Genomic DNA, 60,948 nt, shown 5'->3' with positions numbered 1-60,948 from the left:
TAAATGCTTTGGTTTGTAAAAGTGAAAAATTTTGCTACAAAAGACATTTAGAGATTAATTTCCATTGTCATGAGGAGAGTCACTAAAAGGTCATCCCAAAAAGTAAAAAATAAAGTTTTTAGCGACAAAATTTTGAAAATATCACTAATAAATAGACTTTTATGAATAAAATAATTTGGTCTCAAAATGATTTATTTTTTGAGACAAATTTTGGTCCAAAAAAGATAATAATTCATCACTAATGTCTAATTTTTTTTTACTAAAAATATAATAATGACACTTTTCGCAACAAAATTATTTGGTCCCTAAAAAATAATTTTGTCCCTAAATTTTGGTCTCTAAAATTTTAATTTTTTATAGTGCCAATTATTTTTATGAATAATCTACAAATTGAGATTTATAAAATGAGCTGATCAAATTATCAAAATAAAACTTCTAATCGACCCGACCTGGCTGACTAGATTGTTTCCATCGAAGCCTCGTCTTTTTGTCATTTTAGTCTGGACAAAACACTATCAAAATGAATGTAATGTTGTCACATTAGATTTTCATCATTTTTCTGTGTTTGTAACATTATTGGTGAGCAAAAATTATGGTATTAAATTCCTAATTTTTTTATTTTTTTTATTTTTTGATTGACAAAAAAGTAATATATTGTTAATGGTAATAATTTAAAATAAAAAATAAATAAAAATCAAAAAGGAAGAAGAAAGAAAAAAGAATGATCAGTTGGTAAGAAACCAACTGCCAAAAACCAGAACTCCCAACCACCCTTGCAAACTACATATAAGTTGAAACCAACTTTTTTTGATTAATGCACAGCCCATTTTATTTTTTTCCCTGCTAAGTTCCTAAAATATTTTTGTTTATTTCTAAAGTAATATGTTTATAATGAGGGCCTATCTTGCAAAATTATTAACAAAACTGATATAATGTACTAATCACATGTTGACTGCTAATTTGCACCTGGAAAGGCATATTGTAGTTTAATTACCATTCTTCTTTATCTATTTTTTTCTATTTCGTTCATTTGTTTTCCAAAGAATTAGCTGGAATGTTTCAATCACATGAACAAAGGGCACACACTGATTCTGATTCTGATTCTCCTAAAAAAGAACACTGATTTTGATTTTGATTCTTCTAAAAAGAACAGTTAAACGTATACACATGGGGTAGCTAAGGGCAGGAGCAATCCCTTTTGATGAACATGAACATGCATTCCAATTGCCTATATATCTGGCCCATGAAAGGCCAAGCTGAGTGTATACTTTTTTAAAATTCATTTTTTTTTGGCAAATTACATTAGTGGTTTCTATGCTTTGATTCTTGAGTCGTCTTAATTTCTATAATTTCAATTGGTTCGATTTTAACTTTGACTTGGACTTTTTTTGTTTTTTGGTTTTGTTTCAACCTTTTTGATAAAAAATGTGCTCATGAGTAACATGCGTCATATTTTTAGAGGTAAATTTGTAAACTCGCTCAACTAAGTGAGTCAATCTCAACAAATTCGGTGAATATTTTCCGTCAAAAATTCTAATCAGTATTATCAATTGGATCAAATTGATATAAAATTCAAAATTCAAAATTAATAGTCAAATCCGAGTTAATTAAAAGTGTGAGAATCAAAATGATACAAGGGACAAAATGTTATCCTATATTTGTTTTTACAAAATCAATCACCAAAATGATATGACAGTAGCCATTTTTTGTATATAAAAATGTCTCGATGAGTTTTTAATTTTAAATGATAAGCTCATAATTCAACACTTTCATTTTGTACTTTTTTAAATAAATAAATAAATATATATATATATTATGTTATATCATTACCCTAATAAATTTTTTGGTCTTGAGAACAACTAATCATAATCCCCCAAATAAAAAACGATAATTAAGTTTGAAAAAATTACTGGAAAAAGTTATCAATTAACTTACATCATCACACAATGTTTAAATTTTTACCACATATTTTATTTTATTTTTATCACTTTTGGAACTACTTTTTCAGACTCCTCACATGATTATTTTACAATCGTCAAATGTTATAACTGAGAGAAATTGGATCAACTTCTATAATAATAATAATCATTTTCCATAACAAAAGTACATAAAATATATATTATGTATTGCCTATGGTGTATACTCTAACAATATTATTTATTCTTGAAATTGATTTGTCTAATTCTTAAGGCTGTCTAAATGTAATTAGCCAAAAGATGATAAGACAAAATGCTTATACTATTTGAGCTCTATTTTGTTATAAATTTTAGGTAAATTGTCTAAAATATTCTAAATGCCTCTCTTACTTTCTAATTAATTAATTAATTAATTAATTATTGTTATTATTTTTATTGAGGTCTCACATTTCTAATTCTTTTTTGAAAAGATGATCACAATAAAATAGAAGCTCAAATTTCACTTTTTTTATATAATCGACTACGATTGATTAGGGGACTATAATGGACTCCTATCAACATATAATCGGGTATTTGGGTGATTGGGTTTCAAAAATAAAGAGAGATTGTAAATCAATAAGAATAAATAAAAAATAATTACAAAAATATGAAGTTGTAAAAACGTTTGTGCTTCCCTGCAATAAAAAAATGTAACTTTATTTATACTGACGCACTTATTCATTTACACTTCTATATTTTCATAGTCAAATCTTCTACCAATCTCTCATGAAAGGTGGTAGGACTTTACACTTTGTCTGATTCTATAATCTGACTACTATGTGACAATTGAAAATTTTCTTTTAAAATTTTAATTTTAGTTTTTCTGTCCCACCCATATACAATCAAGCATGCCACATATTCAGAAAATTTAGTCAAATATTATCAAAAAATCATCAAGTGGTTCTAATTTGTTATAACTGTGGAATCTACACTACATCAAGGCTTCGTTTAAGAACATATTTTTTTAGTAATTTTTTAATATTTTGACTAAAATATAATATAAAAAAACTAGTATGTTTAGAATGATTTTTTAATTTTTATACGAAAAGATGTGTAAAAAATAGAGAGAAAAAATAATTTTTGACTTTTTGGTATAAGCTGTTAGTTTTTTAATTTTTTTAGTGACTTTTTAACTTTTAAACTAAAAAATAAAGTTGTCAAACGAGACCTAAGTTAATGTTAGCCATGCAATCACTTTCTAATAAAAAATTTGGACAATTTTTTTTTTTTTTTTTTTTTTTTGAGTTTATAGATTACTTGCTATGCTACGTACCTAAAACACTTGTCCAAAATATTATCCAAAATCAACAATAAATAATCCAAATTTATTATAATCGTGGATCTCGTACTATACAATAAATCCTAGCCTACTTTCGGCTAAAAATTTGAGCAATTTGTTTCTGAGCCCATAGATTTACTGACATATTTCTGTTTGGAAACTTGGATTTGTGACATTTTGATTAAAATAGTTAATAAAAATATAATAGGTTAAAATAGTTATTAAAATAAAATGTCATATTCAAATCATAATAAATTTTTTTTTCTTATAACCATCAAATCAATTACAAAAAAAAAAATATTATTCTAAACACAATTTTTTTTGCCAAACTAAAATAACTAAATAGTCAAAAATATAACTTTTTTAGCCAGATTAAAACAATCAAATAACTAAAAAACTAATTAAAATAGTGAGTATGTGCACGTGAAGGGGTCCAAAACTACATTAGGTGATGCAAAAAGATGCGTCTCCCAACTGAACTTTGTTCTTTAGCCCACGCGTTATCCATGCCCCCCTATATTTTTTTATGTCATCTATTTTCCTCCACATTTCTGATTGTATATGTTGTTTTGTATCTATAATATAATTTACATATGCTTCTTTTTAAAAAAATTTATTAGATACTCTCTGTCGGATTATTCTGTGATATAAATGTTATTTACATAATATTTTCACTCAATAAAAAAAAAATCATCAAATAAATTATTTTTTAGCTCTTATGTTTTTAATATAATTAAATCAACATATTTAACCCATAAAATTTTCACTGGTAAATTATGTCGATAATTTCCCTATTTTGCCTCTTGTTTTATTTTAGTTTTCGTAATTTTAATCGTCTCGATTTTAATTCTTAATTTTAAATTTTATATCAATTTAATTCAATTAATAATGTCAATTAAGATTTTTTAAAGAAAATGGATATTGGGTTGGTTGAGATTAACTTACTCAATTGAAAAAGTTTACAATTTTGCAAATAAGAGCATAACACGTCATTCATGTGAAGATTTTTCGTTAAAAAAAAATACTAACAATCGTAACAAATCAGATCGAATTGAGATAAAATAATAAATTCAAGATAATACTAGAACCAATTAAATAAAATTAAAATATAGAAACTATTGGTACCATATTCCCAATTTTCACTATCTGATTGATTGAATCAAGCATATAACTAACGTCACACACATTACTTTATCAAGTGAAAACTTATAAGAGTAGCACTACAATGTAAAATTACAAAGACACAAACATGTATTGTTTTGACAAATATATATAAAACACAACAATTGCTTTCTTCTCTTTCTCTCATTGGTCTCTCCTCTTCCTCTTCTCCTTTTTTATCGTTATCCCATCATTGATCATCATCTATGGAGTCTGAAGCTTCCAGGTGGTTTCAGTCTCTTCATGCCTCCTTTTCCTTCACCACCATCTCTCTCATCATAATCATCACCATCTTCTCTCTCTTCTCCCTCTCCCTCTCCCTCTATTTATTCAAAGCAAGGCTTTGGTGCAACTGTGAAATTTGTCACACATTTATCACCTCAAGTTGGTCACTCCAATTCACTAACCTCTGTGATTGGTACACTCATCTCCTCAAAAATTCTCCTACCAAAACCATTCACATACATGTGCTTGGCAACACAATCACAGCTAACCCTGAAAACGTTGAGTACATGCTCAAAACAAGATTTGAGAATTACCCAAAAGGCAAACCCTTCTCTGCAATCTTGGGTGATCTTCTTGGAAGGGGTATCTTCAATGTTGACGGTGATTTATGGAGGTTTCAGAGGAAAATGGCAAGTCTAGAGCTTGGAAGAATCTCAATAAGATCATATGCTTTTGAGATTGTCAGTTTTGAAATCGAAAACCGCCTTATCCCACTCTTATCCTCGGTTTCAGACAAAGAAGATATCATGTTGGATCTTCAAGACGTGTTTCGGAGATTTTCTTTTGATAGTATTTGCAAATTCTCATTTGGGTTGGATCCAGAGTGCTTAGAATTAACCCTACCCATGTCGGAATTCGCTATCTCCTTCGACAGAGCTTCTAAATTATCTGCTGAGAGAGCAATGACAGCTTCGCCGTGGATTTGGAAGATGAAAAGAGTGTTGAATTTGGGTTCTGAGAAGCAACTTAGCGAAGCTATCAACATGATCAACACTTTGGCTCAAGAGGTCATAAGGCAGCGGCGAAAAATGGGGTTTTCGAACCATAAAGATCTTCTTTCTCGGTTCATGGGTACTGTAAATGATGAAACATACTTGAGAGACATAGTCATAAGCTTCCTCTTAGCTGGTCGCGACACTGTTGCTTCGACCTTGACTAGCCTTTTCTGGCTTCTGGCTAACCACCCTGAGGTAGAGCTAGCTATTCTAGCCGAGGCGGATCGAGTCATCGGAGCTAGTTTAGAGCTCACAAGCTTGGAACAAATGAGAGAACTCCATTATTTGCAAGCAACAATCTATGAGAGCATGAGGCTATACCCGCCAATTCAAATTGATTCAAAGTTCTGTTTGGAAGATGATGTTTTGCCTGATGGAACTTCTGTGAAGAGAGGAACTAGGGTTACTTATCATCCCTATGCTATGGGGCGAATGGAACAGATTTGGGGACCAGACTGCTTGCAATTCAAGCCAGAAAGGTGGTTGAAAGATGGTGTGTTCTTTCAAGAGAACCCTTTTAAGTACCCGGTTTTTCAGGCTGGTCTTAGGGTCTGTTTGGGCAAAGAAATGGCACTGGTGGAGCTGAAGAGCGTGGCGCTTTCGTTGCTGCGGCGGTTCCACATCAAAGTAGCTGCACCGCACCACAGCCACCTCCGGTTCTCTCCCGGCCTCACCGCCTCTCTCCGTGGTGGTCTACCGGTCTTGATTCGAGGCAGGAGAACTCCATCATAGTACACACTACCAGAGTTTTAAATATTATTTAATACATATTTAATATTAGTCAAATATTAAAATTTTAAACTTCTAATATTGATATTCACCGATATATCAGTTAATATTGTCAAATATTAACCGATTTAATATCACTGATATTGATGCGTATCTATCACCCTAGTACAAGTATGCCACAAAACCCTAAATTTGGCTGATGAAGAAAAAAAAAAACCCTTGATTTCCCAAATTAGCATTGATCTAAGAAATATGCTATTGTGCACCAAACCGATTGGTGGGTTGTGAATCATGAGTAAAGTGGCATATGATCTAGTGGCCTACATGAGCATGTCTTGTTGGTTTTCGAGTAAGATTTTTTTCTAAATGTTGCATATTGTTGGGTGGCTGGTGCTTTTTTTTTTTTTAGGTAGTGTGCAGATATGTGTGTATATGTGTTTGATGAAGACATTAACTGTTCAGTTCACATCAGTGTCTCCAATTGTTGCCTTGTGAAGTTTGGAAGAACAGGATTCTACTGTATATGTAAAAATGAACTTCTGTTCTTTATGGATCATGATTTGTTGTCCACCTAAAGGTTCAATCTTGGCAGGTTATTGGTTGGGAAATTTTTTTTTATGTAATTCTTTTACTTACAAAAAAAAAAAAAAGTCGATTATAAAATGAAACACAATCCTTTCCCATGAGATGGATTGTCACCGATTTTATGATTAGTTTCTGTATTCTTAGAATGTTTATTTCCTATATAACTGCTGTATAAAATGTATATATTCTACTGTTGAATTTTGCTGCTTTCATTAATGTGCAAACTTGTCACTAATTCTATGATCAGTTTCTATATTTTAGTTTGTTTAATTCTTATGCAATGTTGTATAAAGTTCTGCTGCTTTGACTAGTGTGCAGTCAAGTGCTATCACTTAATTTTATGTCATATTTAATTTTATTTTCAAAAACCAAAGCTTACAATTGTACAGAATTTTCCTAGATGCATTATTTTTAAAGAATCGAATTTAATTTGAAGAACTTTATGCATTTGATTCCTAAGTATTTTGATCATTGAATATTGTTGTTGATATCGGATTTTGGCACCATAGTTGTAGATGTAAGGTGGTAAACTTTCATTAATATGCCTGGCCACTTTGCAAAATAATTATTTTTTTAGGTGATAAAGAAAATGTTATTGATTTTTTTTTTTTAAAACTCATTTTCTAAATTAACAATGTGCAAGCGATATAATTGGTTAGATGATTACGGAAGATATGAAAGAGAGAGTATTGCATTAGATATCTTAATTAATTATCACATCATTAAACTTAAAAAGTAAATTTAATTTTTGAACTTAAATAATAATAATAGATAAGGAAAATATGAGCAAAACATTGCATGTGATACTGATGGGCCCACAAGTGGGTCCGGCCCACTGCTCAGGACTCAGCCCACAGATTAAATATTAAGCCTAGTAACCTTGAGAAATCAATGATGGACCAAGACCAATAGTATTTAGACACCTGTCGGGCAGGGAATCAACCATGTAAGCAGACAAAGATCCTGCAAAGTTATTATACCCACACATCAGCCATTAATGAGGCTCTCGTAGCATTAAATGCGATAACCCCTTCACGTCGAAGAATATAAACTCACCATGAACGATGCAAGCTAGAATATAGACTTTCGGCCAACAAGACAGTCGGGAATGGATAAGGAAATGATGAGTAAAGGATATAAGGAAGCTTCCGAGATACGTTAAAGGTTAAGTTCTTCATCCCCCCTGTTAAGTTTTTATTCTTGACAATCCCATTTGACAAAACTCCTTTCATTTGTACTTTTATTCGCTTTTTTATGAGGTTATGAATTTTTTAGATACGAATTCAACCCGAATTGTGCCTTACAGAGAAGTTTGTGATGTTTATTCTTTCATGTTTGCCACTTCGCTGACTATGACAGGGATTAAGTTGCCCGGTCAGCTCGCGAGGGTCTAAGGGCCAGCGGCCCTTGGTGGGTCCGGGGCAGCGCCACGGCGAGGTTGAGGGGCAGCGCCTTTGAAGTAAAATGCAAAAGTGCATTTAAAGTTGCCTGTCCACTCGAGCGGCCGTTTGGACGCTCGAGCGGAGAATGTTGGGTTCCAGCAGTTTGACTTGTCTGCAAATATACTGTGAGGCGTGTTTTTACGCTCGAGTGTCCATTTCCCCGTTCGAGCATCCATTCCCACGCTCGAGTGGTCCTCACGATCTCAGCTTCTATAAAACCTCAAGTTACTCCAAATCTAGGGTTACACTTCCAGATCTTCTTCTTGGATATTAGGGTTTATATCTGGAGCTATTTTGCTAGTTTTCTTTGATGTTTGATTGAGTATTCAACTTATGATTTAAGAAGTATACATCAAAGGATTATTTGTTTATTCAATACAAAAGAAAGAGTTGTTCTTCCGTGGATTCTAGAGTGGCTCATCGTTGTGATTCGATATCGGCATTGTGGATTCAATGTTGAGCAAGACAATTCCAAGGTGAAGATGAGGCTAGAAGAGGCACATAGGGGTTGGTTCGATTCGGTGTGGATTCGTTAGGTAATTGAGAGTACACTTGTGTAATTCATTTATGTCTTCTTAGTGAATTATTTTGTAACTTTTGCCCATGGTTTTTTTTATCACAATTGGAGGCGCTCTAATTATGGTTTTTCCATATAAAATCGTTGTGTTAATTTGTCTTAATTGTTTGATTGAGATTGTTATTTACTACTTAAAATTGATACATAATCACAAATCAATATCTAGGGGGCTTCGAGATTTTTCACCCCTCTTCTCTCTCGACACAATCAAACTACTCTATCCTAACTCGATCGTTAGAGTGTCCGCTGGGGGATTACCTTCCCTCTTGGACTTTTATGCGGAATGCTCCGTGGACTTCAAGGCCAACAGACCTGTTAGAATCGTGGATTAGCCCGACCCATCCTTCGTAGGTATAACTGCAACATCAGTTGGCGCCGTTTGTGGGAAAACCTAACTCCGGTCAACAATTGTGTTCATTTTCACCGGAGGGAACTCATCTTCACCTCTCTCCTATGTTAGGGTGAATGGTAACGACCAGGCAATGTTTTGAAAACTGGACTGGTGAGCGAACCAAAAAAGGGACCGAGTGGACGGGTCACCGGTTCAACCGTCGGGCCAAAGCGGTTGAACCATGACGTCATAATTAATATTATATATCTAAAAAATATAATTAGAAATTATAAATAAATAAAAAAATATATAAATACTCAAATAAAAATAAAATTTGTTGCATAGTATTTGTTAATAATATTTAATAAAATCTTAACTGATAAAAAAAAGTCACTTATTTTAAAGAAATTAAATTTTTTTGACATTCCCTCTAAACAAATTGATTGAATGCTAGATTTAATTTTGGAGGGAAATAAAATTTTCAACTCTCCCTCCAATCTATATGATTCAAATAATTTGATTGAATCCCACATTGAATTTTGTAGGTTCTCTTTGAAATTTTTTTTCCTATAAATAACAATAGACTTTCATAATATCCTCAAGCTTCCAATGAGACTCCTCCTTATGAGAGGAGACTTTTAAAGTAAGAATTTTTAGTCAAAATTTTAATATATATATATATATATATATATATAAGAAAGAAAGAAAACAAAAGAAGAAAAAAAATAGTTAAAGACAGAATTTAAAAAAAAAAAAAAAAACGGGCCGACCCTAAAAACTCGATCCGGGTCGCCAGTTCTACCTGTTTGACTGTCGGGTCTACCGATTTTTCAATTTTACCTCGTCTTTGGCCTTAGTCTTGGTTTAGAGAGTTTTCCAGACTGGAACAAGACCCGGTCCGGCTAGTCCGATCCGGATTTCAAAACAATGCGACCAGGTCCATGGCTTCCTAACACAATGCTGGTGATCCTGAAGTTGAGTCCTCTAACCCAAATAACCCACCTCCGTATTTCGCAAAACTTACCAACAGCATCAACTGTCTGACCGAACAAAACCAAGCCTTGATCAATGCTTTACTCCAGCGTGATCTACCTATTCCTCCCCCATCACTACAAATAGTTCCCCCGTACCCCGAACAAGCCCACAATCACTGCCAACTCCCACCACAAATGCCCCACAAAACATTTCCACCATTCGCCCCACACACTCAACCGTCAAATCTCGATGGTCCGCACCGTCCTCCTTCCGGCTTATAACTTCGGCAAGAGACGCCACCGCCTTTCCATAATCACCTCTCACCGCACTAGGTCGTCGCTCACGATGGCAAGGCTAGTAGTGTTTAACCTCTGATTCCTGCTTACGGGGATAATGCCCCTGTTTAGGACGAGGAGCTGCGGGCCATGAAGCTGCAGGCCATGAAGCTGCAGTTACAAGGGGTCATGCAGGACATGCAGCACAAAACTTCCTCTACTGTCAACTCTCCTTTTACCACCTCCATCAGAGAAAAAGCTCTCCCTTCCAAGTTCAAAATGCCATCGATTGACACTTTCGATGGTACCACCGATCTGGTTGACCATGTGGAAGCATATCAGACACTCATGATTCTCCATGCCTTCCCTAACGAAATCATGTGTCGCGCCTTCCCTATCACATTGAAGGGGTCGGCTCGCCTATGGTTCAGCCAGCTTCCTCCAGACACTGTCACCTTCTTTCGCTAGCTCAACGAGTTCTTCTTGAGCCATTTCATCGGTGCTTAGCAGCAGCGACATCCAGCAACCTAACTGCTAAACATCCGGTAGACGGAAGGGGAGTCACTATGCAGCTTTGTCACTCGTTTCAATACCAAGGCCTTATAAGTGGAGGAAAATAATGACAAGGTCATTTTCACCGCCTTCATGGCCAGTTTGCGCCCATCAGATTTCATTTTCTCCCTTTCCAAAAACGCTCCGTCCGTCATGGCAGCCCTTCTTGCAAAAGCCTAAAAATATATGAATGTCGAGGACTCCTTGGCAGCCCGCCAAGACTTCGCATCTAAAAATCCACCCCTCAAGGACAAAAGAAAAAAATCCAAACACAGGTCCTCACAATATACATATCGACCTCTCCAGCACACAGACTGACCGGCTCGAGCAGACCAACCGACACTTACCCACCCGCCTGGTCGGTTCGAATGGTACACCTCTTTTAATTCACCCATAGAACAAGTCTTGCACCAAATTCAACGAGATTACAACCTGAAATGGCCTCAACCATCCAGATCTCCCTCCAATCGACGGGATCAATCTAAGTATTGTCGCTTCTATCAGGGCCACGGCCATAACATTCAAGAATGTGTCAACCTTAAAGATCAGGTCGAGGATTTGATTTGCTAGGGGCGTCTCAGCTGATTCAGAAAGGCCAATGACTGACCCCTCGAGACACAACCGCCAATGCACTCTTCCCCGATAACCTACACAACCCAGGCAGAATGATGATCAGGTCCCACCACAACACTGAGCAGAAGGCGACCCTGCCCCCCGGTCGGCAAGATCAGAGTCATCGCTGGAGGGCTCGCGTGCGGCAGACCATCTTGGTGAGCCGAGCTCAGAAAAATCAGACAAGACTCTGATAAGGAAGTAATGACACTGGACTATCCCTACAAATAACCTAAGCAATGGTCTGAACCAATCACCTTTACGGAGGCAGACTGCACAGGTATTCGCTACCCCTATGACGACCCCTTGGTTATTTCCATTCTCTTATAAAATTACAAAGTCAAACGACTACTTGTTGACAATAGCAGCTCTTCTAACATCATCTTCCTCAATGCCTACCGACAGCTTAAGGTTGGAAAAGAAAAGTTGTCGCCTCTCCAAACCCCACTAGTCGCCTTCGCCGGAGATCGGGTGACCTCCATAGGTTCCATCGATCTCCCCATCACCATAGGAGAATATGCACGACCATCTACCAAACAACTCACTTTCCTCATCGTCGACTGCCCATTTACTTACAACATCATACTCGGTCGCACTACTCTCAATGCCCTCCAAGCTGTCACCTCCACCTACTATCTGGCCATGAAATTTTTGACTGATCTGGGGTTAGCATAGTGAAAGGCGAATAGACGGTGGCCAGAAAGTGCTACGTCGCCTTGCTAAAGGAAGTCAAGATGAAAGAGGCTATGATCATCGAAGGCCTTAATGTTCGAGATGAGGAAGAGCTAGTTAGAAGTGAACCAGTGGAGGAACTGGTCGAAATACCTATTGATCCCATCGATTCAACAAAAACGGCTAAGATTGGCAACCAGCTATCCTCTCGGGCCAAGGCCGACCTCACGGCCCTCTTAGCTGAGCATAAAGATGTCTTTGCTTGGACTCATTCGGACATGCCAAGTATCGACCCTTCTTCTATTACCCATCGCCTCAGTATTGAGCCCCAATTCTGACCATTCCGCCAAAAACAGCACATTTTTCATCCAGAATGCAATAACCTCATTGCCACTGAGGTGGACAAGCTGTTGAAGGCCCAGTTCATTAGAAATGTAGGCTACCCCAAATGGCTATCCAACGTAGTCTTGGTCTGCAAAAGCAATGGCAAGTGAAGACTCTACATTAACTACTCCGACCTCAACTGAGCCTGTCCTAAGAATAACTGCCCACTTCCTCGAACAGATCTATTGGTCGACGCAACTGCGGGACATCAGATGCTTAGCTTCATGGATGTTTTCTCAGGCTATAATCAAATCTTAATGCACGCAGCCGACCAGGAGCGCACCTTTTTCATCACTGACAGAGGGACTTATCACTACCGTGTCATGCCATTCGATTTGAAGAATGCTGGAGCCATTTACCAACGCTTGGTTAATGCCGTTTTCCAACACCAAATAGGTCGGAACATGAAAGTTTATGTCAATGACATGTTTGTCAAGAGTAAACTCTCCTCTGATCACTTGGCAGACCTACGCGAGAATTTTCAAACTTGCGCAAGTTTCAGATGAAGCTGATTCCGGAATAGTGTGCCTTCGGCGTTGGGTCTGGTAAGTTTTTGGGGTTCATGGTCAGCCAATGAGGCATTGAGGCTAACCCAAAAAAGATCAAGGCCTTGATAGAAATGCAGTCTCCCAGAACAGTCAAAAAGGTTCAGCGGCTCACAAATAGAGTTATCGCCCTCAACCGTTTCATTTCCTAAGCGACTAAAAAATGCCTTCCATTTTTCAAACTCCTCCGGCAAGCCTTTGAATGGAACAGTGAGTCTGAGGAGGCCTTCCAGCAACTAAAACAGTGTATGGCCAACCCCCCTCTCCTCTCTTAAGCATTGCCAGATGAGACCCTCTTCCTTTACTTAGCTGTGTCCAACACCACGATCAATGCTGCCCTCATCAGGAAAAGCGGCTTAGTACAGCGCCCAGTTTACTACATCAGTTGCGTACTCAGGGGAGCCAAACAGAACTACCCTCTATTAGAAAAAATGGCTCTCGCCCTAGTCATCACCTCCAGACGCCTCCGACCCTATTTCTAAGCTCACTCCATAGTGATTCTCACTGACCAGCCTTTGAAAAAGATCATGCAACAACCAGAATCATTAGCTAGGTTCATTGTCACGACCCAAACCCGTCCCTATAGGTTTAGCATCGTAACCGGCCAGTAATCCTGGGATTACCGAAGGCCTTTGAGATAGATTAACATAATATTAGGGGCTAGCGGAAGTAAATAGCAAATATACAACGTCCATTGAGCTGTGCAGACTTATATGAGATAGAAAAATTTTAAACTTTACATTCATACATTAACACATCATCATATATATATAGGCTAGACAAAAAGGGATTTAGCCCTATTTACAAAATAAACAAAAACTTGTTTAACCAATCAAGAAAAAAAAACTTAAACTTTAATCACATAGCCATAACCATTTGACATATCCGAAACCTCCACATGAAGCACATAGGTTGGCTGACAAAAACAAATTCCAGATAGACGCCTCTAAGCCTGGTCACGCGCCTAATCACCTACATACATAAATAATACAGTGAGCTGGAGTCCAGTGAATAATAACAAAGTAAAGGGTTTTAATAAATTATGTACATCACAGAGTCAAAATTATAGTTTATATCAAAAACATATTCTTATCAGAAACATAGTCTTATGCATATTCAGATTTCAATCAAAAATAGATTCATATTCATATTCTTATTCAAATCATATACAGAAAGCAGAGTTCATACTTAATCATATATGGTACATCCATTAGCGTTATCATGCTTGTCAGTTCTATTAAGGAACCTTCAGTACCAGGAAACTTGTAACATACTTGAACCACGGTATTATTACCCCCAGGAAAGGGCCTTGAAACCATGGTATTATTACCCCTGGGCAAGGGCCATGAGACCACAGTATTGTTACCCCTGGGCAAGGCCCTTGTACTTATAGACCACGATATTATTACCCCCGGGCAAGAGTCTTGTGCTAAGGATGCTATGAATACATTTCAAAAATTTGGACAATCATTTATTTATACAAAACATCACATTTCAAAAAACTGATCATTTCATAGCATTAGAAAATAATTAAAGTTAAACATAATTTTACAGAGTTATTACTCACAGATAGCTGCAAAAGTAGATCAGACAGATTGGACAGATCAAATAAATCAGGCAAACAATAGCTTGTGACTTACATAAACACATAACATATACACATTGAAACTCAATATCAATTCCTTGGTCAAACTTGACTTTTCTTGTCTTTTTCTGTCTAAGTAATCCGAAGTTCTATTATGCTTATTCTTTCTTATTCAAATGAATCGGGTTCTTATTTCACGTATTCTTTCATTATTAAATCATTCTTTTCTAAATAAACCAATTTCTTACTCGGCTTCTTAATCAATTACTACTAAGTTAATGATTTATTATTTAATCTAATATTTTTTGTTGATTGTTAGCTTATTAATCTTCAATGAGCCATAAATCATGTCTAGAATGCTTGGAAGTGAAAGAGAACGAAAATCGAAATATGAAACAGCTTTGAAATTTTTTCTAAAACAGGACTCTTCGCTCGAGCGCAACATTGGTCGCTCGAGTGGACCCCTTGGTCTGCAAAAATACTGATTGCTTGCATTCTACGCTCGAGTGACAACTTCTTTGCTCGAACGATGGTGATGAATTCTAGATTTTCCAGAATGTTGTTTAAACTTCAAAACACATTACTAAGGCTCCAAATTTATGCATGACTTACTCAAATATGCAAAAACATTCCTAATTACATATATTTAAAGTTAATTTCACTTATACTTCAAAATGCCATGATTTTAATTCAAATTTAGACCTTGGATTTCATGTTTAAAAATAATCTTTCAATTCTTTCTTTATTTTTATGAAACTTAAAATTGAATCTACAAGGCCCTTTGAAAAATATTTGCATGTATAAAATTAGATCAAAATCAAACTAATTTTTGATTCTCAAATATAAATTACAATTTATTTCTATATTTGTCCAAATTTAAATTTAATTCACTTTCTTCGTATCAAGCCCAATTTCAAACCCAATATAGCGATCCCGGTTGTCCCCTTTCGGTTCTGTTGTATTCCGGACTCGGTTCCGTGGAGTTGGTAGTTGTATCTATCTGGTTGTCGTCCTTTAATTCCATTTGTGTGAGTTTTAGGATGTTTTGGACAAGGTTGTTACAGGTTGGTTAGGCCTTGGTTTCAATTCCTTGTTGCCCAGTTTTTAGGCGTTCCGCTCGAGCGGGTCTTCTTGCGCTCGAGCGGGGTTTACACACTTCCAGTATTTCGTGGCCCTACAAAAATTCTACAGGTGTTTTTTCTACGCTCGAGCGGGTTTATTGAGCTCGAGCGGGTCGCGCTCGAGCGGTATTGTTGGCACTCGAGTGGGTAGTCCTTTTCCTGTAAAGTTCTGGGGGATGAAAATCTGTGCTCGAGCGGACTGGTAGTCACGCTCGAGCGGATGTGTTTTGCTTTTGTTTCTTGGCGCTCGAGTGGTTATCTATGCGTTCGAGCGGGACCAGATGTTTGCGCTTTAAGCTCGAACGCTCTATTCTACGCTCGAGCGGGTCATGCATATATGAGTTATCCGCTGGGTGATTTTAAATCACTTTTTGCTTTTCTTTCTCTCTCCTACTTTTTCTAAAACCCATTTTTGAGAGCCCCTCTCTCTAGAAACTCCCTTCTCTCTAGGGTTTGATCTAGTTAGAGTGTCCTCCTTCTCTTCGGCCTTTGTAAAAGTTGTGTTGATCGTCGAGGGCGTCGTTTTGATCCGAAAATCTTGGTCTTTGGAGCACTTTGGTTTTGGTCTCTTCTCCATCCGAGCTCTAACTTCGAGGTAGGGATATCCTACTCCTCTTTATGAGCTTTGTCTTTAAATTTTAGTATTTTGAGATGTTGGGGTTGGTTTGGTAATTTTGTGAAAGTTTGGGGCTTTTGTGTAAATTTACAAAAGTTGGGGTTTTTATTTATATAAAACCTAAATGCATGTTTGGCATGGAAAAGTGAAATTAATGTTGAAACATTAATGAAAATGGAACCTAAGGGTTGTAATGTTAATTATGGAAAATGTCCTAATTACATTGGTTAATTAATTCGTATAATTAATTATGAGAATTGAGGAATTGATTTGGAAAGGTATGGGATTAAAGGGTGTGGTTGGATTATTTATCGCTCACCTAGTTGAAATGTTGATTATATATCCATTGTTGCATTTATTTTCTGTATAGAAATAACTGCTTTGGGCTATCGGTGGAGGATAGTCTTGATTGTTGTAGACAATGCATGATGATTAGGCAAACGAAAACTAATCACTGGAATGTGTCATTGAGTATGACAGTTGAATGAATACATTAAATTTATGTATTGTGTGATGATGTGTATAATTATTGTTTATATGCATCGTGTCGTGTTGGAGGAGATAGGGGATGTACTCCACGGTTTAGGGGAAGATAGAGGATGGACCTCTAAACCGGATGTTGTTGGGAGAAGATAGGGGATGGACTCCATAGATAGAGCTCATATGCTTATCTAGTAATGTGTTGACACTGCTCATACGCTTGTTCTTGGAAGTGTGATAGTGCTCTTATGCATATCTATGGAAGTGATCATATAGCTTGTATGCTTATCTGTTGGTGTGTGATATAGCTAGTATGCTTATCTATTATGAAATGGGAAAGTGTTTAATATGAGTTACTGTCTCATGTAAGTTGTTTGGCCAGGTTCTGAGCCATGGTTATAAATTGAGAATTGAAAAGAATCGGAAAATGGACTGTAACATAGACTTGTATGTCATGAAACTGTATAGTGTTATGAGTGAAAGTATCAGTGTTGGCCATCTATCAACTGCTAATCTTTTAGTCACCGTTCATATTTGGTTTAGTGTAATTCTACTGGGTTGTGGCTCACCCTATATGGGAACATCATTTTCAGGTACAGGTAGCATGCCACCTCCAAGGACATAGTTTGGGAGGCTAGAGGCGGACAGACTTTTGTTGTCTTATTTCCTTTTGATGTATTGCATGTAAATCCAAGCCAAGGGCTTAATGTGTAATTGAGTTAGTACTCTTTGTTTTTTTTTTGTAACCAAGTGTTAACTTGGAAAGCTGTAAGCCCGTAGGGCATTTGCTTTTATTGTTAACATGTAATACTTTTGTAAAGGAATACTCTGATGAATTGAAGAATGTGGATTTTATATATATAAATGCATGTCTAATGAGATGGGTTTTATCAATTATTTTGAGGGCGTTACAACTTGGTATCAGAGCATACCGGGTTCGAATACTTTGGGTACGTGGAAAGTAATTAGGATCACAATGGGTTTGTCTTGCTTGATAGAGACTTAGATGTAGTGTCATATGATATGTGCTTAATTGATAACATGCTTATATGACTATGTGGGTATGGGATTTGGTTTCTAGGATGTTGATTGGATCCTTGGGTTTCTGTGAGTCTTGTTGGAAAGGCACTTGATCAATGCTGTTTCTAACCGGAACTCTAGTAACGCCTCGGGACTATCATTATCCAGAAATGAAATTCGTAAGTGCTTATGTGTTTATGTTCTTACGTGGAATGAGTTACAGTTGTCCATGCATTAGGACGCGAGTGTTTAGTTTCAGCACATTTATGAATGTGCTAATGTTCTGAGTTACCTTTATTAGGATGTCAGGACGAGGACGCGGTAGGCGTGACAGGCGTGGTAGGCAGGAGATGCCTTTACCGGAGGAGGTTCCGGCAGTGCAGGAGGGAGTTGGTCAGGCCAATGTGGCCGAGCTAGCGGGTCAGCAGGCTATGAGTGCCTTGGCACGAGAGATAGTAGGAGCTTTGGGTATTCTCAGAGCTGGGAATCAGGCAGCTGAGGCAGGGCCTTCATTCTTGAAGAGGGAGTTCTTCCAGTCTAACCCGGATGAGTTTATTGGGGACCCAAAGGAGCCACTGAAGGCTGACAAGTGGTTGGAACAAATGAATAAGACGTTCGAGATGCTTGGCATCGAGGACGGGGCACTGAAAGTGACCTTGGCATCCTTCCAGCTGAAGGGAGATGCGGGCCAATGGTGGAAGTACGAGAAGGCTCGTGTTGGTGGTACATGGGAGGCGTTTGTAAATGCTTTCCAGGAGAGGTTCTTATCTGCAGTGGCTAGGGAGAAGCTGAGGGATCAGTTTAGCCGGCTTAATCAGGAGAGTATGTCTGTGGCAGAGTTTGAAGCCACTTTTACTAGTTTGTCCAGGTTTGCACCTGAGTTGGTGGCGTCCGAAGAACGCCGTTGCTATGAGTTTGAGCGGAAGTTGAGGCGGGGCCTCAAGTTGAGGGTTGGTGGGTCTTACATCCGAGAGTATAGACATTTAGTGGATGCTGCAGCTCATATGGAGCTTATGATGCAGGAGGAGGACGAAGAGAAACATAGAGACTCCAAGAGGGGTCAGGAGGGTCAGGGTGATGGCAGGAGACAGAGGGGTTATAACCCTCAGCAGTCTCAGGGTGGAGTTACTAGATCGACCTTTCCGGTGCCGAGTGCAGGCTCGGGGAGAGGTAATCAGGGAGGTTTGACTTGCTTCACCTGTGGCCAGCTGGGTCACAAGTCTTCGGTTTGCCCGCAGAAGGGCGGAGGTCAGAGAGCTGCTTCTTCTTCAGCTAGACCGCAGAGTCAGGGTTTGGGCAGAGGGCAGCCCTTATCTTGCTATCAGTGTGGACAGCCTGGGCACCTGAAGAGGTTCTGCCCACAGTTGAGTGCCACTTCAGGAGCGTCTGGTTCTAGACAGACGCAGGGGTTTCAGCTAGCTCAGTCTGTGCAGGCCTCGAGAGCCAATCCGGGAGCTTCGTCTCCCAGTCAGTGCAGCAGTCGTATGCTCTGAGGGGTGAGCAGGTGGATCAGGGGCCTACAGGGCGCGTGTATGCTGTTACTGCGCAGGATCTAGTACTGGCTCCATCAGTAGTGAGAGGTACTTTTCTGTTTTGCAACTCGGTTGCTAGTATGTTGATTGATACGGGTGCATCTCATTCTTTTGTATCTGCTGCATTTGCATCTGTTTTAGAATTGGAGTTAGCACAGTTAGCATCTCCTATATGTGTGGTATCGCCTATTGGTGGTGAGTTGATCTTGAAACAAGGTGTTAGGGGTTGTGATATAGAGGTCGCCGACCATAGGCTTCCTTTTCCGTTTGTTGTCATGCCTATGAAGGGCTTTGATGTTATTTTGGGTATAGACTGGCTATCGTCATACCGAGCTGTTATTGATTGCTACCGCCAGAGGGTCACGGTTTGTACCTTGAGCGGGGAGTGTTTCCATTTCTTGGGGGATCGGGTTGGTAGTGTGTTGCCACCGATGTATGATTCGCGAGAGCGGAATAAGCTTAGTGGTCTACTTGCTAGCTTTATGAGTGGCGAGTGTGATGAGACCCAGATTATCTTACCGAGGGTGGTTTGTGAGTATTCAGATGTTTTTCCCGAGGACCTTGTTAGTTTGCCACCTCACCGAGAGATGAGTTCTCTATTGATCTAGTGCCCGGCACGACGCCGATTTCTATGGCACCTTACCGTTTTGCTCCAGCAGAGTTGGTTGAGTTGAAAGTTCAGCTCCAGGAATTGCTAGATAAGGGTTTTGTTCGCCCTAGTGTTTCGCCGTGGGGAGCACCGGTCCTCTTTTCTAAAAAAAAATGATGCCTTGAGATTGTGTATAGACTACCAGAAGTTGAATCGGGCTACGGTCAAGAATAAGTACCCTATGCCCCGTATAGATGATCTGTTTGACCAGTTGAAGGGTTCCCGTTGTTTCTCTAAGATAGACTTGAGATCGGGTTACCACCAGTTGAGGGTCAGGGAGGAGGATATTCCTAAGACGGCATTCTGAACACGGTATAGCCATTATGAGTTTCTGGTGATGCCATTCGGGCTTACCAATGCACCGGTAGTATTTATGGACTTGATGAACCGAATTTTTCAGGAATTCCTAGATCGCTTTGTGGTCGTCTTTGTGGATAACATTCTTATCTATTCGCCTTCAAAGGAGGAGCACGAGGAACACTTGAGAGTGGTGCTTGAGTTGCTTAGAGCCCATAGGCTATATGCCAAGTTTGGGAAATGTGAGTTCTGGCTAGGGGAAGTTAAGTTCTTAGGCCACGTGGTTTCCAGGGAAGGGGTGTCTGTTGATACATCCAAGGTAGAGGCAGTGCAAGATTGGGCACAGCCTAAGAGTGTGTTTGAGATCCGCAGTTTTCTGGGATTAGCTGGGTATTACCGTCGGTTTGTGAAAGATTTCTCCAGGCTAGCTTCGCCGTTGACTAGATTGACGCGGAAAGGCGTCAAGTTTGTATGGAGTGAGACTTGTGAAAAGTTGTTCCAAGAGTTGAAGGTTAGGTTGACCACCGCTCCGGTTTTGATTATTTCGGAGAGAGGGTCGGGTTACGCGGTGTATTGTGATGCCTCATGAGAGGGTTTGGGTTGTGTGTTGATGCAAGAGGGGAAAGTGGTAGCTTACGGCTCACGTCAGTTGAAAATACACGAGAAGAACTACCCTACACACGACCTAGAGTTAGCAGCAGTAATCTTTGCCTTGAAAATTTGGAGGCACTACCTTTATGGTGAGAGGTTCAAGGTGTTCTTGGACCACAAGAGTTTGAAGTATCTGTTTACACAGAGAGACTTGAATTTGAGGCAGAGGAGATGGATGGAGTTCATTGAAGATTACGATTTTGAGTTGCACTATCACCCGGGAAAGGCCAATGTTGTGGCCGACGCCCTTAGTAGGAAATCCATTAGTGATGTAGCTTGTATAGCCATCCGGGAATGAGAGATGTTGGGCGTACTTGGCGAGTTTGATTTGTATCCGGCGAATCCATTGAGGCTGCGGCCTTGTTTTCTGTTGTTGCACAACCTACACTTGTGACTCGAGTGTTAGAGGCACAGAGGGGTGACCTTGAGGTAGAATCCCTCCGAGTGAAGATCTCAAATGGAAAGGCTGAGAAGGGTTTGACGGTGTATCCCAACCTGAGTGTGAGATACCGAGACCATCTGTGTGTGCCGGAGTCTTGTCGAGAGGAAGTACTCAGAGAGTTCCATCATTCGCGCCTTGCGGTACATCCGGGAGGTACTAAGATGTACCGGGATTTGGGTCGCTAGTTTTGGTGGCGGGGTATGAAGAAGGATGTGGCGGTTTTTGTGTCTAAGTGCCTTACTTGTCAGCAAGTGAAGGCCGAGCATCAAAGGCCAGCGGGATTGTTACAACCCTTACCTATTGCCAAGTGAAAGTGGGAGCATGTCACTATGGACTTCGTTGTAGGTCTTCCGAGGACTCAGCGGGGTAGTGATGCTATTTGGGTGGTTGTAGATCGGTTGACCAAGTCGGCGCACTTCATTCCTATGCACGTGAGAGATTCGGTGGATCATCTTGCCGACTTGTATATTCGGGATATAGTGAGATTGCACGGGGTCCCAGTGGCGATCGTCTCAGATAGAGATCCTCGTTTTACTGCTAGGCTGTGGCAGAGTTTGCAAAGTGCCTTGGGCACTAGGTTGACCTTTAGTACGGCTTATCACCCTCAGACTGACGGAAAATCCGAGCGTACTATCCAGATCCTTGAGGATATGCTTCGAGGTTGTGTCCTTGACTTTGGTGGGACGTGGGAGAGGCACTTGCCCTTAGTGGAGTTTGCCTACAACAACAGTTTTCAGTCTAGCATCGGTATGGCACCGTTTGAGGCCTTGTATGGCCGACCGTATAGGTCTCCAGTGTGTTGGGCCGAGGTGGGTGATGCACCTTTGTTGGGTCCGGAGTTGGTTAGGGAGACGACGGAGAAAGTTGAGCTTATCCGTAGGAGGCTTGTTACAGCCCAGAGTCGCCAAAAGAGTTATGCCGACCGTAGGAGGAGGCCTTTGGCGTTCGAGGTAGGTGATCATGTCTTCTTGAAAATATCACCTAGGCGAGGTTTGATGAGGTTTGGGAAGAGTGGGAAGTTATCCCCTAGATTTATTGGTCCCTTTGAGATCCTTGAGAGGATTGACAAGGTTGCTTATCGTTTAGCCTTACTGCCGTAGTTGTCCGGAGTGCATGACGTGTTTCATGTGAGTATGCTTCGGAAGTATGAGCCGGATCCATCCCATGTGTTAGATTGGACCGACTTGGAGGTAGATGAGGATGCCTCGTATGAGGAGAGACCGGTACTAGTCTTGGATAGGCGGGATCAAGTCCTGCGTGGCAAGACCATTCCTTTGGTGAAGGTTTTGTGGAAACATCACGGAGTGGAGGAAGCCACTTGAGAACGTGAGTTGGAAGTCCGTGAGAAATATCCAGACTTGTTTGTTGATATGTAACCATGTATTGGTAATTTTGTAATATCGTTGAACTTTAAGAACATTATATGTGTCTTAAGTTGTAAAACATTGTGAATGTTTTGATTAATGGAAGTTTGTTTTAACATTGCGTATGTTAAGTATATTGCGGAAATGCAGGCATGATATTAATGTTGCATGTATTATGGAATTGTGAAAAAATGAGTTGAAATTGGTAAATTTCAAAGAAATGCATGTTGTTAATGCAGGTTATAATGTGTAATGTGATATGCCTCTTGAAAAGAGATGGGATCGACCGGTAATGGGTCGGGTTGTTTAATATTATGTTGTAATATGGTTGAGAATGGGGAAGACCTGTTTTTGAAAAACTTATGTTTAATTTCGGGGACGAAATTCTTTAAGGGGGGGAGGTTATAGCGATCCCGGTTGTCCCTTTTCTGTTCTGTTGTATTCCGGACTCGGTTCCGTGGAGTTAGTAGTTGTATCTATCTGGTTGTCGTCCTTTAATTCCATTTGTGTGAGTTTTAGGATGTTTTGGACAAGGTTGTTACTGGTTGGTTTGGCCTTGGTTTCAATTCCTTGTTGCCCAGTTTTTAGGCGTTCTACTCGAGCGGGTCTTCTTGCGCTCGAGCGGGGTTTACACACTTCCAGTATTTCATGGCCCTGCAAAACTTCTGCAGGTGTGTTTTCTACGCTCGAGCGGGTTTATTGAGCTCGAGCGGGTCGCGCTCGAGCGGTATTGTTGGCGCTCGAGCGGGTAGTCCTTTTCCTGTAAAGTTCTGGGGGATGAAAATCTGCGCTCGAGCGGACTGGTTTTCACGCTCGAGCGGATATGTTTTGCTTTTGTTTCTTGGCGCTCGAGCGGTTATCTATGCGCTCAAGCGGGACCTGATGTTTGCGCTTTACGCTCGAGCGCTCTATTCTACGCTCGAGCGAGTCATGCGTATATGAGTTATCCGCTGAGTGATTTTAAATCACTTTTTGCTTTTCTTTCTCTCTCCTACTTTTTCTAAAACCCATTTTTGAGAGCCCCTCTCTCTAGAAACTCCCTTCTCTCTAGGGTTTGATCTAGTTAGAGTGTCCTCCTTCTCTTCGGCTTTTGTAAAAGTTGTGTTGATCGTCGAGGGCGTCGTTTTGATCCGAAAATCTTGGTCTTTAGAGCACTTTGGTTTTGGTCTCTTCTCCATCCGAGCTCTAACTTCAAGGTAGGGATATCCTACTCCTCTTTATGAGCTTTGTCTATAAATTTTAGTATTTTGAGATGTTGGGGTTGGTTTGGTAATTTTGTAAAAGTTTGGGGCTTTTGTGTAAATTTACAAAAGTTGGGGTTTTTATTTATATAAAACCTAAATGCATGTTTGGCATGGAAAAGTGAAATTAATGTTGAAACATTAACGAAAATGGAATCTAAGGGTTGTAATGTTAATTATGGAAAATGCCCTAATTACATTGGTTAATTAATTCGTATAATTAATTATGAGAATTGAGGAATTGATTTGGAAAGGTATGGGATTAAAGGGTGTGGTTGGATTATTTATCGCTCACCTAGTTGAAATGTTGATTATATATCCATTGTTGCATTTATTTTCTGTATAGAAATAACTGCTTTGGGCTATCGGTGGAGGATAGTCTTGATTGTTGTAGACAATACATGATGATTAGGCAAACGGAAACTAATCACTGGAATGTGTCATTGAGTATGACGGTTGAATGAATACATTAAATTTATGTATTGTGTGATGATGTGTATAATTATTGTTTATATGCATCGTGTCGTGTTGGAGGAGATAGGGGATGTACTCCACGGTTTAGGGGAAGATAGGGGATGGACCTCTAAACCGGATGTTGTTGGGAGAATATAGGGGATGGACTCCATAGATAGAGCTCATATGCTTATCTAGTAATGTGTTGACACAGCTCATATGCTTGTTCTTGGAAGTGTGATAGTGCTCTTATGCATATCTATGGAAGTGATCATATAGCTTGTATGCTTATCTGTTGGTATGTGATATAGCTAGTATGCTTATCTATTATGTAATGGGAAAGTGTTTAATATGAGTTACTGTCTCATGTAAGTTGTTTGGTCAGGTTCTGAGCTATAGTTATAAATTGAGAATTGAAAAGAATTGGAAAATGGACTGTAACATGGACTTGTATGTCATGAAACTGTATAGTGTTATGAGTGAAAGTATCAGTGTTGGCCATCTATCAACTGCTAATCTTTTAGTCACCGTTCATATTTGGTTTAGTGTAATTCTACTGGGTTGTGGCTCACCCTATATGGGAACATCATTTTCAGGTACAGGTAGCATGCCACCTCCAAGGACATAGCTTGGGAGGCTAGAGGCGGACAGACTTTTGTTGTCTTATTTCCTTTTGATGTATTACATGTAAATCCAAGCCAAGGGCTTAATGTGTAATTGAGTTAGTACTCTTTGTTTTTTTTGTAACCAAGTGTTAACTTGGAAAGCTGTAAGCCCGTAGGGCATTTGCTTTTATTGTTAACATGTAATACTTTTGTAAAGGAATACTCTGATGAATTGAAGAATGTGGATTTTATATATATAAATGCATGTCTAATGAGATGTGTTTTATCAATTATTTTGAGGGCGTTACACCCAAAGTGATGAATTTCTAAATTAATCTCCACAAATTGAATATAGCTCCAATTTCTCATCTTCTTTTTAATCACATAAAATTGACTTCAAGCTCTTTCTATTTTCCTTCAAAACATGAAATTAAAGTCGTAAACTCCTTAGAAAATCATTCACATGTATGGAATTGACATCAAAATTACTAATTTTATATTTTTATAATTTTTCTTCATATCAAACCCCAAATTCAAACTCATAAGTCTTTTAAACATGAATTAAAGTCTCAAACTAATTATTTTCCAACTTATTTTCATAATCTTAAACTTAACTTAATTTGTAACCTCAACTTAATTCATAATTATACATGTTCCAAAATATGTTTAATTTAAATAAAATCTTAAATTACATTACATGCATGGATTAAAAATTTAATTATAAAATCAAAACTTTATCTAACTTTAGGATTAATTCCAAATTTTCATAATCTTGATTTTCATAAAACATTTCTTTTTCTCTTCAAAATATGAATTTGAATAGCTCAATTTCTTCAAAATCTAAGATGCATGCAAATATGGACTCAAATACTCATAAAATTCCCTCATGCATGTAGTAATGAAACTTGATTTCATGCAAGATTATAAAAATCAAACTCAAAATAATTAGCTTCCATAAACATGAACTTACCTTAATTTTCTTTATCTTTTTGCTAATTCCTTTTAATCACATGATTTTGATACCAATTTCATCTTTAATTGTAAGTGTAATGTAAGGATTCTACACAAATTAAACATAAATTCCATACCTTAAGTTTTAATTTCAGAAAAATTAATTGAATATCTTCCAACTCTTCTTGTTCTTCTTTCAAAACCTTGAGCTCCCCTTTTAATTTCTCTTCTTCTCTTTGGTTTTGTCTCTCTTGAATCCACTCTCTTTCTTTTGAAATGCTCTCAGTAGAGCACTAAATGAGTCTTATACAAACCCTTTTACTTATATACACACATGCACACCTCTTCTTGTTGACAACACATAGCACACGTGCACACACACATACTTCTCAGCACACACACCCACATATATTTTCAAATTCTAAATCATTCTATAATTTAATTTATGGTTAAGATTAATTTAATTAAATAACACTTAGTCTTAATAAATCTTGATTAACACATAATTAAATTAATCATACCTAATCACAAATCTCACATAATTTAATTTGTCTAATTTGCCTTCTATTAGAGCCTAATTAATTATATTTAAATTCATCATTCTGAATCAAGTTTTTAATCAAACTCTCAAAAGGCTCCAAATATTAAATTAGATTTATTTCCATCCTCAATTTTGGTTTCTCACATTATTAAGGTCTTCAATTTCAGATTAACTCAAGATTTTCGTCAATAATTTACATATTCAAGCTAAATACCTTTCAGATAAATTTAATTTAGAATAATCATAATTTCCAATCCTCATGACTTTATTAACTCCAATTTGGACCCAATTAATCAAGTCTCAATTTCACAAATCTGAATCGTATAATTAATTAAACTCTCATATGGTTCGATACTCGAAATTAAAATAATTTAATTCACCATTGTACTCTCTTGAGCCATTTAGGCTTCCAATTTCAAAATTTCAACATAAATTCTTAACAAAATCATATACGAATTAGTCACCATAACTTTCGTAAATCCCAAATTAAATTAGCATAATGAGTAATTAAAATTCAAATCTCCTTAATTAATTAAGTGCTAATCATTATACGTGGTGGAGTCGTCACACTCATGCAGTGGTCTATTGAACTAAGCCAGTGTGACATCTCTTACTGATCCCGAACAGCCATCAAAGGCCAGGTTGTCACAGACTATATCCTCAAGTTCACCAATCTTACCTTGCACACACCCCCTCCACCAGCATACGACACTATTGAGAAGGAAGACCCCCATTCTTGGACTTTTAGTATCGACGGTTCATCCCGCAAAAAGGGTAGCAGAGCTGGTTTAATCCTCACCATCCCAGAAGGAGAATACTTCAAATGCGCCCTCCGATTCCTATTTATAGCAAGTAACAACCAGGCTGAATATTAAGCCCTCATAGCAAGTCTCTGGCTGTCTAAAGACATCAGAGTCGATCATCTCCAAGTGTTTAGCGATTCTCGGTTAATAGTCGGCTAGATAACGAGCGAGTTTGATGCCAAGGAGGAAGCAATGTGATCATACAAGGACATTGCTTTTCCTCTGACCCGCCTCTTTAATAGCTTTCATATCAGCCATGTCCCCAGGTTAGAGAATTCCTTGGCAGACGAAATGGCACAATTAGCCTCAGCAGACCAATCAGACCTCTGCCGTCCGGGTTGAGTGACTGACCTATCTAGTAGTTTCACCAGATCAACGAGCGATTCACCTGCTCCAGGACGAGCCTATCCCATGGGCCCAGGACATTATCACATTCCTCGAGCAGGGAACACTACCAGCAGACAAACTCGAGGCCACCAAAGTCAGGACTCGATCGTCGAATTACGTCATTATCAGTGGCACATTGTATAAAAGGGGATTCTCATGACCATATCTCAGATGCCTCAATAATGATCAAGCAACCTATGTGATGGCAGAAATACATGAGGGAGTTTGTGGAAATCACTCTAGGGGGCAATCTCTGGCTTATAAAATTCTCCGAACAGGTTACTTTTGGCCCACACTTAGTTAGGATGCCGCTGATTTTATGATGAAATGCGACAAATGCCAATGCTTTGCTAACATTCCCCACACTCCTCCAACGGAGCTGATCATGCTCAGCAATCCTTGTCCCTTCGCTAAATGGGGAATCGATCTCGTGGGCCCCTTGCCGGCCGGCAGGAGCGAAGTAAAGTTTGTCGTAGTCGCTATCGATTACTTCACCAAGTGGGTCAAAGCGGAACCTCTTGCCAAGATTACTAAGCGGAATACCACTAAGTTCATCTGGCAGTCCATTTTGTGTCGTTTCGGGGTTCCCCAAGCCATTATCTCTGACAACGGCAAACAGTTCGACAATGCCAAATTTAGAAAATTTTGCACAGAACTTAACATCAAAACCTATTTTTCCTCTCCAAGCCATCCTTAAGCCAACGGTCAAGTGGAGGTTACCAACCGCTCCCTGCTGAAAATCATCAAGACCAAGCTGGAGGCCGCCAAGGGCCTCTGGGTGAAGGAATTACCAAACATCCTCTGGGCCTATTGGATGACCGCCCGAACTCCAACTAGAAAGACCCCATTTCGCCTAACATATGGCGCCAAAGCAGTCATCCCTGTGGAAGTTGGCCTACCGATGCCTAGAGTCATCCACCCAAATCCACACTTGAACGAAGACCTTCGGTGGGCCGACCTAGACCTCATCGAGGAACTGCAAGAAATGACAACCGTTTGATTGGCCTCATACCAACAGAAAGTAAGACAACACTATAATCGCAAAGTCCGACCAAGGGCATTCACAGCGGGAGACCTCGTCTTACGCAAAGCCACTCTCGCCATCAAAAAGCCAACCAAGGGCAAGCTAGCAGCTAAGTGGGAAGGCCCTTACATCGTCAAAGCACGACCCCGCCCAGGCACATACCGTCTACAAGACATAGAGGGCAGAGACCTTCCTCATCCATGGAATAGCGAACACTTGAAACGCCATTTCCAGTAAAGTGGCATTTCCTGCTTTTTGTTTGATTCAAATTGTTGTATGTTTCATTTTGCTATTCTGAACACATGTCCATTTTGGTCCTTGCCATGTAATGCATATATTTATGATCGCAGGACTATGACAACAATTCAAAATTCCCATTATCTGTGTTGTGCCTTAATCCAAAATTAAACAAAGCCTCAGCCAGACTGAGCATGAAGAGCTCAGCCAGACTGAGTTAAACATAGCCCCAACCAGACTGAGCTCTCCAAAGCCTCAGCTAGACTGAGCATGAAGGGCTCAGCCAGACTGAGTTAAACATAGCCTCAACCAGACTGAGCCCTCCAAAGCCTCAGCCAGACTGAGCATGAAGAGCCTAGCCAGACTACGTTAAACATAACCTCAGCCAGACTAAGCCCTCCAAAACATCAGCTAGATTAAGCATGAAGAGCTCAGCTAGACTGAGTTAACCATAAAAGCCTCAGCTAGACTGAGCTCTCCAAGCCTCAGCCAGACTGAGCTCTCCAAGCCTTAACCAGACTGAGCATGAAAAGCTCAGCCAGACTAAGTTAAACCGTACAGTACTTGGTTCCATTCAAGTATGCCACTCCAGTTGTCAACGGTACACCTAAAACTTGGTAAGTTCAGCCAAAATTACCAACACCTAGTTAAATTTAAGTTCATTTTTATCCAAGGCAATTATTATCTAAATTTTCTTTCAAGGTCATTTTTACCCAAGTTAAATTTCTGTCCATTTTTACCCAAGGCAATTTCCTTATTTTCCAACAGTTTAATGCGTTAGACATCCTCACACAATACAAACACAACAACCACAGAGATATTCCAGTTTTTATTAATTAACATCTTGCAAAACTGTACACGTCCTTACAAAAATTACATCTCTACTACCCCCCCAAAAAAAACACAACACCAAAACAACCGCCCAAAAAACAACTCTATCCAGTCACTACGCTTCCCCTCCCTCTTCTTCACTGGACACCAAGTCCTCCTCCTCCACACCCTCATCTAGTGGAGTCTGGGCGATGTCTTTTTCTCCCGACATCACGCGGTTAAAATCTATGTTTGGGAATAGCTCTTCTGCCCTATATTTGAAGCTCGTCCAGCCGTTATCCCAGTACACGCTTATCTCATGCTTATAATAGTCGGACTATTGAAACCGTTGAATTATCTCTTCTTTGGTTTGCCCCTCCACAAACTCAGTAGCGGCCATATTTGATGAGCCAACACCACCGTCCACCTCTTTGGCCAAACTCCTTGCCACCGCTGCGTCTACGACCATTTGGAACTCTGAGGATAACTTAAACTATTCCACTGTCGCAGTACACACATCTGGATAGGTAGCCTTCTCAGATGCCGTCAATCTGGCCAACTCTACTGTCTTGGCCTTCTCTTCTTCCAAGGCCCTCTCCAAATCAGCGATGCGTGCATCCGCCTCCTCCTTATCTTTCACAGCCAAGTCGCACAACTCTTCATTGTTCACAAGGGCGTCCTCCAATCTCTCATTGGCAATGTCACAAGCTTATTGAGCCTCGCCAGTCCTCTTTTGTTCCATCGCCAGCTCAAAATCTAGTGATATGACCCTGTGGCGCACCACTTCCAGCTCAAACTTGGCTGCTGACAGCTCGGACGTAACCTCACCCTGGCTTATCCCGGCTCATCCTAGAGCGTTCAATCAAGTAACTCTATACCATCGCCAACACCTCCATCTTTTTTTCCCTTTGAGCGTAGGCCAGACCCTTTGCATAGGCGCTCCACGTCGTTTTTCTCTAGCCAGCTATCTCCCCCCTTAAGTTTTGCACTTGTGCCCGTACCTCTTCTAACTGGGCCTTCAGCGGCTCTGCTTCCACCTTCACCCCTACTACCTTGTTTAGAAGGGCAGTAGCCAAGGTCGTTGCTTCCATTTGCACATAGCAGAATCCTCTAAAGAAGTCGACCTCTGTAAATTGCGCCACATTCCGCACGGCTGCATCCTCCACAGTCCCCAACAGACGGTCTGTGGCCACCCTCACTTCACCCCATTACCTCCGAGGCAGCCGACCACTGTGCAATATGGTGCGTAGATGTACTCAATGCGGCACCCCTCTTTACTCCGCTCCCCCGCCCTACCTCTACCTCCTGACTTGAGGGCACTTCTTTGCAGGGCACATCCTTAAGGGGCCTTTTTGCTCATCCACTATGCTCCTTACTTGGCCAATCAGGCGCCCGACCAAACTTCCCTCATTTCTACCAACCCTGGTCTCTTCTTCCCCTACTTTTAGGGGCCTCTCTGCCGCTCCCTCCTTCATTTTCTTCACCAAGGGCCTTTCTTCTCCACAATTTCCGGTCACTTTCCTCATCTTCTTCTTTAATACTAGCTCCACCTCCATGTCACTTCTCTCTTTCAGCGAGTCCACCGGCGCTTGCAACAGCACGAAATCAGTGAAGTCCTTATCGCCCAAGGGTTTTGGTCGTGGTTAGACTAGCCTCTTCGTGGCCAATTTAGGCGTTGGGCTTAATTACTGTCCCTTGTATTTTTTGACCCTCACGAAAGCACGTTTGTATTCCGTCTCCTGTGCCTTCGTTCTTATCTCCACCTCTTCTAGAGCTGGGTCTCCTTTGATTGGCTCAAGCCCCAATTTCAAGGCAAATAGGGCCGAAGGTTGGACAAGGTCGTCCCACTTCAGTCCCTTATTTTCCCTCCACTCCTTCACCTGCTTCACCCTCCTTTCCGCCACCACCCCCAACTTCGACTCCAGCAACTTGGTGGGCACCTTCCAACTCATGCGCACCCCTTTCCCGCCATTCCCTAACACGTAAAACCATCTTGGCCTCCAACCCTTCACCGACGAGGGCAACCTCGCTACCAGTCCTCTCCTGCCACCGCCTGCAGCGTCACCCAAGTCTCTTGCTTCCCTGAGGCTTTGTAGCAAGAAAAAAAATTCATCCACTGTCATCATTTCCCCCTAAGTCGCCCATGGCCATGCGATCGCGCAGGCAAATATTATCTTCTACGCATTCAGCATTAATTGCCCTAAGGTCAACTTTAGGCAATTTAGCACGTTTATCATTAACTGCAGGAGGGGCAACCTCAGGCCCCCATGCAATGCCTCCTCGTACAAAGTAAACTCCATCGACTGTACGTCCGACGCCCTCTCCCTCGCCGTTGGCATTCTCAACTCCATCTCCGCCGAAATTTGATATCTACTACGAATCTCCTCTAGATCTTCTGCCATTAACACAAATTTGTTCGCCTCCGTATGCCAGTGGTCGGGCGCCACTTGGCTAATAGGCTGGACCGTTACAATTAGCGTTGCTAGTATGGGTTCCACCGGCAGCTCCACACCCCTTCCCAACCTTTATTGCTCTGCCAACTCTACTGCGTTACCCTCTTCTAACGACTCTAATCCCATAGATGCTACTTTGTCTTCGGCCATCCCCATCATGTTTTTTCTATCACTTCAGTCGTTGGCATTAGGAAATCTGCGATTTGAAAGAAGGGAGAGTCCACTGCGACGTAGGAACTCAAGTCTAGAATACGATGATTTTTTGAAATCAGGTAAGCAAAGTGTATCACTCCAAAGGACCAGGGTTTGCCTATTTTCCAAGGATCGCGATTAAAATTTTCCAGTTTGAAAATTTCACCATGTTAAAACCCCTGCCTTTCCCACATCGTATACTAACCCTTCGCTTCCTACTAACGCATTACCTTCCTCACTACTGGCCCCGATTACCTTATGTATACGGTCACGATTTGTCCATCACCCCATCCCTCCTCTTTCCTCTCCCCCATCTATTCCACATCATATCATCACATGCTTACTCGCTCCTCGAGCCCCGTGTGCCGTCATTACCTCTTCGGTTCTCCTTACGGTCAACTATCCCGTTCGGCCACCTTCGCGATCGGTCATCCTTACGGTCAGCCATCCTGCATGGCTACCTTTGTGGTCGGCCCTCCTTATGGTCGGCCATTCTTACGGCCGGTCATCTCGCTCGGCCACCTTCGCAATTAGCCATCCTTACGGTCGGTCATCCCGCTGGACCACCTTCGCGATCGGCCCTCCTTACAATCGGTCATCCCACTCGGCCGCTGTAGACACCCCACTTTTGACTGCCCGCAAGACTTAGACGCTTGATTCAGTGCACTAGATGATGAAAGTTAAATTGTGAATTCACAACGATTTGGAATTAATCAGGCATCCGAAATAGCTTCACATCTTCAATATTTACCTTGTTTGAACCTTTGGGTCTCATTTTCGAACCATTTCTCAACCTAAGCTGAGTTTGAACCAAAAAATAAGGGAGGCCATCAAGGCCCGGTCGTGCATTGGTGATAGCCGGCCGTGGCTATGAATGGCTGGTCAGCCTTCGATGGCGATAAATACTATTCTAGGCGAGAGGCCGCCAGCTGCCATTTTTGAAGATATTTGTCACCTTTTCAGTTCGAATTCTATAAAACTGAAGCTCTGGGATTGTTTTGAGGGTTGAACAAAATATCTAGAAGAGAGATATACACCTTGAGAGCCTTGACTCCTCATTCTTCCATTGCAAGACATCCTTTGAGCTAACCTAGTTTGCTTACACCACCACTACACACCCTATACAACCTTGTTTGATCATCCTAAAGCCTTGGTTGATCTTGAGGAAGTGTAATTCAAGCTTAAGAGTCCATTGAAATTGAGTTGGAAACTCTAAGAGCAAGCTTGCTTTTTGAAAGGTATAAGCTTGCTTTTTCTTTCCTTGCTTTCATTTTTGTTCTTTACTCCATCAATCTTGCTGTTTTGGTTGTTTTTGAGCTTATTTGAAGTGTTGGAGTTGAGTTGGAAAGGTTACCAAAAGGGTAGAAAGAACTTGCTCTTTCTACACCTTTATTTCATAACCTAAACTCTTCTTCTTTTCACTCTCTTTCTTTAGTATTCAAACTAATTTTTAGAGGTTTTAAGAGGGCTGAAAATCATGCTTTGAAGCTCCAAAAATGGAGGGATTAGCCACCCCTCCTTTTTTTTTATCATTTAGCCTTTAATTCTTATATTTGTTGCCTAGCTTTTGTCCTCTTTTCATGCATGTTTTATCTCTAATTTGCATGTGTTTGGGACTGTTTTGAGGTTGCATAAGCCTTTCCATTTGGTTCACACCTTGTTAGGCACCCTTGAGGTTACATAGTTAACACACCTCTTACTTAACATGCTTTCTTGGATCATTTTACATGCTTTGAGGTTGATTTTTCACTAATCAATTAATGAATCCACATCTTTCATTTATGAGAATGGTTTCAACCAATTGAGGTTACTCAAGGCATGTAAAAAAGACCTACACTTAATGGCTTAATCTCTTCAGAGATTCATCGTCAACGGTGTAGTCTTTTTCTTATGTTTTAGAGAGACCTCTTGTTTGACATCACTTCTTGAACTAGAGGACTTTGAACATCATGTTCGCACAAATGGACTAATGAATGGCTAGGCCTAAAACAATTGGTTTAAAATTTGGATCAACTTACTTAAACAAAATGGCTTGAATAGCTTGAACTTGGTCGTACGTTATACCAAGTTCCTTTGTGTCAAGGGTCATCAAACATTAATTCACAGTGTTTTTGATGTCCTTAAAGCGTCTCAACTCCCTTTTTTTTTTAGTTCATTCCATGACAAAAAGGAGATGGGTGGTCTATTTGCATTGCATTCATTGATTTTTGGTCCAAGATGATATCCGAGATCATTAAGCAATCGCATCGCTCATTGATGGTTTTGGAGTCAATCCCAACCTTCTCTTGAGACTTTCCTATGACAGAGAAGGAAAGAAGGACAAACAGAGCTTGAAAATGCTCTATTTGCATTGATATCACCTCAGAGCACAAAAACAGAGTTTGCACCAAATCAATGCACGGCCAACCCTCAATGGGCCTGGCTAGCCATCAGTAATGCACGGCCGACCCTTAGTGTGTGGCCAGCAGTGCAGTTTTGCAGAAACAGAGACAGTGGCTGAAGGTGAAACAAAGACAGTCTAGGACAGACAGAGCAGCTTCCAGGCGATGCGCATGCAACCTCCATCCATCTTCCTTGGAGCTCACATCGAAGGCGTTTGATTGCTTTAATTGATTCATTAATATAATGAATTATGTTGTAATTTGCTTAGTTAATTAGCGGTAACTAATTCATGCAAACGTTGTAATTATTTAAGTAGAATAGTTAGTTAATTACTTTATGTTGTAATTAATTAGCTTAATTGCTTTATAATTAAATTAGTTAAGTTTTTATCTAATTAGACTGATTTGTAATATTTAATTAGCTTAGAATAATTGGTTAAGCTGTGTTGTAATAGTTAGCTTAATTAGCGTAGCTAGTTAGTTAGCTTACTCATTCAGACCCTCCTTCGCGAGGGCGTAATATTGTAATAAGTGTGCGTGCGTTCGTGTATGTCTTCCAACCCCACATCTTTCTCCCTTTTATTTAATCGCTTTTGATGGTTAGATTAGGGACATTTTCAATTAACATACCTTATGCTTGGATGATTGCATCCATTCATTCGCATTGCATGCACCGAGGCTCGGCGCATCATTCAAACTGCATTGCTATTTTAACATCTTATTTGAATACGTGTTTAATCGCATGTTGTTCAAATCAATTCATATGCCATATTAGTAGTTGAGCCTATTAATTGCATTATCGCATGTGTTGCATCAGGCATCTTGTATAGTTAGGATCATGCTCTTTCTAACTAGTTTTTGTTTTGGCTTGGAGTACTCAGTGAGTTTTATGTTTCAGCATACCTTGCATAAGTGTGATTGCCATAGTGCCATGCTTCGCATGCTTGCCATGAGGCTATGTGTTTACTTGCTAAACTGCATAAATGCCTGTAGATGAAGGCTTGTTGTTTGAATTGAAACGATTCAACGAATGTTTGTTTTAAGACCACTTTGTTGTGGCAAAATCCTATTTTAAGCCCACTATGTTTGGTGGCAAAACCGCAATCTTTAAGCCCACTTGAGGATGGCAACTTCAAACCATTTTCGAAAACAAACATGAGTTGAATTTGTTCCAGATTGAGCAAACTAGTCTGTACTTGCTTGTGTGCGTCACATAGTAAAGATAGTTGAATAACCGGAACAAGAACACATAATGTTTATAAAACATCATATCATGATTAGTAGAGGCCGATCTTTGATCGGGCGAGCGTGGGTGCTCATTTCAAGACCTTCCCCTCTCGTACCCAAGTTCCCTAGCCGAGGCAACTTTGGTGATGACGGACACGTGGCCTTTGGCACGAGTCAAGGTTTCTTAAATTTTTCAAAAATAAAATATTTAGGTGGCGACTCTATATCTAGCAAAGCAATCTAATTTTGGAATTATTTGATTTAAAATTGATTTTTCAAAAAGGTTTGCCGGATTGGACTCTTTAGTGATTATTAATTTCACATTGCACTTGTGAGACTAGATTCAGAATCGCGGGGGTCCAAACTGTGAGGCCTTTTCTTTTCAAACCTTTCCGAAAGGCGGGGCGCAAGAAAAAGGCGAGTCCATAGCCTCCTTCGCGGTCAGCCCTCCTTACGGCCGATTACCCTTTCCTATTCCCTTCGTTGGACTAAAGCTGCACTTGGGAATGGAGGACTACTGATATCGATGGGCCCATAAGTGGGTCCGACCCACGACTCAAGACCCAACCCACGGACTAAATATTAAAGCCCAATAACCTTGAGAAACTAACGATGGACCAAGACCAATAGCATTTAGACACCTGTCGGGCAAGGAATCAGCCATGCAGGCAAACAAAGATCCTGCAAAGTTATTACACCCACACATCAGCCATTAATGAGGCTCTCGTAGCATTAAATGCGACAACCCCTTCATGCTGGAGGATACAGACTCACCATGAACGATGCAAGCTAGAATATAGACTTTCAGACAAGGAAATGATGAGAAATGGATATAAGGAAGCTTCCGAGATACGTTAAAGGTTAAGTTCTTCATCCTCCTCTTCTCTCTCAACACAATCAAACTACTCTATCCTAACTCGATTGTCGGACTGTCCGCCGGGGGAATACCTCCCCTCTTGGACCTTTTTGCAGGAACACTCTGTGGACTTCAAGGCCAGTAGACCTGTTAGAAGCGTGGATTAGCCCAACCCATCCTTCGTTGGAATAACTGTAACATCAACATGTAAGGTGCATAGTAGGTAAGTTAAAAAGAATATACGAGGCAAAAGTGATTTGATCATTGAATATTGTTGTTCATATCAATTTTGGCACTGTAGTCATAGATATGGGATGGTACATTTTCATTAATACACGTGCCCACTTGGCAAAATAATTACTTAAAAGGGTAAATTATACTTTGATCCTTTTATGTTTGGTCACTTTTTTACTTTGGTTTTTAATTTTGTTTTTCACTTTAATTCTTCATATTTTAAATTTTTTAAATTTTACTCATAAAGTTAATTTCTGTTAAAAATTAGGCAGAAAATATCATAATAATTGTCACATAATATAATTTTTTTATTATTATATTAGAGTTTAAGTTTATATTAGAGGTGTGAGTATTAATATATAATAAAATATTTTTATACTATATGACTGTTAATGTGTCATTTTTTATTTAATTTTTAACATAAATTAGCTTTAAGAGTAAAGTGGGAAAAACTTGAAATGTGAAGGGCTAAAGTGAAAAAAAAAAAAAAAAAAAAAAAAAAATTAATAGTCTAATCCTTTTCTCCCTCTTTTTTTTTTTAGTAGCTCTGTACTCAAAATCAAAATTATTTTTTTTCTTTTTCCTTCCCCCTCTCTTTTTCTTTTTCTTCCTTTCCCCTCTCTTTTTTCTTTCTGTTCTTCCTCTGTTCAAAATCAAAATCAAAATTAAAATCAAAACCCAAAATCAAAACAAAAAAAAAAAATCAAAACAAAATCACAACAGCCATAGCCGAAGATATCAAAATAAAAATAGCCACAGCCGAAGATCAAGCTTCGACCTCTCCGTCCATAGCAGTTGGTTGGGTTGTGGTTCAGCCGAAGATCATGGTGGTGGGTTGGGTTGTGGTTTAGCTGAAGATTAAGCTTCGACGTCTCCGTCTATGGCAGTGGGTTGGGTTGTGGTTCAACCAAAGATCAAGACGGCTTCTCCTCTCTTCCTTCTCTCTTTCTCTCAAACCATTTTGAGAAAAAATGAAAAAGAAAAAGAAAAAGAAAAAAGTTATCAAAACGACGTCATTTTGGCACTCGGAGCATTCGAGCCGCTCCAATTTCGAGCTACCACGCATTTCTCTTAAGAGTCAAAATAAAAAGTGACCTAACATAAAAGGGACAAAGTATAATTTACTCTTACTTAAAAGGTAATTTATAAGGTAATTATGTGCAAAAGATTACATAAGGTGCATGTATGCAAGTTAAAAGAGTCTACGGCTCAAAAGTTGTAATTGACCTAAAGGTATTATTATTGTTTAAAGTAATCCGCAATCGACTATTATTATTATTTCAAATATAATTACAAGATGTCTATTGAGTTATGATTCGCTGTCTATTCCTAAATTAATTTGGTTTTGATATTTTTGTGTTCTTTTGGGATTGAATTTGTAGAAAGATTTATTCAGTCAAGTTGAACTTGGTTTTAGACTTCCTGAAGCTTTATTTTGTGTGTTTTTTTATTGGTTTTGGATTGGATTTCAAAGAAATCAATTTTGACTTGGATTAGATTTATGATGAATTATTTAGCTATAATTATGTAAAAACTCTCACTTCCATGTTAAACTTCTCAGCTCCTTGGCGGATCTGTTAAAGATCCTTCGTAGACTTAAGTCCTTGAGTGTCCCCCTTGAGGGGGTTTCTTTGTGTGACCTTTTATCACTTAGTAGTCCTCTTTGGTGGATCCTTATGCCTTATTTGGCAACTTTCAGTTTTAGTCAAAAAATCAAAAAATTACTATAAGTTGTCACATCATTCTCTCTATTTTTCTAAACATTTTTTCATAAAAAATCAAAAAATTACTATAATAGTTTGTTCCCAAATGAGACTTTAATCTTCAAAAATCTTTGTTTGTTGGTCTAGATTAGATCTAGTTTGTGAATTTTTTCTTGGTTGTGTGCTATATGTGGAGTTTCAACAACTTTGCTAACCTCTTGTAGGTTTTGTTTTGGCATTTTACCAAAGATCTTTAGCAATTTCTTTGAAGTCTTATTTTGGTGAGATTTTATCTCTTGTTAGTATCTTTTGGTTGAAATTTAGAGTTTCGTGAGACTTGTATGCTTAGTTATTTGTGAGAGTTTTCTCTGTTACTATTTTAGCCTATTGGAGTAATCACTCTCTTTGTTAGTGAATTTTTTCTCCTTATTGTGATCACTAGTAGGTATAGGTTAATATTAAACCATGTAGATATTGGTATTTTTTTTTTTTTGACTGGCATAAATATTTGTTTGAATATTTCTCTTTCATACGTTTGCATATATTTGTATAGATCTATCAACTATCTCAATATGATTGATTTTTTTTTTTTTTTTTTTTTGAGACTCTCTACACATCCACTATGAAATTGAACAATTACAACAAAAATAGTCTTAGAAACAACTTGTAAATCCTTACCCAATGGAGTTAAGCCTTTTTACTTGCCTCCATGTTTGTTAAAGCAATTAATTCAAAATCAATTGACAATGAGTAAAATAACCCTCACATTATATTAACTAAGCTTGGGGTGAGGTGATTGAGAGGTTCGATTAAGAGACTAGATGAGAGAAACAGACTCATACCACAGATAGGGATTAAGAAGCCACCCAAGACCCAGTTTTAATACCATGTTAAAACATACAACTTTTTTTTTTTTATCAACCAAAAAAACTTTATTGATGGAAAAAACCTTACAACTATGGGTGCAATTCGGGCCGGTTCGGTCGAGTTGGGAGGTTGTCCAAACCCAGTCCAAGTTGTGCTGAGATTTGCCCAAGCTCGCCCAAGCCCGAATTGTAACCCGAGGTTGCCTGCCCAAGCCCGACCCAAATTAAACCCGAATTGCCCGAGTAGCCCGAATTGTATTTTTTTTTTTTTTTTTGCAACTACATTATTAAATTATTAAAATTTGACTTTATTTACATTTTTTTTATATATAGAAAATCATTAATACCATCAAAACAAATAATTTATATAATGTAAGAGAGATGTCGTTATAGTAGTCTTTACAATTTATGAGTGAAAATAAAAATAAAAATAAAAGAGTAAGATTTTATATTATTTGTATATATAATATATATTCAATATGATTTAATAATCTAAATTACTTTAATATCATATAATGGCTAATAATTTATATATATATATATATATATATTTAATATTTTTATATATCTATATATGTATAATTCGGGTTTCGGGTTGCTCGGGTTGTTTGATATCTTTGCCCAAGCCCGTACCAAATTTGAAAATATCTTATTCAAACCTTAAAAAAATTCGGTCTGGGTTCAGGTTATTCGGGTTGAGCCCGCCCAAGTTACACTCCTACTTACAACGAAGGAATGAACACAACAATAAATGAGGAAAATAAGGAGGGTGGGGGAATGATGCAAAAACCATCATAGTGAAACAGTTCAATCTTAACTAGGTTGGCACTAAGCCACTCACACAATCATATGACAGCACCAAACCAAGAATCTGTTGGTAAGGAACCAACAGATACACATCAACACTACAACAGATCAAGCAAAAACAACAACTAACAAGATAGCAGTGCTAGCAGATACACAAAGCAAAAAAGAATAATTATCTAAACAACAGTGCTAGCAGATACACCAGAGCAGAACAAATCGCACCAGAGTAGATGCACTAGAGCAATCACCAAGTTAACAGCACAGACACCAGATTAGCAGAATGCAGCAGACACAAGCAGCTCCAGCACATATATACCAGATTAACAGGATCACCAGAATAAACACTAATGTAGTAATAGATGTTGAAAATTTTGGTTTATAAGGCTTATTTTGGGCCAATTTTGAACCCAAAATTGAGTAGGCCCCAAACGTCTTTTGAGATGGGTCCGAAAAAGTGATGTGTTCCTTACCGCATGGTAAGTCACATAGTGAAGATGGTTTGTCAAAACCATTTATGAGTGAATGGGAAATTGACATCGTTTTCGGGTTCGTGGAATGGACAATTAAAGAAGTAAATGTGGGTTTCCTTAAAATGGGTTGTCCCATATTAAAACTTTAAGAGAGCTTTTGTGGGTATATAAGCTCTTGGTGTACTAACTTGGGTTGGGCCCCAAGGGGCATCCCAAGTTTGTAGAAGGGAGGAGTTATGGACAAATTGAACCTCAGCCCAAACCACCACACACGCGTACGCGCTGCCGTCCGGCCGGCCGAGCCGTGCCGGGTGTCAGTTATGGATCAGGTCGGTTCTAATATTAATTTTTTGGACAATTTATTTGAATTTTTTCTAGAAATTCTTAATGAAATTAAATTCCAATTTTTTACCACCTTCAGTCCGAAAATTCCTAAACAGATTCAAACTGCTTTGCAGTTTCTAAACTACCAAAAACTGCTGCAGTTGCACAGATTAAATCTGTACAGTTCAAACAAATCAAACTGTCTAACAGATCTGTTTGAATTCAAAACGTATCTGTTCATTTTTTGAACTACACCTGTTCATTTGAATTTACATATGTTCGGTTTGAATTTGATTGATTCTGTTTCAATTTATTTTTTACACAGAAGATTATTCCAACAATCTTAAGACAAAATCGAATTATTCTGTTTATACATAATTTTTCGTTTATTTCCTTTCTTCTTTCTTCTTCTTACAGAAATTATTTTTTGTGATTTTACAAAATAATATTCTGGTTGGAAAACATATAATAGTAATATACTGTTTCACAGATAGTAGTCATATACTGTCTATTTTCTTTAACAACTAGTAGTAATATACTGGTGTCATTAACAATTTAGAATATTTATTTGTGAAATTTTGTCCGAAATTAATTTTGATTTTCGGAAATTAGTTTCTAAATATTTATTAATTAAAATTCTGTTTTAGTATTTAAATTATTGAAGTGTTACAGAAATTTAATTTTCTATGTGGAATTAATTTGGTTAAATAAAACTTATTTTATTTTCAAATTTTTCTTTTATTTTTACAGAATTTAATTCTGTGAATTTGGATTAATTTTATGTGTAATATAAAATTCTAATTCTAATTATAATCTTATTTTATAATTTAGAATTCATGACTACTGAAATAAATGCTCAAACAAGTACTGGTATGGTGGCTGCAATTGCGCCAATCCCCTCTCCAGTTGTGACAATACCGGTAAATCACGGTGAGAAGCTAGAGAAGTTCTCTGGAACTAATTTTAAAAGATAGCAGCAGAAAATGCTGTTCTATTTTACAATTCTGAACCTGGCTCGTTTTCTTCATGAGAATGCTCCTACTCTGAATGAGGATGAAACTGACTGGCAAGTGGTTGCTGCGGTCGATACCTGGAAACATGTTGATTTCCTTTGCCGAAACTACATCTTGAACGGACTTGACAACACATGATACAACGTCTACAGTCCTATCAAAACAACAAAGGAACTTTGGGAGTCTTTGGAGAAAAAGTACAAAACGAAAGATGTCGACTCAAAGAAATTTGTGGTTGGCAAATTCCTAGACTTTGTGATCGTTGATTCTAAGACTATGATCAGCCAAATTCAAGATCTCCAACTCATTCTGCATTACATTCACGCAGAAGGCATGTCTCTTAGTGAATCCTTCCAAATTGTAGCCTTTATTGAAAAATTACCACAAGGTTGGAAGGAATTCAAGAATTACCTCAAACACAAGCGCAAAATAATGTCTTTATAAGAATTGATTGTGCGTTTGAGGATTGAAGAGGACAACGCAATTCTGAAAAGCGGACTGGTAAGCATCCAATGGAGTCTAAGGCAAATGTGGTGGAACATGCTCCAAAAGTAAAGAAACGGAAGTTTTCTGGAGAAAGTTCCGCACAAGGCTCTAAAGGGGGGAAAATAAAAAGTACAAGTTTAATGGCAAGTGTTACATCTGTGACAAAAAGAAGATTGTTGTAGCGAAGACAAAAACAAAAGCAAAAGAAGAACAAGCAAGAAGCCTACTCAAGCCCATATGATCGAAGTGGACAATATTTTCAATGGTGTAGATGACATAAATCTTTCTGCAGTTGTTTCCAAGGCAAACCTTGTCAGAAATCCTAAAGAAAGGTGGGTGGACACTGGTGCTACTCGCCACATTTGTGCCGAAAAAAAGATGTTCACATCTTATTCTACAATGGACAACAGTGAACAACTTTTTATGGGCAACTCTTCGACTTCTAAAGTTGAAGGACAAAGAAAGATTATTCTGAAGATGACATCAGGAAAGGAACTCATTCTCAACAATGTGCTGCATGTACCAGACATTTGCAAAAATCTAGTTTCTGAATCTTTGTTGAGTAAGAATAGGTTTAAGCTAGTGTTTGAGAGTGATAAATTTATACTTACTAAGAATGGGATGTATGTAGGAAAAAGTTACATGTCTGATGGCCTTTTCAAGATGAATGTAATGACCGTTGTACCCTCAGTTATTAATAAAAATACATCTTCTTCTTACTTGCTTGAGTCTTCAAATTTATGACATAGTAGACTAGGACATGTTAATTATGGATCTTTACATAGATTAATTAATATGGAATGTTTACCTAAATTTGACACTGATTCAAATCATAAATGTGAAATTTGCATTAAGGCAAAATTATCCAAAACTCTTTTTCATTCAATTGAAAGAAGTACGAAACCACTTGAATTAATTCATAGTGACATTTGCGATTTTAAATCAATTCAAACTAGAGGTGGGAAAAAATATTTTATCACTTTTATATATGACTATACTAGATATAGTTTATTTAATTCGAACCAAGGATGAAACTTTGGAAACTTTCATTCAATATAAGAATGAAGTTGAAAATCAACTAGGTAAGAAAATTAAGAAACTTAGAAGTGATAGAGGTGGTGAATATGAATCACCTTTTGGTGAATTTTGTAAAGAACGTGGAATAATTCATCGAACCACCGCTCCTTACTCACCTCAGCAAAATGGAATTGCTGAAAGGAAAAATAGGACTTTAAAAGAAATGATGAATGCCATGTTAATAAGTTCTGGTTTACCTCAGAACTTGTGGGGGGAAGCAATACTTTCTGCTAATTATATACTTAATAAAGTACCCCGAAAGAAAGTGAATTAAATACCTTATGAAATATGGCGTGAAAGAGTACCATCCTACAAATACTTAAAAGTGTGGGGGTATTTGGCTAAAGTAGCTATTCCTAGTCCTAAAAAGACTAAGATTGGTCCTAAAACCATTGATTGCATTTTCATTGGTTATGCTAAGAATAGTAGTGCATATCGGTTTTTGATTCATAAATCAGAACATTCTGAAATGCATGTAAATACTATTATTGAATCTCGGAATGTATCATTCTTTGAACATGTATTTCCGAATAAAATTGGACAAGAGACTAGTATTAACAAAAGATCTCATGATGCTATTACTAGTCAGGATCAAGAACAAGATCAAGAGCAAGAGCAAGAGATAGATCAAAATGAGGAAGAAGAACTTAGGCGTAGTAAACGTGCTAGAACCTCAAAATCTTTTGGTCCAGATTTTCTAACATACTTGTTAAAAAATGAGCCTTTAACTTTTAAAGAGGTTATGTTCAGTCCTAAAGCTCCTTTATGGAAAAAAATCTGTCAATAGTGAAGTTGAATCCATCTTGCAAAATCACACTTGGGAATTAGTGGACTTACTACCAGGTTGTAAACCTCTACGGTACAAGTGGATTTTCAAAAGAAAAATGAAAGTGGATGGATCAATTGACAAATACAAGGCAAGACTTGTGGTCAAAGGTTTTAGACAAAAAGAATGTCTTGATTACTTTGACATATACTCACCGGTTACTAGAATAACATCCATTAGAATGCTAATTGTCATTTCATCTCTATACAATCTAGAAATTCATCAAATGGATGTGAAAACGACTTTCTTAAATGGTGAGTTAGATGAAGAAACTTACATGGAACAACCAGAAGGATTTTATGTTCCAGGAAAAGAAAAGAACGTAAATTAGTTAAATCATTATATAGTTTAAAACAAATACCAAAACAATGGCGTGAGAAATCTGACAAGGTAATGATGTCAAATGGATTTAAAATTAATGAGTGTGACAAATGTGTTTATATTAAAAACACAGACAAACTTTATGTCATTGTATGTCTTTATGTGGATGATATGTTCATCATAGGTAGTAATAATGACATGATTAAAACTATTAAGAAAATATTGAATAAACATTTTGATATGAAGGACATGGGAATTGTTGATATAATACTTGGTATGAAAATTACCAAAACATTAGAAAGATATGTTTTATCACAATCTTATTATATTGAGAAAATACTTGACAAATTTAGCAAAGATGATGATCATCTTGCTAGAACACCTGTGGATGTTAATTTGTTTCTTTATAAGAATGTACAGGAAAATATTTCTTAATTAGAGTATGCCCAAATCATAGGAAGCTTAATGTACTTGATGAACTGCACTCTCCCAGATATAGCTTATGCAGTAAGTAAATTAAGTAGATATACGAGTAATCCAGGAGTAGAACACTGGAAAGCAATTATAAAGGTTCTAAGATATCTCCAATTTACTCGTAACATTGGGCTAAATTATACTAGATATCCAACAGTACTTGAAGGTTACTGTGATGCAAACTGGATATCGAATTCTAGAGACTCAAAATCCACCAGTGGGTATGTTTTTACTCTTGGTGGGGCAACTATACCTTGGAAATTTTCCAAACAGACTTGCATAGCTGGGTCTACTATGGAATCAGAATTCATAACTTTAGATAAAGTTGGGAAAGAAGCAGAATGGCTTCGCCACTTTCTTGAAGATATTCCAATGTGGCCAAAACTAGTGCCTGCTATATGCATACATTGTGATAGTCAATCAGTAATAGGTAGAGCACAGAGTCATAGGTGTAACGTTAAGTCACGACACATTCGTCGTCGACATGACACCGTGAGACAACTACTCTCTAATGGAATTATTTCCATTGAATATATAAAATCTAAAGACAACATAGCAAATCCACTAACCAAAAGGTTAGCAAGAGAGCTAGTTAAGAATTCATCGAAGGGAATGGGACTTAAGCCGATTAAATAAAAGTTACCACAATGGCAACCCAACCTAGTTGACTGGAGATCCCAAGATCTAGGTTCAAAGGGACAACTGAGTTGTGTATGACTCAGAAGGATCATTGGGGAGTCAAACTCCTATCCATTTCTAGGATGAAATAGTGATGTCTGTAGCATTTTAGGTTAAATAAAATTTTAATGATTCTTATATCTAGGTAAACCTAGTGAAGTATGGCAGGATACTCTTCATAAGAGTTACCTATGTGAGTGTGAACTGGGCCGGTTCTATGAGATTTGTGAAAGACTACAATTCTTTAGAGCACTCATGAAAGACCAAGTTGTTCAGAGCCAAAATGAACACAATAGTGAGAACTAAACTGTGTCTGGGGATATACTGTGTGAGTTCTATTGTTTTGGTTTACATAAACGGCTAAATAGTTCGAGACATCATGTTTACTAGTTAGCTAGTAAATTCGATAGTGTCTCACAAGGAAAGGTTCAAAGCTGAAAGCTACCTATCATTTGCAGAATATTTTCAATTTCTGTACTCTCTGTAATTAAATCATGTTGTTGCATTTTCTCTCCGTCAAATTCCATTCATGTGGGGGATTGTTGGAAAATTTGGCTTTATAAGGCTTATTTTGGACCAACTTTGAGCCCAAAATTGAGTGGGCCTCAAATGTCTTTTGGGGTGGGTCCAAAAAGGTGATGTGTTTCTTGCCGTATGGTAAGTCACACGCTAAAGATGATTCGTCAAAACCATTTATGAGTGAATGGAAAGTTGAAGTCGTTTTCGAGTTCGTGGAATGGACAATTAAAGAAGTAAATGTGGGTTTCCTTGAAATGAGTTGTCTCACATTGAAATTTTAAGAGAGCTTTTGTGGGTATATAAGCTCTTGGTGTACTAACTTGGGTTGGGCCTCAAGGGGCACCCCAAGTTTGTAGAAGGGATGAGTTATGGACAAATTGAACCTTAGCCCAAACCACTACACACACGTGCGCGCGCCGCCTCCACCGTCCGACCGGCCGGCCGAGCCAAGCCGTGCCGGGCGCGGGTGTGAGTCGAGTCGGGTCCGTTCTAATATTAATTTTTTGGACAAAATTTACTTGAATTTTTTTAGAAATTCTTAATGAAATTAAATTTCAATTTTATGCCAAAATTGAAATTAATTTTTTGTCCAAATCTTACCACCTTCAGTTCGAAAATTCCTAAACAGATTCAAACTGTTTTATAGTTTCTAAACTGCCAGAAACTGCTGCAGTTACATAGATTAAATCTATACAGTTCAAACAGATCAAACTATCCAGCAGATCTGTTTGAATTCAAACCGTATCTGTTCATTTCAAAAGTGCACTTGTTCAGTTTGAATCATACCTGTTCAGACAGCCACAGGTTGCCTATAAATACCAGCCATTTCTAGCAATCTTGGACATCCGAAAATAGTCTGAAAATCTATTTTCTTGCTGTCCAATCTTTGCTTTGTTGCATATATTTTTCATATATTTTTTAGGAAAAATTTAGAGAGTATAGAACACAGGTTCTAGTTCGCCGGATAAATTTGTTTGGAGTGCTACTACAAATTTGTGAAGATCATTGTATCCTGGGAGATAGATGCCATTAGTTCGTAAGTACCGTAACGAGGCGAATCTGTCTTAAGGACAAAGGGTCACACACTCGACTTGATCTTATAAATATTCATTCAGTTCAAATAAATTCGGTACGTTATTTATTTTATTTGTTTGATTTTGTTTCAATTTATTTTTTATACAAAAGATTGTTCCAACAGTAGATACACAATGTAACAGCAGAACAGGGCACACGTACACCAGAGCAGCACACAAGCATCACGCAGATACAAGCATCACACCAGCAGACCAAGCAGAACAAACAGCACACAGATCGGCAATGAGTGAAGTGACTTAAAACATACAACTTAAAATCAATCGGCAATGAGTGAAGTGACTCTTACATTAAATCAACGAGCTTAGGTTGTCTAGATTAGCCATATGGCATTAAGTCTGATAATGTTCATCACTCTCCTTGGAACTGATCCAAACACCATCGAACCCATGATCCTAGAGTCCACGGAAGCCTTGCCTTTGGAATCCAACAAAGGACTTTGCTCTTGAAGTGAATTTGAAAAATATTGACTATGAAGATCTTCAATCCAAGGTTGATGATCAAGAGATCACTCAATCTTGTTCAAGGGTTGATCAATTCTCTCACTAGTACAGTTCTAAGGAATTTTCTTACTTGAAGAGAGAGAAACTAAAGTCTTAGATCTAAATGTGATCAAAATAGTGCTTTTGTAACTAACTAAACTAACTCAAACAGAAATTAGTACAATTACGTTTGAAGGAAGGATTACAAATGAGCAAGTGTTTGACAAACATGCCTATATACACAGAAAATCAAGTTCTAGGGATAATTGTTAGCTGATACTCATGTGACTCAAGGGCATCAAATTGAAAGTATTACTACTGACTTAGTTGTTTACATTTCGGAGTTGTGACTATTGAGTTTCTTGTATGATTGTGGTTTTGTGTGGTTGGATGAGGTGCTTAATATGGCCTTTTTTTTTTTTTTTCTCCATACCATTGTATAAGAGTTTATTTCGTTAGTTATAAGGGTCAGTGTGTTTGGTTTGAGTTTTTTGAATTAAACTTTTTAAAAATTAAGTTTTTTAGTTTTCGTATGTTTTTGTTTTTAGTGAATATTTTTTAAATTTTAAATATTTTTTTTTACTTTTTAGATGCACCTTACTTAGATGTATCTAAAAAGTAAAAAATTTGTGAAAAAATATTTTAAAAAATTAATAAATACATAAAAATACAAAAAATGTACTGAAATCTCGTATTTTTTTGAATTTTGGGTATTTAGTGAATTTTTAAAAAAATTTCTTCACAATTTTTTTACTTTTTTAAATACATCTAAGTTAAGTATGTCTAAAAATTTTAAAAATTGTTTAAAATATTAAAAAAAATTAGTAAAAATAAAAAATACGGAAAATAAGAAAGTAAAATTTTCTGAAAAGTGTTTTTTGAAAGTGAAACCAAGCATAGTTATGTGTGCATTTAGAAGCTCTCACAATTTGATGTAGTTTTGTTTTCATGTTATTTGTAAATTATTTCCAATCAATAGAAAAAAATTCTTAATGAAAGCCATATGTTTATATATATATATATATATTAATTGGTAGGAAAATATTTACAAATATAAAGAAAATTATATTTAAATAATCATAGTCCAACAATTATAGAAGCTCAATAAACAATTTAACGAAAAGACTCGTAGTGGTGAAAAAATAAATGATATATAACAAAACTCAACAAGCAACTCAATATATATTAAGATAAAAAAAAAAAACATATCATGAAAAGAATACATATATTAAGTTAGGACTGCAACGACTTGAGCCGAGTTAAGCTTTGGGATACTCAAACTCGGCTCGTTGAAAATTAGTCAAATTCACACTCGAATTGAACTTAAAAAAATCGGCCTCACGCTCTGCTTGTCAAGTATTTAAAAAACTTGAGTTTAGTTGAAATCAACCTGTTTTATAAATGAGCGAGCTCAAACTTATTCTTGAACTTTAATTATAATATTTTTTTTTTTTTAAATGTAAGAAAGAAGAAGCCAAATTAATATTTTTGCATAAAGGAAAAAAAAATTATGAGCAAAATACAAAAAAATGCTCATATTTTTAATAGAATTTTATCAATTAAATATATAATTTTGCATTATCACCCAACACAAAATAGAAAACTAAATAAATTAATAAAAATATATTTAACAAATCATTAAAAATAAGTATTAATTTATATATAACTGTATTCACAAACGTAACGAATAGAGTTAAAATCAATTTTAAACAAAACAAACTCAAACTATATATAACATTTAAGGCTAACCAAAGAAATCAACAAAAATTACAAATAAGTACAATTCAAATCAAATCGTATTGTTTGATTTGATTTTCTCAATAAGTGAAACGTACTTCTTGGTTCAATCCATAATTTTTTAAGTTACGGAACCAATTTAAATCCGAATAAGACTATTTAGATATAGACATACATATATTTATTTGTTTGTAATTTGTTACCTAAACAAACACTTAATATCTTATTAATATAAAATATATACATAAGTTGTAACATTTTACTCTTAAAACCTTGTTGTAAAGTGATAGAACTAGTCCTAACAATCATTTAAACAATTCTTAGATTGTAAATAATATTTTATGATTATATTATGAATGATAACAAAAATTTTAAAAATCGTAATTCTAAACCAAACTTAATCGTATTTTACTGATTCGGATTAGTTTGGTTTTAAATTTTTTTATTTGATTTCAAATTTTATGAAATCATAAATAATGATTTAATTTTTTATTTACTTCTAAACCAAACTATGTCCACCTTACTATTGTTGTTGAGAGCACCAAATAAGTTTTGGTTGCCATTTCTCCTTGGAAACTAAATATTTTAATCAAAAAATCATTATAAATTGACATATCACTCTCTCAATTTTTTGTATACATCTTTATAAAAAGTTAAAAAATTATTGAAATAACTTTTTTCCAAACGAGACCTTGAATAAATAAATTATCAAGTATTTGACACAATACTCACATAAATATAGATTCTAATTTTGCATGCAAATATTATGTAAAATATTTAATAATTCTTTTTCGATACTTTTTTTTTTAACGTAAAAAAAAACGTTTCATGAAAATATCATAACATTCGTAAAATAACCGGCCAGTGTTTACTGATCAAATTTAACCTAATCTATAAAAAAAGACTTACCAGCAAGACACCTAATAAATTTCATTATGCACTATCAAAAAAAAATCAAATTTCAATCGAAATATAACACAAAATATCTATATAAAGAGCGTGTTCCCAAAATTTGAAACTGACTCACTTCTATAAAAAGGCAATACGTTATTCACGAGGCCACCACTAATAATGCTTGAGACCACTAAAAGTGGTGTTCTAAAAACACCACTAGTGATGTGACAGTGAACGGGACTCACTGCTTGTATCTTGTATTTTTATTTTTATTTTTATTTTTAGTAAAAATGCTTACCAACTCATTAGTGGTGCTTTAAAGCACCACTTTTAGTGGGATGTATTATTAGCCAGACCACCACCCCGTGGTTCTTTACGGATACGTTGGAAAATACTACTTTAGTTAGACATGGTGTGCACGTGTGTCGTGTGATGTCTCCACGTGGGTTATGACTTCAACCAAGAGAGCGAATCAAGATCCTAAGGATAATGGATTTATTTTTAGGCTCAATTTCAATAATTCGAGTAGTTCATATTTTAAGATTTATTGAATATATCATATTTATAAAAAATTAAATTAATTGAATATCAAAAAAAATATGTTTGGAAAACTATTTATTAAATTTTTAAAAAATATAATTTTTGATTTGATGATCCAAACATATAAATTTTTGATATCCGATCAACTTAACTTTTTACAGATATAATATACCCAATAAACTTTAACATGTAATGGTTCATATCATCAAAATTAAATTTAAAAGTGGGTCCAATAGCCCTGCAAGTAAGAAGTGAGGAACTCAACGATGGATCTTGATTCACGAGAGCTAATCTTGTCTTTCTATCGTGGACCAATCATTGATAAGTTTTGTGGCCACCAATTTCAATTTAGATTTTATTTGGCACGTGTCGTTTTAGTAAAAAAAGAAATTTAAAAATTATTAAAAAAATCAAAAAATTTATAACTTATACTAAAATATTGAAGATTTTTTTTTTTTTACTTTTTACATATCTTTTCATAAAAAATAAAAAAAATATTTTAAATATACTAATTTTTTTACATAATATTTTAACTAAAAAATCAAAAATTTACAAAAATAGTTTGCCCCAAACGTAGCCTCAGTTAAATTCTAAAACATAGGATAAATTTTATAAAGGTAAATTACATTGGCATTTTCTCAGCTTTCTATTAAACTAGATCATTTTTGATATTTAAAAAAATTTACTTATTTCTTTGTAAGAATGATCTAAATAAGTATATTTTTCAACTTTTTATAAAAAGATATACAAAAAAATAAAAAGTAATGTGATCTAAAAAAGATAAAAAGATAGGAAGTGCGCTTATATAGCACACCCCTTACAAGCTTTAAAATGACATATTTATTTCTCAACCTTTATACATATAAAGTAATAAAATAATGTAAATATTTTGTTCATGTCATTTCAAGGGAAATAACAATGATCTTCTTTGGTTAAACTCACGCAAAAAAATTGATTTTTTTTACTGTGTTTTTTTTTTCCCTAAATTTTTTACTATTTTAAATAATTTTTTTATTTTTTAAATACATTTAATCTAGATATACTTAAGAAGTAAAATATTTTGTATTTTTTTTTTAAATTCAGCAAATACAAAAAAAAATACAAAAATATAAAAACTTAATACATTTTCTTATTTTGTTGTATTCAATGGATTTTTTTTTACAAATTTTTTGTACAAATTTTATGCTTTGAAAATATATCTAGATTAAATTGGTCTAATCTAGATATAATGATGGAAATAAAAACAAAAAATTATATTCATACATAAAAATTTATACAAAAAAATATCTTTAAAATGTTGTGATAATGATATTGTTGTAAATATAAATTATGTTTATGTGTGTTTTGTTTAAAGTGAAAGATCACCATTAAACTATATCATTGTGTTTAAAAATTTTATATAAAATTTATATTTGTATATTATCACCCAATAAGAATATGTTTAGGTAGAATTTAATGATATGAAAAAGAAATGGTAGTCATGATGATATGAAAAAAAAATGGTAGAGAAAAGGGCAAAATGGTCATTTGAAATTTTTTTGGACATGACATCAGCAATTCAAGTGGTTATTTGTAATGAGATTAGAAATCTCAATGAGGGAAATGTAATTTTTCAAATATGAGTGAGGAATCTGTATTAAATAGAAATCTCAGGGAGTAACAGTATAATTTACCCATTTTATATAAATATCAATTATTAAAATCATAATTTTTACATCAAATTATAAAAAAAAATTAAAAATACCATTGTGTGGTAAATTTTTTTAAAATTTATGTTATATTTAAAAAATATTTCATATATATTATATACACATTTTGGTGATTTGAAAAAATTCAATTATTATTTATAAAATATATATAATAAAACAACTTCTAATTTTATAAAATCACTTTATTAACTCCCTATTTAATAAAATATTTTAAAATGATAATGAGATCATATCTAACTACTTTATTTATTTATTTTATTTTATTTATATAAAAAATTTAGAAATTTTTTTAAGGTCCCTGATATTAAAATTTTATAAGATAAAGGATATATAATATTTTCATAATAGTTAAGGTCCCTCAACATTTCAATAGAGAAAATTCGATTTAGAAAAATTTTGCCAGACTAAAAGAAATTTCATCCCGACTCAGAGAAAATTCAATTCTCACAGAGAAAACAAAGAAATTTTGAAATTTCTCTGAGTCGAGTGAAATTTCTCTAAGTTAGACAAAATTTCTCTACGTCAAATTTTCTCTGTGAAATGTTAAGGGACCTTAACTAATAAAAAAAACATGTTGAACTTCTCCTACTACACAAAGTTGGAGAGAGATGTTTCACTAATTTTTTTTTTTTTATGGGCAAAGCTTCTCTCCAGTCTACTTTGCGGATTAAAAAGTATTATTGGGCCTGTAAGGCTGACCATTGGTCTCATTTCGATGATCTAAACTATTCAATATATAAAGTTTGTCGACAACTTCATCTCTACAAAAAAATCACATTGACCGGATATTAATAGCTCCTCGATCAGACCATATTTTTGTCAATGATAAATATGATTTAAAAAATAAATTATTAATAAAATGTGTTTTAATTAAGCACTTATTGATATTTGATCAACGTGATTTTTTGCATAAAATACTCAATGAGTTCTACACATTAAATGATTTAGATTATCAAATTGAGATTTGTGGTGGGCCTCGCGAACCCAACAACAGAGTCTAATCTACAAAGTAGAGTTCATAGAAGCCTTGCCCTATTTTAAAATAAAAAAGATATTAGTATTTCAGACGGAGAATTCTACAATACATGTCACTTATTATATGTATTTTTAATTATATTATTTTCTTCTTTAGTTATGACTAATATTTTTTTTAGTTAAAAAATCTTTATTATGCCTCATATAATATTCAATTATGACTTTTTATTTTTTTAATTATAACTCAAAAAATATATAATTATATTATTTTTTTTAATTATAAAATACATATATTACACACCTTTTAAAAGATGTGTATCGTAATCTTTCCCCACATGGACACACTTTGATTCCCAGACAAAAATGTTAAGGTAAATTGCACTAACACCTTGAGATTTTTATTTAAAATAAATTCCTTTCTCACGTCTGAAAATCTACATTTATCTCTTTGTCAAATTAAAATGATATATTTATCCCTTAGTCTTTATACCTATAAAATAATATTGGTATTTTATTCATGTCATTTCAAGAGAAATAATAATCATCTTCTTTTATTTAACTCTCACACAAAATTGAATTTTTTTATTTTTTGTATTATTTTATTTCTACTATTTTTTTTTAATATTTTAAGTAATTTTTTATATATTTTTTAGATACACCTAATCTAAATATATTTAAGAAGTATAATATTTTGTAATTTTTTTTAAATTCACCAAATACAAAAAAATACAAAATACAAAAATTTCAGTAATACTGTAATAAATGTGAGTGAATAAACGAGAAAAAAAAATAATGGTGGAAATAAAAATGACAAATTCTATTCATATATAAAAATTTATACAAAAAATATCATAAAAATGTTGTGATAGTGGTATTATTGTAAATATAAATCATGTTTATGAATATTTTGTTTTAAAATGAAAGACCACCATTAAACTATATCATTGTGTTTGAAAATTTTATATAAGATTTATGTTTGTATATTATCACTCAATAAGAATATGTTCAGGTAGATTTAATAATGAAAAGTTATAGAATGTAATGATGATAGGAAGAAGAAATATTAAAAAAATAAGGCAAAATGGTCATTTACAAAATTTTAGGACATGATTTCATTAATTTAGGAAGCAATTGATAATGAGATTATAAATCTCAAGGAAAAGAATATTAATTTTTCAAATATGAAAAGGGATTTATATTAAATAAAAATCTCAAAAATCTCAATGTATTTTATCCAAAATTTTAATTCCACCCAAAACCATGGCTAGTGTCAGTGATATTCCGTACAATACACCTTTTTTACCAAATAAAAAAAAAATTTATTTGGCACTTTGCCCTAGTTAATCTTTTAACATAATATATTAGTTCAATCAGTGTTGTTATCTATACCTTATTTATTATTTTAAATTTCTTATTTATTTAAATTTTTATTTATAAATTTTAAAACTCTTAAAATTTATTTGATGTCCTAGCTAATCCAAAACTATGCTTATGAAAATTTCACACTCAAATGCACACCTCTACACTCTTAACAACTATTATCTTCCAAAATCCCAACAAAAAAAAAACTCTCCAAAACCCATTCTCTCTCTCATGACAATGGAAGAAAAATGTTTATGAAATGAATCGATCGGTGTAAAGAATGTGTTCTTTGTAATCTTTACTTTTTTTCTTCGCATTAAGTGTATATGTCTTCTTTCAATTCCATCAATTTCTTTGATCAATCCTAAACCTTAAAAATAATGTATATAAATATATATATATATATATGTGTGTGTGTGTGTGCAGTTTGAAGGCAGCACGTTCGCATTTTGCTCAGTCTCAATCTCGCTCGTCACCCATCTCTCGAAGTCTCTCTCTTCTCTTTTTCACTAAGAATGTTCAAACTTGTGTTTCCAAACAAATAAGCTATGTTCAGGCCGATGCTCCCGAACAAATAACTAATGTTTGGGTCTATATTCCCAAACTCGATAAAATGAAAACTCCTACAAATGTGAACAATTTTAACCTTTCAAAATGTGTCAAATTTTTATTATTTAGACTTATATTCCCAAACAAATAACTAATGTTCGGGCTTGTATTCCCAAACAAATACGTAATGTTCGGGCTTGTCTTCCTGAATTTTGATCATATGTTCAGGAGTTCAGTACCAAAAAAAATACAAACAATTTTCATCATTTTTGACGTATTTTCAATAAATTTACCCTTATAAGACTAACCTCCTCCAAACTAAGAACACCATCAAAGCAATGAGTCTCCTCTAAAACTTACATTGTTGTACTTATTTCGTCTCGTGAAGTTGTGGTTGTTAGAAAAACTTCCACTCATTGTCAATGCCAAAAAAGTGTGTGTAATCGAATGGTTACATCGTTGCCATCGAAATATTACCGCCAGAGGGTTCTCAAGATTTTGTGAAATTTGAAGAAGATGGATGGATGGTGATAGAGATAGTTGCTCTCATGAACCCTATCTCATAATTTAGTGGGTATGTGGCTTTAATTGTGAAATAGGGTGTCCCAAAATGTTTGATATCCTCTTTAATAATTTCTTTTAATATTATTATTATAATAAAAAAAAATCAAAAAATAGGAGTCCAAAATAATATATAGGGTGCTAATAACAACACTTTAATTCAATATTTTATGTTTTGGCCAATGTATTAAACTTCTGCATAATTTGCTTTTTAATTAGAAAATAAAAATAAAAGGATAAATTATGTTTTACATTAATTATTTTTTATTTTTTATTTTGTAATTATAACAATATTCTCTTACGGTTTTGATCAAATTGCAATGAGGCCTTGTTATTAATTTGGTGTTAAATTACTTAACGAAAATTGTCATCTGATCTACAAATGAGGCGTTTTTTTTAGAGCAAAAGTGTAATTTTCTTTCATTTTCTTTTTCTTCCTATCTAATTTTCAATTGTATTTTCTGTATATTGCAAACTCACCATGAAAGGGGGGTTGTTGATGGTGTTTAAAAAAATATAATAAATAGAGAAAATACTGTGCAAAATATAAAAAGAGTACAAAAAATGAAATAAAATTGTATTTTTGGCTCATATGAAGGTCACGTGACAATTTTCGTCATGCAATTTAATATCAAACTAACAAAAAGATCACATTATAACCTGACTGAAAATATAATAAGCTGAATATTATAATTAAAAAATAAAAAACCAAAGTAAAATTTGAAGTGCGAAAGTACACAGTCTAATTTGCCAAAAATAAAAACATGGACCGTTTATCGGTAACCATGTTAGTTAAATTGTAACTTGACATGTTAGTTAATTAAGTTGGAATATGAATTTAATTAAATATTATGATATGTGGTTTAAGAAAAGTTAAGCTGCCGGCCGGTTTATAAATCAACTTTGTGCACTGCTCATCATCCTACAATCCAATGCCAATATATTATTATTTTTTTCTTTTTAAAATCAACCCAAAAGGTAATTTGTTTGAGCAACAACATGCAGATAGAATTGGAAAAAAAATTTATAAACGCATAAGGGATACAAGTGTGTATGTGATATGGTGCAAATAAAAGGTTGTGGAGTGCAAGTCCATGTGTTAGTAATTTTTTTATTTCTCAGCTCGCACCTGCATGTAGTCTCCTAATTTATTAATACTAATGTGTTAAATTCTTATTTCTTTATTATCTAGACATATACTGGTATAGAAAATCATGAGCATTAATAGCAGCTCAATTTATTTTTATTTTTTTTTTAATCGGATCTTAATTTAAATATGAAAATTAGACATTATCTTATTGGACTTTTGAAAAATTGAGACATTGTGCAATAAGAAATTTTAAAAATTTTCTTAAAAATCTCAGATGATAGGTTAAGTGACATAACAATTGAGCAGCTTATGATAAGTATAGTAAGATTGAGGAGCTGTTTGGTTAGGCTACAAAGTTGCCTTGATGATCTATGACTCATCCCATTAACTACAAAAATAAATAAAGAATATTCACAGCATCTTGCTCCATTTATTATTCTTTTCTATTTGGTTAGAACAGACACCAATATGACTTGTACACTTCCTTTTATCTAAGATGTTGGACACTTTTTTATTATATCTATTCTCTTCTTTGATTCTATAATAGTTTTCATATAACATCATTCACAAACTACAAGAAAAAATCCTAAGAAAAACATGTGGGCCCCAAATTAACATTTGCATTTGGAATCCATTTACTTAGAAATCCAATCACCTTTGATTAAGTTCCATTACAAATTCAATTACTAATTTCACTAATTTGACCCATATGATAAAAAAAATTAGTGCTTGACATATAAAAATATTAACCAACAGAGGTAGTTCAATTGACCACTCATGTATACAAACAAAGAGTAATTATTTTATTTCTTATTAAATTATCTTTTTTTAGTTGTTTCTTTCTTCCTATCACGAGACCTTGTCTTATATTGATATAAATGTAGTTAGACTTGTGCATATGTTCTATTGAATTTTTTTTTCATAGTTGATTGTTTAATTTAATATAATTCTCATGATATGTCTTGAATACATATAAAAACGCTCGAAGTATTTATTTGGTGTAATTAAGCCTAGAGGTGAATATTAGTCCAAATGCCCATTAATATGCCTAAGCCCCTCCATGATAAGGATAGGGGATAGATAGTTAAGAGGTTAAGGAATAATTATTATGTTCTTGTTCAAAATTATTCTCCCAAAATATCCATACGCTTAATTAGTAGCCTCAACCACGTCGATGGGTATTCTATCTAAAGTACACAAGCTCCAAAATCAACATACGCTTTACAACCTCATCATTTAAAACCAAGCGCAAACTCATTTCTTAGTTTCCGGAGCGAGAGCACCTATGGTACTTCATTTCCCCTTTTGTAGTAAGTCTTCTCCCTTGAGAAAAAAAAACCTTAGGTAGCATTTAGTAAAATTTTTTAAATATGATTTAAAAATAAAAATTATATTTTGACTTTGTGAATTTTAAAATTATAATTTAAGTGTAAAAAATTTATTTAGTTATAAGTTTTGAAAAGAGTTTTAAATTGAGTTTGATATGAATGATATGACAAATGATATTTAATTCAAAACTTACAACTCATTACTAAACACACTACTCAAAATTCTTCAAAGTTCATAAAAAAATTTTTAAAAAAATTCTAGAAATATTTTTATCTAAAAAAAAAAATACATTGCTTTAGTCAACCAACCAGTCAACCAGCCGGACGTTCGGAGAGACGACCCGATTAACCAAATTTTCCCACCTAAAAAGGAGTTTTCAAAAGTGAGTATAAAATTAATTTTTAAAAATTGCAACCAAATACCATGTGCAAACCAAGAGATGGAATTACAATTCCAAAACTCTTCCAAACAGAGCCTCTTTTTTGGTCGATGTCAGTTATCATATTCAAAATTATGGTTGTTTAGAATGTCCTAAATAAGTGTACTTTTTGACTTTTTATGAAATATGGGTTGAGTTTGAAGTGATGTGATAGAGAGGTGATGTGAGTTAAATAAGATAATGTGACTTAAATAAGATAGTGACTTTTTAACTTTTTGATTTTTTTCAAAGATGTCAAACTTAGGCTTGGTTTGGCATAATAAAAAAAAGTCAAAAAGTGTCTATCCTATTTAAGTCGCATCATCTTATTTAAGTCACATCATTTCTCTACCACATCACTTCAAACCCAACATATACCTAACCCATACTTCATAAAAAAATCAAAAAATATACTTATTTAGTTTATCCCAAACAATACTTTAGCCTTAATAACCCCAATAGCTATTAGGCTCTTCAGAAGTCATTTTCTAAACCCTGCTATCTAGTCCACTGACAAACCCAGTTGAACAAGAAAAGTAGGCCTATCAAGAAGACAAGCTCCACTCTCAAGTTATGTGCATCATATACCAAATGTCATATAAAAATAATAATAAATGTAACATTATTGCAGAAAATAATGCCATAAAACACTAATAAAATTAAAGGCCAAGGTTCCAGACATGCAATTAAATCCACAGCCAAACAACATTATCATTCAGCTCAAGTCAGAGTAATAGATTATATCCAAACTCAATGGTTCTAAGAAAATGTTCAAATTCATTGAGAGCATATTTGGCAACCATGAAAAGTGAAATCCGAAGCCTCCAAAGCCTTGGAAATAGAATTCAAAGCCATCTCAGTTCAGATTTTCGACTGATTATAATCTCCAATTCCAAATCCAAGGCTTCAACATGTCACCCTTTTCTAAGACAAAGCTAGCAAAACTGGAAAATTTAACCATTCTTGCATAGAATTACTTCCCAAAAAATAGAAACATTCTCTTAAAAACAAAATTATTATGGGAAAACTACATACAGGTGGGAGAAGGGAGAAGGGGAATAAAATTACTAACACATGAGAGGTGCAAGTGTGTCTGTGATGGGGTGTAAATGAAATACTGTTGGGGTGTAAGTCCTGTGTTGGTAATTTTTTCCCCTACTCCCACCTGCATATAGTTTTCCCAATTATTATTAGGCCTATTAGACTCTCAAAACTCTGATTATATCATACAGACAATATGCACATTATACTAAGATTTCCAGTAACCAACCATCCCTACAACATCCTATAAGAAACACGAAAAGCCCATCAGCTTGAGTAACGCTTCAAAATGTAAAAACCCACCTGGGAACTGGTTCACGGTCCTGCCAAGGCCTTCATGGTTATTTAAAGATTTTGATCCAGCAACTTCCAGGCACA

General features: G+C 36.0%; 2 protein-coding genes across 2 annotated transcripts in view; one reads left to right on the top strand and one right to left on the bottom strand.

Annotated features, from left to right (window-relative positions):
- The first annotated feature begins 4,436 nt into the window (after positions 1–4,436).
- LOC114266677 (cytochrome P450 94C1) lies at positions 4,437–6,908 on the top strand. Its single transcript, XM_028207594.2, has one exon. The coding sequence runs from the start codon at positions 4,602–4,604 to the stop codon at positions 6,126–6,128; it is 1,527 nt and encodes a 508-aa protein (XP_028063395.2). The 5' UTR covers positions 4,437–4,601; the 3' UTR covers positions 6,129–6,908.
- Positions 6,909–60,465: 53,557 nt separating this feature from the next.
- The window catches only part of LOC114266668 (Basic-leucine zipper (bZIP) transcription factor family protein), a 14,800-nt gene continuing 14,317 nt past the window's right edge, over positions 60,466–60,948 (bottom strand). The window contains exon 6 of the mRNA XM_028207586.2: positions 60,466–60,948. This exon is cut by the window's right edge and continues 744 nt beyond it. The gene's annotated coding sequence lies outside the window, so the exon portion shown is untranslated.

The sequence above is a fragment of the Camellia sinensis genome, chromosome 3 (assembly GCF_055761805.1).
Source record: "Camellia sinensis isolate YWXY chromosome 3, ASM5576180v1, whole genome shotgun sequence".
In the NCBI taxonomy this organism is placed as follows: Eukaryota; Viridiplantae; Streptophyta; class Magnoliopsida; order Ericales; family Theaceae; genus Camellia; species Camellia sinensis.
The sequence above is the reverse complement of the archived record's forward strand: the minus strand, read 5'-3'. Positions and strand labels throughout refer to the sequence as shown.

What these genes read in the sequence shown, in the direction of transcription:
- LOC114266677 (XM_028207594.2), top strand. Translation starts at nt 4,602, where the DNA reads ATGGAGTCTGAAGCTTCCAGGTGGTTTCAGTCTCTTCATGCCTCCTTT.